Genomic DNA, 68,590 nt, shown 5'->3' with positions numbered 1-68,590 from the left:
TCCTTCTCCTGGTACCTGAACCCTTGACACATTCCAGTTGCATCTGAGGAGTCTGCCTCTTGAGGAAGGCATCCAGTCTGGACAACGATATCTTAAAGGCTTGATTTTGTTTACATTCCTGTTCCATATCAGTATAATGACTCCAAACTGACTCGTGCTTCAGGCAGCTGAAAGCTACAGCCTATATGCAGTGCTCAGAAACTTCCCTTTCTTCGTCTTTCCTGGAAGCTGAAATGGAGCTTTAAAGCTGAGAATAACTGTGCTGATGTCACCTCGTGTTTGGGGAATTAGACATTGCAATATAGAAGCTTAACGTTCTCCCCACAAGTAGATGAAGGGAGGTGGGAGGGAAATCTGTGTAATATTATCCTGGGAGTGGACAAGCTTCCCAGGAGACCTCAAGGCGACACTTTCTCCATATCATGAGTCTTCCCAGTGACGAGTCCCTGAAAAAGGTGATGCTTTTTTTACCAGCATTGTTCCAGTAGGGTTTGGATGATGCAAAGAGGCTTTTGCTCGTTCCTGAGGATTCATACAGTTCTCTGCAGGCATGCCTTGTGGCACGGGATGTCTGGAGGCAATTGCCCAGTGTCTTCATCTGAAACTCGCAGTATCTGCTGTAGAACTTCTCCCACATGAAGCACAAGTACATAAACATCAATGGATAGTCCAGAGCGTACGACGGGGTGCTCTCAAAGCTTCAGTGGGTAATCTGCTAGTAAGAAAGTTTACAAGTAAAACGAGGGGAAAGAGGAATTGCTGTTTTTTTCAGCAATCTAAAAAATTTGCTTTAGAGTGGCGGAAATGTTATTGCTACTTAAACTTGAAGCTCCTTAAAAGGAAAAATGAAAAACTTAGAACATCTCAGCTAGGCTGAACAGGGTCATGTTAATATTCAGAGGTCATAGGTGGGTCTACTTGGTAATGTTGGCTTGTTCAGCTTGGCATCAATGAAAATATCCTGTATCTTGGTGAAGTGTTGCCTCTTGTAAAGTAGGTGAACAAACTTGGCAAAAATGTGATTTGCTTCTTAAGGTGCCATTTTGAATTTAGATCAAAATAACTCTTTGAAATATTAGACTTTGTATGCAACAGTTCAAGATGTCTTTTGCACCGTTTATATTTGCAGTTAGATTCTTTTCACCCTGCTTGAGAGTCAGCACCGGGCCTCTCTTTCCCACTTCACACTTAGTGAGTTCTGTCCAGCTGTCTTTTCAAAGGTTTGCCATAAGCTTGATTGAACTAGAAGGGAAGATACAATTCAGTTATACTTATGTATTTTGACAGGGAGGCACTTGAGCAGTTATATCTGGCTTTTTACAAATACTGGCTGATCATAGAATCATGCTGCCTTCTATTATTTTTTCAAAGCTAGATGTATCACGTTGCACTTGCTAGTATCCCACAAGCTTCCTCAGACAAAACAAATCTCTCAAAAACTGTGTTTTGTTTCGTAGGTTCTCTTAAACGTAGGGGGGATTTCAGTTTTGTCCTTATCTCCTCTCTTTTGAGCTTGTTTGAGATGCCCTTGGAGGAAAAAAAAAAAAAAAAAACACAAAACCACACACAAAAAAACCCCACAATGGTGTTAATTTTCAGCTTGTTACCTTGTCAGAAATTCCCTCGAGCTATGTGTTGGCAGGATTTGTGGGACTTGAGTAATAAACCCAAAATGAGTACGTTTTATCTGCAAAATCTTTCCTGCAGCTGGCAGTGATGTGATTTCCTTGCTCCCCAGCTCTGCCCGATGTAACTGTGTCAGCGAAACCCGAGTACTCTACCCTGTCCTAAGCCATATCTGAGAAACACTAATCCTTTCCCTGCTCTCTTCTCAGTGCGCAGGGATTCGGGTGTTCGGAATCAGAAATAACTCACAGTTGCTCAGAAATTCATCATAGGATGTTAGCATGAGAATCCAAGGAGCAGAACTGAAAATCACTGAGGTTTAGGCATCCGAGTCTCGAGTGTCTTTCAAAAGTTGATCGCGGGCCTCAGCCCAGCTTCCTCCATGTCAGATGAGTCCAACTTCTGACCTCCCTGGCAGCAAAGGTGCCCGACAGACCCCTTCTTGGTAGCTCTATCTAGATGGCCAACCAGTCTCTCACGTGGGACTGACGGTAAATCTTCGTTCTTACAGACCGACGTCGGGCTGGCTGGCGGCACGTAGCAGCTGCTCCGTGTCTGTGCGTTTGCACCCGGTGTGGATGTGCTCGGAGCACACGCTCCCCCCAGAGCAATCCGAGCCATGACCCGTAGGGGTTTGCATATCGCGGCAGGAGGCGAAAGGGTTAACAGGTGATCCTCCTTCTGCTGACTCTTGGTATTCATATCAATCTTGGGGGACACGTGGCAGCGATGGGTTTAGTTTGATATAGCACTGCCCTGCTTCAGGCAGCCTGCAAGACTGCGTGGTTTAAAATGGAGTAGCCTAAAGAAGCAGGAGGCTGCAATAATCCAGCGAGAGGAACTGTACAGTGCTGTGTCATCTTCGCACAATCCTTTTGTTCAGGGAAAATGGGTGTTTTTTCATGTGCAAATCACCATGTGTCATTCTCCCTAGGGTTGTGAGACACCTTTGTGGAATAGCGTTGTGACTTGGTTTTTCTTTCCAGTAGCAGTTGGTCTGTGTAGTTAATGGTTGTTGCTGACCAAGTGTATATCGAAGTTAGTAATTAAGCCAGCAGTTTGTGTTACATGCAGAACTCTTGAGGTGGAGAGCACAGACTGTTTTTTAAGACAATGACTACAATGGGCGCCTTATCAGGAAGTTAAAATTATCTGAAGTACCCGGGAGCTGTGAAGTGCTTTGGTCATGTTGCAACTCCGAACTGTTGATGTAGTCCTCGTTTGTAGTCCTGCTGGCAGCAGTGCCATCCAGGGTGCCAGCGTCACTTGATGAGCTGGCAAGCTGAAGGCTGGGTGTCAGCTACCACTGTTCTTCAAGAGCATATTTGCTTTCCTGAAAGGCCGTTTTTGCTTTGTGATATGCTCTTGAAGGCAGAAAAGACTAGAAACTCCTGACATCAGAAGCTTGAATTTATTGTACATGGCATCTAAGCTGTTTCCAGGCCACAGGAACTGTTTCCAGCCTGCCTGGACAGACTTCGTCACTGGACCCGAAAGCTTCATTCCTACAGATCATGCACTTTCACATGCTCCCTTTTCTGATGAAGCACGTTAATCAGCCTCCTATTAATGGGGGCCAATTAACAAAGAGATGGTAAAAACTCCTGTTTCCTCTGTGTTGAGATAAGTGAAGACAAATTGGAGGGGTGGGCAGTACTGTTCTTTAAAGAGTTAAACTTCATGCCAATAGAGATCTGTGCTCGGCCATGGAGGGGTGGCACTTGCAGATCAACCAACTGCTCTTCGTGTGTGTGCACTGAGATTGTGTACTTTGTCCTTGGAAATGCATCCTTGTTTTTGGTGGGGATTGATCTGTGCCAGCTGACCACACGGACACCGTAGAGACACCGATGCCACGGCCAGCGGGCACCGAGAGCTCGCCTGCAGCCACAGGTCTGGAACAGCTCAGCTCCTGCGGCTGACCCGGAGTCTGGTTGGTGGATAGGTTGGAGGCTTGGGCACCCAGCTGTTCATGATGAGATGCCTTTCAGCCAGCTCTCTGTCAGGAATTTCAGACTTTCCATAGTCGAGACGAGTGTGCGTGTTGTTTGAGGTGATGTGTTTCTTCACGTGAGTGGTGGTGTGCTGCTGAGTTGGTTTTCTACCCTGTCGTTGAAATCGCCGCCCTACATCGATGGTATTTTTGTCACTGTGCACAATCTTGGATTATATTAAAAGGAGTTTGACTGTGGAGGCTACTGACTTTGTCCTTCATTTGGTTATTTTCCTTTCTGTAGACCTCATGGCACATGGCATACTGAAACTGAGAACTAAACCTTGAAATTTGTGTTTTCTCACGTGAGCCCTTCACTGCAGTGAAGAGATTACACAGTTCCTGACCAGTTCAGGAGATCCCACAAAGCTTCTTAAGGGAGTGGAGCGTCTCCCTTGTGAGGAAAGGCTGAGGGAGCTGGGTCTCTTTAGCTTGGAGAAGAGGAGACTGAGGGGGGACCTCATTAATGTTTATACATATGTAAAGGGTGACTGTCATGAGGATGGAGCCAGGCTCTTCTCAGTGGCATCCAATGATAGGACATGGGGAAATGGATCTAAGCTGGAACATAGGAGGTTCTGCTTAAACATGAGGAAGAACTTCTTCCCAGTAAGGGGAACAGAACACTGGGACAGGCTGCCCAGAGAGGTTGTGGAGTCTCCTTCTCTGGAGATGTTCCAAACCCGCCTGGACGCGTTCTTGTGTGATTTGATGTAGGTGGTCCTGCTCCGGCAGGGGGATTGGACTAGATGATCCTTTGGGGTCCCTTCCAATCCCTGACATTCTATCATTCTGCCAAGATCCAAGCGCCAAACTGACTAAAAAAAACATTAGACTGGCAAATTCTGAAATGACCCTTCTTCCCTTTGGTGTTTTGCCCCAGCCCAGCCTGGGTTTAAAACAGAGCTTAGAGGTGTCTTCTGTCCACCAACACTTGTAAGGTGTGGATCAGACCAATGATGCCGTTGCATCCTCTGCATGTAGATGTCATCATCAACTCGGTTATGTCTTGCAGCTGCTGTAGGTCTGCGCTGCTCCGGCGAGAGGCTGTGCCTGCCTTGTGCCAGCACAAACGTGGCTGTGGGCAGCAGGCTGGCAGCTCCATTGGGAGCTGCTTGTTTAAAACTGGCATTTTTGTTCCTCTGGATGGCTTGGTTTTGACCTGGATTGTTTCCCAGCCTGTGCCCCTGCTAGCAGCACAGATGCTTTTCGCTGTGGTTGAAAAGAGTGTTTCCAGTTAGCAGCACTGGTTTAAACAAATATTCCTGTTGCTTAAGCCTCCTCTTTGCTGGTGCCTAAAACTTAAAACATAAGACTTATGGGAACTACAGGAACTTACTGGTACAGTTGGAGGATAACAAGATCCTCTGCACAAAATGCCTTTGGAAACTCCCCATGGGCAGTGACCAACAAAGTGAAAAAAGCTGTTTGAGTTTCCAGTGAAATTCCACTAAATTCTTGGGGTTTGAGTGAAACTCCTGGCCGGCTGGAGGAATAAAAAACCCACAAAACAAACCCAAAACTCAACATGTGCACCTCATACACAACGCAGTGGCGCACATTTCTGAGAGCAAAGCTGTGGTCTAAGGCGACGCAAGATGGTGAAGAGGGATTTGCTGAGCTTGCAGAAACAATTCACGGATTGTTCTCATGCCCGCGCTCGGCACTGCCATGCTGCAAAGAAAGCCTGTGGCCACCAGAGGTTCCCCTTCGCCTGCTCGTCAGATTCTTTCTTCCTCCAGTGCCAATAACTCCATTCCTGCAAGCCAAAAGTCCCAAAATTTAGCTGATGTTATCAAGCTGAGTACTTCATTTTTAAAAGAGGTGGGAGTAGGGAAAAGGGGTATGAATAGGCTTTCTTCACGTGATTTCTGAAAGCATTAAACGCCGTAAATCACAATTTTACAACTCCCTCAGACCTTAATTACAAAGGTGCTCGGTAGCAGGAAAATGTAAGGGAGGGACCTTGAGCTCAGCAGTGCGGGCTGCTGGTGTTGAACCTCACAGCTGCTTGGAACCACGCGACTGGGGGCTTGAAGGGACAATGGTGCGCTCCAGTGCATCAGGTAGTAGGAGCTCGTTGTCATGCCTGGAGGGCTGGATGATGGGAAAGTTGTGGGTGATGTCTCACAATAGTGCTAGTTCATAATGATGCTGGAGAAGCCATAACTCCTGGAAAAGGAAGGCTGTCCTCTGTCTTGCCGTGGTGCTGCCGTATGAGAAGAGTGTGATGCTAATTGTGCCTTTTTTGTCTGGATTTTCTACGCACAGTCTTTTCTGTAAGCGTGACACAGATACCTTCTTCCTTGGGAGATGCTTTGTAACCAGCTGCTGGCACAAGACTGCTTCTGGCAGCAAATTTAAAGTTTTTTCTGCCTTTTAAAGCACCTCGGTGGGTATTTCCAGACCTGCCTTGCTATTCCCGAGCACCGTTTTGGATTGCAGAGCCTCTGCATGAGCAGCTGGGAGGGTTGTGGCTCGACTCCTTGGCCGTGCTCTGGTGTCGTAGGCTGCTTCTGACTCTGTTTGCAGATACAAACAGCCGCTCAGTGGACTGGATCCAGACTTTAGCTGGGTGATAGTTGCTTTCCACTCCTGTTTTGCTAAACCAGGTGCTGACTTCTCTTGTGCAAATGTAGATAAGGCACCAGGACTGTCTACGCTGTCCCTGAACCTGGGGACACACCTCCCCGTTGCTGACACAGCTTCAGTTCATTGCTTGGTGAGTCACCTCGCTTTTTCTGGTTAAGTTGTCCTCCAAAGTTAAGGGCTGTGCCCTCCACCTGCCATTGACTGCCACAGTTTCCAACTGGCCTTGTCGTCCTCCTGATCCCTCGCAGCTGCGGGTGAAGGCAGCAGCTTTGGGAACCCGTAGCTAAGAGTGCAGGTCCAGCGATCAGGGCCTCATCCTCCCAGCCCACGTGACGTGGGATCCTCCGTGCCATAAACGATGGGGAGGGAGTCCACATTTCTGACCCGTGGTGTTGCAGACGGAGCAGGACCAGCGTTGGCTCCACCAGCTGCTGTGGGTTAGGCAGGGCCAGCTGGCTGCAACCAGCGCGCTCCCGCTCACGGTGGCCGCGACAGAGACTCTCTTCCTCAAATGTTCTTCCTCACGTGCTGAAATCTTGCTTCCTTAAAGCCCTCTGGGTTGATGTGCAGACCCGCTTTTGCCCCCTGGCAGGGTGAAGCTCTCTGCTCTGCTGCAGGGGTTGCCTCGGGCAGCCAGTCCCTTTCAAGAACAATTGCACATGGGCTTCTGCATTGCTGACCTTCTGGGGGGCTCTGACCGTGCCGTGCTTTGGTGGACTCATCTTGTTGAGGCTCTGAATTCAAGCCCAACAAAGACCACAAGTGGAATGAGGTTGATTGCTCACTAGGAATCCTGCAGAGCAACAACTTCTCTGGTTTTGTCCAAGGGAGGTTTAGGACTGAAATGTCAAGAGTTGTCCCTGTTTGCTGAGCTGGGTAGAGGTGTACCTCCAGGATCCAGGCTGGTATTTTGTCCCTTGACCTCTTGCATGCTGAATCATACGTGCTGGAGGTGGCCCTTAGCAGCAAGAGGGCACCTGCTGGAGCAGCACAAGGCCGGTGGCTACAGAGGTCTCGCTGAGCCACGGTGTCCTGCAGCCCATCATGGCAGCCTGCTGGCGGCTGAGCTGGCAAGATAGATACATCTGCATCAGTCCCTCCTGTCACCTTGGCACCCACAGAAACTGTGCCACTCGCCAGCTGTGCCCCATGCAAGCGATGCCGCACACCGCAGCCACCGGCGGACGGTGGGACAGGGGAGTCCGGGCTTCCTCGCTGCCTCCCCCGCCACTGAGCTGCAGGGCCTTCCTCGTGGCCACACTCACACAAATTTAATGGGGGGAGGAGGCAGCAAAGTCTCAAGAGATGTTGAGTTCCTCCAGGTTTGGCTGCCTGTTTCACAGAACCCTGGCTGCTTCCCAGGGGCAAGGGCTGCAGCGGGGGTAGATAGTAGAGAGCCCCCCCAGTTACCCACCTTTGAGGCAAAGCCAGAGGAAAACTGGTTTCAGCAGTTCCACAGCTCACAGAAACACTTGTCGATATCCTCTTCCTCTAGGGAGTTGCCCAGTTTTTACCAGTTGTTGTAACCTACGTGCATAGCTTCCTCGTGCTTATTCCGCGCTGCGGGAACGTCGGCCGCAGCTCCTGCGTGGCAGCGGGATCTCGCACGCTTTGGGGGCAGATAGAAGCAGCACATTTCTCGCAGCCACAGCCTCGCTGGCCGCTGTGCCGTGGGTCTGTGCCCGCTGTTGGGCACAGCTGTTGGCTCTGCAGGGAGCTCTTTGGCTTCAAGGACTGCAGGGCCCTGCTCAGCCATAACTCAGCGTTCCTGAGGGTGTGGGTCTGCCTGAGACAGCGTCCTTCCCTAATGAGCAACAGCGTAATCATACACAGATCTTCTCAAATTGCAGAAGTGGAAACCATGGGGGGAATAACTGAGGAGCAGAGGAAACTTGATTAACGTGTTCAACACAGCCTTGGAGGTGGAGGTAGGGGCAAGCGTAGAGATTTCCAAGGAAAAGACAGAACACCTCTCTTTCCAGGACAGCTGCCTGCCTTGTGCTCAACCTTCTGACAATTTTGGAGTAGCCTCTAAATGGGACTGGCATCTTGGAGAGAATTTCTAGCCTGTTATTTGGGAGGGGAGATGTGCAGCTCCGTTGGCTGGTGGGAGCAGATGTTCACTCCCTCTGTTCCCTGGGTCAGAGCAACCTCCAGCAGGTGCCTGCCCCAACTGCCAGGCCACCCTAAAGACCTGTTTGCAAAGAAGAGGGTCTGGGGTTCCCAAAAGAAAAGGGAAGGGCAGGCTCTTGGCCCGTAAACCAGCATAAACAAGCTCCGAGCAGAAGCCTTTGGCCTGGATTGTGTCTCATGACCTCTGCTGTGATCCATCTCACGCAGCCAGAACCTACTTGCAGTGGCTGGATCTGTGTTTCCTTGTACACAGGACAAGGGTACGCTCTTACGACCGTCCATACTAACCAGTTCCTGCCCTGCCTTTACGTTGTTTTTTTTCGAAGCAAAGTATGTTTTTAAGGGCTTAATGTTTAATCCACACCCTACTAACCAGAAGAACTTAAACGACACCAGGAGATGGCTGCACGAGGTCCTCTTCCTTTCCAGGGTCTGCGTGCCTCTGGCCTGGGAGGTTTTTAGAAGTGCAGGGATGTGAAACGCAGCTGCTTGCTGGGGCTGGAGAAGGGCACGTGATGAGCAACCACCTCCAGGGCAGAGGAGCTGTGCTGCGAGCACAGGGAAGAGGAAAAGTAGAAAGTTTTGAATTTCTGAGCAGTGTTTTTGCAGAAACGCACCGCTCTTGGCAAAGCAGGAGCAGACGTGTCCAGCCGTAACCCCTCCGTGCCCCAGGCGCTGCTGAGGCAATGCCTTTCCCCGCCGAGGCCGTGGGACCTGCTCTGTCTCTCCTGCAGTGGGGCTGTGTGACTGGGGATTGTCCAGTGGGTCCCACTTGAACCCGGAGCCAGCCAGTGTCCTCCGAGCGATGGCTCTGCCCTGGCCTCAGACAGCCCCTGGTGTTTCCTCTGAAGGACCTTATCCCAAACAAACCTTCCCCGCTGCTGGTCGCTCACAGGCATTGGGGCAACCACAGATGGGATCTGTCCCGAAAGCATCCGGGGGTCAAAAATCGCTCTGTCCCAATCATGAATGTTTCCCGCTGCCTTTCCCACAGAGGAGCACGCAGCTGGGTTTGGACCCCGCGGTCCCCAGGGCACCTTGGCGAGGTCCAGAGCATCGTGCTGCCGGACCTGTCCAGCCACCCCAGCGGGGATCCTCGCACGCGTCTCCCGGTGAGTGCCATCGGCTCTGCCGGGGCCACTCCAGCACACGGAGGCTTTTCTGCAAACATGGAAGAGTAGAGAGTTGGGCCATGAGGATGAGAAGGGGCCTGGGAAAAAGCAATAGCTTGGGTGAGCGTGGTGCCTGTGCATCAGCAAATATTGCTAATACCTACGGGGCCGTACGGGCACTCTTAAATAATGAGCTATTCCTGAGCTCAGGCTGCCCGTGTGACCCTGACTGTGTCAGCTGATGGGAAAAATCCCTTTGTGGAAGAAACGGCGTGTTCCAGGACCATGCATGTCCCCGGACCATGCGTGTTCCCCACTCTCCTCTGTGCTCAGCCAGCTCGGAGCTGGCCACGCGCGAGGGATGGGGGAAGGACAGAGCGATGTGAGTCCTGGAGGGAGGATGGAGGAGGGACCGAAGCCAGATTCGGCTTGAGATGTTTGGTTCCCTGGAGATTTACCGCCCTGACCTTAGTTAAGGGGCTGGAATCGAATCACAGCCCCGCGTTGCAGGGAGGTGTCCTCCCTCTCCTGGTGCATGCCAGGGGTATCCGGCCACTTTCTCACTCCAGGAACAAGGGGGTGGTCGGAAGGGAGACCCCAGTGCGGGGCCAGGCTGCGGGGACACCACGGGGACTGCGCTCATCCCTGGCTGTCCGCAGGTTCCATCAGGGCACTAAAGGTGACAGTGTTTCCCCCTCTCTCAAAAGACAAAATAGCCACAAATCTGGATTTATTCCCACTGTAAAACCCCTTGGATTTATAAAACCCTCAAAGCAGTGCTGGAAAACACGATGCTTCCTTGTCACCTGTGCTGTCATCTGAACTTTGTGCCGTGGCTGTCCTTGCCTCTGGCTTTCTGAACCATGCCGGTGTATTTCAAAATCTGATCGTATATAAAACACATAAAATCGGCTTTTTTAATCTGTTCCACATTTGCTACTCTTCAACTTCTGTACTGTACTTACGGGACGGGGTAGAAAGAGGAACCCATTGTTTTCACATGTGCCCCACATATTTCCACTGTGTCTCTACCTCTTCCCCTTTTCTGAGCCAATATCCCTGCGTGATCTTTTGTCATCCACAAACACTCCTGACCTTTTCATCCGCACCCACTGAACTTCGCCGTCTCGGCTTTGTCTTCTTCGAAACCCGGCGGGTGGTGCAGTCGTGTCTCTGCCCCCAGCAAAGAGCCCAAATTCAACGTCTCCCTGCGGTACGCCGTGCCCGTGCTGCTGAGCCTGTGACAGATGGCTGGCCTGAAAAGTGCTAAAAAGCAGAGGATTGGGCTTTGGGAACCCTGGGGTCACGGCCCAGATCTGCTGCTTCAGTGGCGTTGAGGTGAGCAGGTCCATGCTGCAGGTCCGTGGTACGCAGGAATTTCTCCCACCAAATGCCATCCGTCTCTGGTACGTCACCCTGGAGGGCAGTGGTGGGCACGGCTGGCCCCTGCCTTCGGCTGAGGCTCAGGCTGTGCCTGTAATACAAATATAAAAGGATTGTAGGAACCTGCAGGTAACCGACCCGCTCCCCGCTCTGCTGAAATGTTGCCCTGGACCCTTTGGAGGTCTCTCGATTCCCTCGTAGTCCCTTCTCTTTGCCAGGATAGCAAACTGGTCTGATTAAGACTGGCTTTGACTAGGCATGATGGAGCTTCCTCCAGAAGAGGGGTTTGGTGCCATGCCCAGCGTGGCCAAGGATGGGCATGGGTGGAGGAAACTCCAGCACCGTCCCCAGCCGGCCCCTGGCAGCCCGGAGAGAGGCTGTAACAGCCCCAGGCTGCCACGGACCGTGGTCCCACCTGTACCTGCCTCGTCTCCACTTTCCCCATGTTTGCTGCTCGTTCCTCTTCGCAGGCGTGCGCAGCGCTGGCCCAGCCGCCCCGCTCACCCACATCCCAGCCTTGGGCTGGGGCTGACGGGGAAAGTCTTGTGCTTTTTCTGCTCTCTCCTGCAAGGTGGCTCTAGAATAGTCTTCAGGGGCTGGGTACGACCCTGGCTGCAATCACCAGCGCTTTCTCTCTGGACATTTAGAGGAGAAGGCAACGCATGAAGCCAGGGACAGAGGAGACCCTGACAGCTCAGCCCAGCCCACCCTGTCTCAGGACGTGAATTTTGCACAGTGGGGTTCTGTGGTCGTTTCCTGCAGCCCAAGAGGAGCAGAAATTCTTCCCTTCCACCGCCGGGGCCTTTCCTGCGTCATTGATGGTCCTTCTCCTTCCCAATGAGATGTTCATTCCCAATGAGGCACCCGTGCTTTTGGAAAACAGACGCCAGCCTCCGTGGCCAGCGTGTCGGGCACAGCCAGGCGGGCACCGCGTGGCCGCCCGCCCTGGCACGGGGCTCCAGGCAGCTCAGATAAGCAGATGTGCGCGTCGTCCCCACGATTAGCCAACCGTCCTCTCGCTCCTGGCACCATGTTTCGCAGCGGGTGTTGTAGGAGCGGAACTGCCTGCAAGAGAGATGTGAAACCCAGGATCAGAAAAATGACTCTTAAAAGAAAAAGGCCTCATGGCTCGCCCAGAGCGTTTTGGTTCGGGTGCTCCTGGGCAGCAGGGACACGGCTGGGAAAGCTGTCGGCAGAGCTGGCTGCCGCATCCTGTGCCTGACAGCTGGGCAGGGAGGTGTGACGGCGGGGATGCCATGCCCCATCGTGAGCTAACGGAGGCTACTGGGGGCTGCAGCGTGGTGCCCATGGGCCCCCGGCCGCGCAGAGTGAGACTGGGGCACTGCCAGCACCCGCGCCCACACACATCTGCGGGAAAACTGGTCACTCCAGCTCACACACAGAACAGTTGTTGGGGACAATCTAGCCCTGTTTTGGCAAATTCCTTCGCTCAGTCAAAAATATCCTTTTCTATAAGTATCAGTCAAGCCTGGCAGAGGTGTGTGTGCAGGAGGAGGGCAGGGGTATGCCATGGAGCCCCGGAGGAGAGGAGCTTTGGGGACTCACGCCTGCCTGCCACCGAGCTGCTACCAGCACCGACACCAGCTCAATCTCATCTCTAGTTGTTGAGGCATCTATAGGCATGAGAAGCCCAGAGGAGAGGACAGCCTGGCATAGCCTGGCACAGCCTGGCACAGCAGCCAGCCGGAGGCAGCACGCAGAGGAGGTGATGCTCCATCAGAGTGCAGGAGCTGAGGCTGGAGGAGCCAAAAGCAGAGCAGCCATGAGGGAACACCTGGGAAGCACGAGAGGGACTGGATTTAATTTGCTAATTGGTAGCGGGGTACTCTGATGAGAGGTGAGCCTGGCAGGGAGGCAGAGGAGGGAAGGCTCCTGCCCTGGCACAGCTCAGAGGAGAAAGACAGCGATTTTCTTGGCCCCCTCGCCGCACAGCAGCGGCAGCTCTGCAGAAAGGCGGCGTGTCCTGCCAGCCAGCCAAGGTTTTATTTCACTTTCCGCCTGCCAGCTCTGCAGGCCAAGGGAGAGCTGGCAGCAGGGAGGAGGAGCGGGTTTGTGGCGTGGGGCAGAGCCACGGCACCGTCCCAGCCCAGTGATGAAGGACAGGTTCGGGGCAGCCCAGCACGCGGATCTGAAGCAGCTCCCATCCAGGCAGCAGAAAGCCTTTGCATCGCCTTTACTGGTAGAAACCAACTCATGTTTTCTCCCCAAACTGAGCATGGTGCCGAGCAACAACCCAAAATCAGGCTTCTCTTCCTCAGTGCCCTGTGGCTGCTCGTTCTCAGCATCCGCCAGCAGCTCCATCCCCAAAAAGCGGTGGCCACGCAGCCGGAGCGCAGCACCGCGGCTTTGCCTTGCCCTGCCACGTCCTGTTCCCGATGTGCTCCTCACGCCAGTGCCTGCGGTCCCCTGGGCAGCTGCCTGCGGGGCAGCCGGGAAACGTCCACGGGCAGGCGGGTCCCAGCTGCAGCCCTGCTGGCTCCTGGCTCTCCTGCATGGGACGGTGTCTGCCGTCGCTGCGGGGAATATGACAAATGCCACCCGCTCCTGCAAGGATCTGGCAGGAAAATCCCGTGGTTTGGAGGCTCCGGTGCTGGACCAACCTGCACTTTGGGTTTACAGTGCTCTGGGTGTCTCCGCGTGGGAGCATGGCCCCGCACGCGGCTCCCAGCCACCGAGCATCCCTGCCACTGGCTTTGCCAGGGACCACTTCTGCCAGGTCCAGCAGCGAGGACAAAGCTCTGTCGCTTGTGCAAAGTGACATAAACATGTGCGATGCTTTACACACCGAGCTGCTGGTTGACAGCCATCACCACCAGCTTCCAGCCTGCATCCCTGAGTCACCAAGCATCATCTCTGCAAAAGCGTCTCTCCAGGACACATCAGCTGCCCCAGTCCCCCATTTGCAGATCGGCTTCCCAAAAACCAGGCATGGGGTCGTGGAGGGGAGGTTTGCCGTGCTGGCACTCAGTATTTGTCTTCAAGAGCTCTGAGATGCGGCACAAATACAAGCTCAGCACTGAGAAAACCGTGTTGGCTCCTTCTAGCAGTGCAAAGCTGGTGATCAAGGACTCAAAATCTGCTACGGCACTGCAGGCGTGCCCAGCACTTTAAAGAGAGCACCGCTGAAAGGTGTGAGGGGCAGCTGGGGCATCCCTCATGGAGCTCACCCAATGCCCAAGAAATTCCTGCCATTTTGATGGGTCCATTTGATGGTAAAATTAGTCAATTGTGCTGCATTGGGCAGAATCGCCCAACCAAGCAGCAGAAGCGACGCCATGTGACTCCCACAAGTAACTATGGTAACCCAGAGCAAATAAATGCTATTTTCAAACTACGGGCAGAACCTCCTCATGGGAAGCCCTGGCTGATCCCAGCTGCCAGCTGAGTGCTGGGGTCTGGGCATGGATTCCCTGGGGAGGGAAGGACGGAGAATACCCGCCAACACACAGCTGGAGAGGACCAGGGTCTCCTCCTGCTTGCCCCCTGACGGGGCATGTCAGGAAATGGATGGTGGAAAAAAACCAAACAAACAGCTTTTCTCTGCATCATCCCCAGGAGCTGAAGAAACTGTAGAAGCAAGGATGATTTCCCAGATGCGTTCACCCACGAGCACGGCATGGAGAAGAGGGAGATCAAAGGTTTTATATAGGGCAGGACAGTCCCGGACAGAGAGATGAGGAGGGAATGGGAATAGAATAGAATAGAATAGAATAGAATAGAATAGAATAGAATAGAATAGAATCAGAGGCCCCTAATTTGCCTCGTCAAGAAGTCTAGCACTGGGTAGTGCCCCAGGTAAGAAGGAGTTAACAGCTCAGGATGGAAATCAGTTTCATTAAGACCCAAGTAGAGCAAGAGAAACATTACTTTGGAGTCACCCAAGGTCCTGACCTTCTGGCCTGCGAATCACAGAGCCCAGGGACAAGAGGAGCAGGGAGAAGTCGGGGAACGGTCCCTGTCAAGCCCCGTGACTCCAGCCATGTGATGTGGGCAAGATGCAGCAGGAGACACCGAATGAGGAAATGCTCCGGCCGGGCTCGCTCCTTTCCTGGAGAGCGTTGGCTGGCGAGGCTGAGGGCCACGGGTCCACTGTCAGCCCTCTGTTTCCCATCCCCGCTCCCAGCACTGGCTCAGCTCCGCTGACCCCGTCAGACCCCCTTCCCCAGGCCTGGCCGAGAACCCACCGGGCTTGTCGTGCACCGAGCTGTGGGGTCCTGGGAGGCACAGAGCATTTTTGACACATTAATGCCCAATCCCCTTGGGAGGACTGGGCAGCTGGAGCATCCCCTGCCAAAGCATCCCTGTCCCACAGCAACGCACCTCCATGCCGGCACCTCTGTGCCTGGACCCATCAGAGAAGCAGGGTGCCCCCAGCTGCCTTTCCAGCCCCCTTCCAGCCCTGCTTTGCCACATGGGCGAAGCCACTGGCATCACTGTGACATTGAGAAAGCAAAGCTTTGAATGGGTACAGATTCCCTGCAAACAGCTGGTCCGGATTGCTGGAACCCAGCCGGGGCGAGGGCAGAGGAGTGCCCTGCTGTCCCGGATGGCAGCGCCCGAGCAGCCTGCAGCTGGCTCCTGCTTGCTAAAAGCAGACAACAAAAGCTGGGGCCCTGTGCTAAATCACTCTCCTGCATGTTTTTTCCAGGCAAAGATGGACACACGGTCCCAGGGTGGTGGGAAAAGCATCTGCCATAAAGCCACTCAGAAAGCGTCCCCCAAAAAGGTGGTGGCAGCCAGAGCCTGCGCCTGCGGGAAAGCCCATCTCAACCCTCCGCTCCCTTCCTCGGGGTGGGAACGGCCAACCTAAAATCGCCCTTGGGTTGCGCTTGGTGCGGTGCCGTGCGATGCCACCGGCCACGCACGCGGAGCAGGGTCAATCCAGCCCCAAAGGAAAAGGCAAAGCTGGAGATGACGAACTCGCAGCCTCCATGGTGAAGGTGTGTGCGCCGTCGGTGGCAGCCTGGCGAGCGTCTGCCTGGTGGGGTGAGGAGGGTGGATGCCAGTTGCTGTGGGAACAGTAATTTGGGTTGTTCCGCCTCTGGGTTTCTGGCTCTTTGCCTTTGATACTGCATTCGCCTCCCCGTTCTGCGTTGAATTTTGTTCCCTTCCTTCGTCATCCTCTCCCTGGAGAAGAAAGCACCCCTGCATCTCCACGAGGCAGAACCAGCGCTGGCATGAGAGCCTTGGGTGACCCCGCTTACGGGTGGCAGTGGGGCCAGTGGCAGCCCAGGGCGGGTGGATGGGGTGCAGCACCCACGGGGGCAGAGCGGACCCAGCTCCAAGGAGCAGGATGAGAGAGATCCCAGCCGAGCGGTGCCCATCGCTCCAGGGCCTGCACAGGCCAGGAGACCCAGCTGTGGCAGCGGAGTGTTGGCAATGGTAGAAATGCCATGTTTTTAAACAGCAATGATGTAGAAAGGATTTAATAGCAATAAATCACTCTCAGGTACCCCTCCAGCTTGCCTGGCACCCAGGCACGATGGGGAGCCAGACAAGGTTACCCACGCTGTCACCAGGATCCAAACGGTCGTTCCCCTCCTCTGGTCCACATGGGCTTCACACATCCTCATGTCCACCCACTCCACCCATCGCAGCCACGCCTGGGGCAACCAGTGTGGCTCAGCGGGCATCCCGGGAGGGTGCTCGGCACATGGTCCCTCCATTGGCCATGGTGGGTCCAGGGCCATGTGGGGTGAGTGGGGGAGGACCAGGCATTCCTGGGTGGATGGAAGGAGATGGATGCTCTCATTTCCAGCAGCCAGACCCTCCCTGCGTGTGTACGCCAAAGAGAGGAGAGTGTTTGCCGTGGGACATGGGGCAGGAACCACACCAGCCCCACCATGACCTCTCCTTGCCTCTGCCTGGCTCCAGCAGTGGGGGGACAAGCGGGGCATAGGGGGGCTAAATCAATACAGGGCACGGGAGAAAACGTAAAATGAAATATTTTGGAAGGAAGTATTGTCAAAAAGCATAAAAAAATGTCCTTTCTATGAATCAGCAATTTCTGGTGAAAGCCCGATCGATTTATTAGACCTTTAGTGCTGGAGAACTGGGACCAGAGACATGGAGTGAGTCCCAAATGAAGAGCGTGGGAGGAGGAGCAGGAGGAGGAAGGAGGGAAGGACAAGAGGGCTTGGCTCGAGGACCTCATGCCCCCCGGGATTTTGGCTGTGACCCCAGAGCAGGGGCAAGGAGGCTCCTGGCACCCCGCAGCTCCAAAGGGCGGCAGGAGGGAAGCTCAGCCCTCGGGGGTCCCGCAGAGCCGGCGCTCAGCCCCTCCGCAGACACGGCGCCCCCGAAGCGCTGCCACCGCTGCAACCCGTGAGCTCGCTGCTACAAGGAGCCTTTTTGTTCGCCGGCGATGGCCGTGGGCCGGGCACATGGGTGGGACGGTGCGGACAGGGTGCCGGATGACTCGTGGGAAGCCGCCGGCCAGCAAAGGGCAGCGGGGCCAGGGCGGCCAGCGGCACGGCGCCGGGCACAGGGAGAGCAGAAGGCGGCGTCACGGCACGTGGGGTAACAGGAGCCGCTGCGTCGGGCAGCCAGGGCTGCCCAGCAGGACCTGGGGGTGGCATGGAGACCTTGGCAGCGGCGGGTGCCCAGAGGCTTGGGGGTAAAAGCATCCTCTGGAGGTCTTAAAATCCACCCGTCTCCCAGCTCGAAATATCGCTGCCAGCATCGCCCCAGTCCACAGCCGTCCTCAGGATTCGCAGCCCTCGTCCAGCACCATGCCAGCACCCAACATGCGGCGGCTTCATGGGTACATCCCATGGGGGCAGGGCATTGGACCCGTCCCTGCTGGCCAGGATGCCTGTGCCACCCTCTGCCCGGGCTCTGCGCCCCGCAGGGACCCCTCACCGCAGCCAGATCCGGTGCGGTGTTCGGAGAGACGCCCACAGTGGGTGAGGGCCGGCAGAGGTGCAGTCGGGCAAAGCCCAAGCGGGCACCGGGCTCGGCTGGTGCTGACTTCAGCACGAGGAGCGGGATGAGGCTCCACAGGTCCCGCTCCCCTCACCGGCCCAAACTTGGTGAACAAACTGCCAATGCCACCCGTGCCAGAGGGATGAGAAATTCACCCACCAACTGACCAATTGCTCCAGATCTCTGGGGCGGAGATTGTCCCCGTCCCAGTGACAGGCTTCCTGATGTCAACTGGGGCTGCTGGAAGTGCTCGTTAGTAATAACAGCCACCACCATAGCAACGATGACAGTATGATGCTGACAAACTACACATCCCAGGGTGCAACACTGCAGGAAAAGCAGCATCGTCCTGGTGGTGGTGGTGGTGGTGATGGTGATGGTGGTCGTGGTGGTGATGATGATGGTGGTGGTGGTGATGACAGCAGAGATGGTAGCAGCAGTGGTGGCAGGGAAGGCAGTGGTGGTGGCAGCAGCGGTGATGGTGATGGTGGTGGTGGTGGAGCACGTGAGACCCACAGACCCCACACTCACCTCTGCCAGGGCTCAGGACGGGGTGCCACTCTGGGGCACAGACCCCCAGCAGTGCCCCACGGCCCTGTCCCCCCGCCAGCTCTGTGCTTTTCACCCCCCCTCTGCTGCGGGCCACATGCTGGATGCTCCATCTCCTCCCCCCAAGCCCATGTGTCCTGGAGCCGGTTCCCAGCAAGCGTCAGTGGGAGCTGTGGGCTCTGCCGCCTGTTGCAGCACCAGGGCTGTTTGTGTTCCACCAGGAGGCAGGGAATTTGCCAAGCAGGATTTCAATCCTGTTCTCACCTTCCCTGTGAGCTTCCACACGACTGAGGTGTCCAGAAAAGTGGCAACAATAGGAAAAAGCACGTGGCCCTCACTAAATTAAGAGATCTGGTATTTTGGGACATCAGAAGATCGGCAGGATTTGTGGCAGCAGCAAAAGTAGGTGCAGGCAACTAGAGAATGGATGGAGAGCAGCCTTGAGGAAAAGGACTTGAGGGTGCTGGGTGATGAGAAGCTCACCATGAGCCGGCACCGTGCGCTGGCAGCCCAGAAAGCCAACCGTGTCCTGAACTGCACCCAAAGCAGCGTGGGCAGCAGGGCGAGGGAGGGGATTCTGCCCCTCTGCTCTGCTCTCGGGAGACCCCCCTGCAGTGCTGCGTTCAGCTCTGGGGTCCCCAACATCAGAAGGACATGGAGCTGCTGGAGCGGGTCCAGAGGAGGCCACAGAGATGATCTGAGGGCTGGAGCACCTCTGCTATGGAGACAGGCTGGGAGAGTTGGGGCTGTTCAGCCTGGAGAAGAGAAGGCTCCGGGGAGACCTTCCAGCACCTTCCAGTGCCTAAAGGGGCTGCAGGAAAGCTGGAGAGGGGCTTTGGACAAGGGTGTGTAGTGACAGGACACGGGGCAATGGCTTTGAACTGAAAGAGGGGAGATTTCGATGGGATCTAAGGGAGAAATTCTTCCCTCTGAGGGTGGTGAGGCACTGGCACAGGTTGCCCAGAGAAGCTGTGGCTGCCCCATCCCTGGCACTGTTCAAGGCCAGGTTGGATGAGGCTTTGGGCAACCTGGTGTAGTGGAAGGTGTCCCTGGCCATGGCAGGGGGGTTGGAACTGGATGATCTTTGAGGTCCCTTCCAACCCAAACCATTCTGTGATTCTATGAACACCCCAAATCCAGAATTAACATGGGGTTTTTTTCTAGAGTACCCTGAGTAACAGAAACAGCATCAGCCGTCCTTTTGGGAAGGGCTGTAGTGGTATCATCTCTCTGGGATGTTTTGGGATGGGCGTAGCTCGGAGCGGGGCTGCCTGCGCCCTGCCCGCAGCAGGGGTGGGTGGCAGCACCCGCGGTGGGGTGATACCGCAGTTCAAGTTCAAACCCAGCCCCCTCGTCCCCCTCCAGCCCTGGGGAAAAAGGCTGGGCCCGAAGTGCCGCCACCTCGCAAGGGAACGGGAGAAACGCCAGGAGAGGAGCTGGGGGCTATGGAGAGCGCCAGCGGGCACTGCCAGGGGTAGAGCCCGGGGGAGGCAGAGTGCAGGGGTATAGCCTCCTGGAGGGCACCTCAAGCCTGCGCAGCCCCATGGGCACAGCTATGTCCCCCGTGGGGAGCCCGCAGGTCAGCACAGCACAGCAACAGGGCACACAGGGCACACTGGGCACACACAGGGCACACGAGGCACACACGGGGTGCACACGGGGCACACACAGGGCACATGGGGCACACGCGGGGCACACACAGGGCACACACGGGGCACACATGGGGCACACGGCACACAGGGTACATGGGGCACATGGGGCACACACGAGGCACATGGGGCACACATACGGCACACATGGGGCACATGGGGCACACACAAGGCACACACGAGGGACACATGGGCACACACAGGGCACACACAGGGCACACACGAGGCACACATGGGGCACACACGGGGCACACAGGGCACACGCAAGGCACACACAGCACACGTGGCACACACGGAGCACACACAGGGCACACACGAGGCACACGGGGCACACGGGGCACACGGGGCACACACAGGGCACACGCGAGGCACACGAGGCACACACGAGGCACACGCGAGGCACACGCGAGGCACACACAGGGCACACACGAGGCACACACGAGGCACACACAGCACACGGGGCACACGCAGGGCACAGGGGGCACAACACGCAGACAGGGCACGGGCACACGGGGCGCGGGCGGCACGGCGAGGCCGCCCCAGGGGTGTGTCACCGGGGGCATGGCGGAGGGGACAGGCGCGGGGCGGCTGGCAGGCGGCACAGCTGCCGCAGCGGGCACCGAGCGCGGAGGCCGCCCGGCCCCGGCCCGGGGCGCACCCGGCGCCGCGTGGGCGGGGCCTCCCGCGGGACACGCCCCTTATGCTAATGAGCGCTGATTCACGCTCAGCGGGGCCGCCGCCGCCGGGCAGGACGGAACCATCCGTGCGGACGGGAGGGGAGGGGAGAGCGAGCGGAGCGGAGCGGAGCGGGGGGGGGCCGTCGCGGCCAAGCGCCCCGCTTGCGACACCGGTCGCGTTCCGCTCGTCCCCGGGGGCGAGACCCGCGGCGGGACAGGGACCCGGGCGCGGGGAGTGGGGGGTGAAGGCGGGCGGGCACCCCCCCAGCCCCGTGCGCGTGGGAACGGCCGGGGGCGGGGCGGGCGGAGGCGGTGAGCGCGGGTCACGTGACGGGCGGGCCGCCGCCATTTTGTCCTGCGGAGGCAGTATTTAGGGCGCAGCGCTCCGGCAGCCGCGCATTCTCGCTGGGACGGAGCTCTGCGCGTCCTGCGGCCCCGGCCCGCCCGCCGCCGGCCCCCTCCCTCCCGCTGCCTGCCGCCGGCCTCCGCCCCGCTTCCCTCCCCGCCCTCGCCTCCGCATTTTGTGCCGAGCGCTGCCCGCGGAGGACCGGCGCCGCGGCGGAGCCTCCGCCTACCCTCCCCCCCGCCCTCTCGCGCTCCCTCTCCCAGCGGCGTCTCGCCCCGGCCCGGCTAGCGCAGCCATGTCGTCCAGCCCCGAGTACGCCTCCTTCTTCGCCGTGATGGGCGCCTCGGCTGCCATGGTCTTCAGCGGTGAGCGCCCGTCCGGCCCCCCCGGGGGGAGGTGTCGGGGTGCGGGGAGGGGGCGCGGGGAGCGCGGTCTGGCTCGCGCCGGGGGGCACTGCTTTCCCCGGCTTCCCCCTCCCGGTGGTGGGCCCGCTGCCCGGCCCGACGGGGCGTCCTCCCGGCCTGGCCGCAGGGGGCGGTGGCGGCGGCCCCCCCCCCCCCCCGCGCTCCATCCGGGCTACCGGAGGGGGTCTGTGTGGGTGACGTCACCGCGGAGCGTGCCGCCGGAGCCCCCGCTCGCACGTGACTGCGGCGGCGCCGCCGGCCGGCCCGGCCCCGCGGGGGCGGCCGCGTCTCCCTCCGCCGGTGAGCCCCGGGTAGCCGCGCTGCCCTGCCGGTTGTGCGAGTCTCCCCGGCCGGCAGCCCGGTGGCACCGCAGGCCCTGCTGCCGGCTCTGCGGGCGCGCACCGTAACGTGTGCCCGTTCCCTCGGGGCCTCCCCGGGGCTGTTCGGCGATCGGCCTGCCGTAGGGCTCTCCCGGGGCTGCCTGCGGCGCTTCGCTGTGAATAGGGCAAAATTGCTTTTTAAAACTGTCCTCGGATAATGCAAAACCGCGTTTAAATGTGATCGAGACCGAAATATGCGGGCGTTTTAGGAGGGGAGTCGGCCTTAAATGTGTTAATGACATTAAAAGGAGCCGATAGGCTCCCGGCCTTCTCTTCAAAATGGGAGATGCACGAAACACTGGAAAAGGGAAGTTCTTCTCTAGTGGCCGCCCATCTGCATCAGCGAGGAGTAAATTGGGTCATTCTGCGGTATTGTTCTCCCTATTGGAGGGTGTCGATGTAGAGCCCAATAAATGCAGGTTTATGCCAGAAAGACAATCATATGATGCCTGGTCTCTCCTGGAGCCTGAGTAAGCCTTCAGCAGGAAGAGACTGCTGTTCCCGACCGAGCGTTTACTGTTTCCTCGTAGCTAACAGTGTGCAGACCTGCAGTTCTGCTTGGAATGTGACGTGGGGAAGGCTTCTGCTAGTTTTTTTTTCCAAATGCAGGTGTTACAGGAGCTAGGAATCAATCTGTTTTTTTTCTCTTCTGAAGACTTACCCACTGTCTCTGTATGCATGAGCATGCTGACCTGTCTTCATCTGCCACCTCGTTTGGCTCTCAGTTGAGGAATCAAAACACTCAAGTATTGAACCAGCTGTAGCTTGAGTTGCATGTAGCTGTTCATGTGCTTGGAGTCTTGTTACATTAAAGTAGCCTCTGAGATGGTGGCTAGTTCTGCGAGGCAAATTGGTGGAAGCTCCCCTTGATTGATTCGTGTAGTAGATTAAATTGTGTAAATAACTAAGACTGGATTAAAACCAGCGTTTGAGAGGAAGCTGTCTAGCCGTGTTGGCACCATTGACTGGTTTCACACTAGCCATGTTGATGGCTTTAATCTTTGCAAAAAAAGTCCCATGTGGTGGGATGCACATGTCCTGTGCTGAGGACAATTAGTGGCCTGCCACCTTGGAGTTAAAACATTGTACTTGCTCTTAAAAGGTAAAGACTTTACTGAAAACAGTATGGCTGGAATGCTATAGGAGCCAATGCTGGGGCTGCTGACCTACTATATGCCTCTTGGCTAATGAAGATACTGGAGGAATAGACCAAGGCCTGGTTACTTGTTGGAGAAGACAGTCAGTAGATTACTGCCTCTTGCAGAATAGAAGTGATTAAGATCCTGAATACTGAGCTTTCTTCCTAAGGAAGGAGTGACTGGATTCCTCTTGCAAAATCGAACTCAGAAGCAGAAGAACATATGGTTGGATGGCCTTTTAGATGCTGGGTTTGTGATATGCAAGCTTGCTTCAGTGGAAGCATCAGTGAGGGATGCAAACTTGAGTCAGCATTTTTACAGGAATTCAAAGTGTTGCTTGGCATGTCTAAACTAGAAGTGGAGCATTTCCTAGAAGGTGCAGGTTTGATAGCGCAGAATCATAAAATGGTTTCAGTTGGAAGGGACCTTCGAGGTCGTCTACTTCCAACCCCCCTGCCATGGCCAGGGACACCTTCCCCTAGGCTAGGTTGCTCAAAGCCTCATCCAACCTGGCCTTGAACACTGCCACAGCTCCTCTGGGCAACCTGTTCCAGTGCCTCAGCACTCTCAGAGGGAAGAATTTCCTCCTTAGATCTAATGGAAATCTCTCTTTCAGTTTAAAGCCATCGCCCCTTGTCCTATCATTACACATGCTTGTCAAAAGCCTGTCTCCAGCTTTCCTGTAGCCCCTTCAGGTGCTGGAAGATCTCCCTGGAGCCTTCTCTTCTCCAGGCTGAACAAGCCCAACTCTCTCAGCCTGGTACTGTGGGATTGCGAGTTACTGTGGGATTGAGTTGAGTAATTCAGAGTGTTTAAGCTGTATTGATGAAAGTTTAGTAGCTATCATGTCACTGGTGGTACATGACTGGTCCTTGATGTGGAGTCTGTCAGATGGTAGTAATACCAGCAGTTCTGAGCCATGAAGTTAGTCTCTTGCTAGGGCCTAGGCACATCTGATGCGTTAGGTCACTGGAAGAACAGCTTATAGATACTGCTGATGCAAAATTATTTTAGTTGTGAACACTACTAAACTGCTTGGTTAGTGAAGCAACTTGGACTTCTAAGGCAATGTGACAGAAGCGTCAATAGAGGTTAAACTAAAACTTGCAGTGTCATGTAGCTTCCTAACAGGGATGTGGTGCTTCACCATGTTCTGATGTTAATTGAACATCAGTTGTTAAAAACTCACCCTGATATAGAAGCAAGGAGCTAAGTCTATCTGGACAAGCAGTGTAAAACTATGTGAAACTGTCCTAGATCAGTGTTAATTAGTGCAGTGATCATATCTGACTCACACTGTATCTAAAGAACAAATTCTTGTGGAGCTTGTAGTTCTGAGATCTGTTTCTAGTAAACATGTTCAAGTTCTGTACTGTCTGGGCTAGTTCGATGTGAAAACAAGTGACTTTATGCCATACTGTTTGATGTTTGAACATTAACTGCTGATGGTAAATAGATGGCAGAACTTGTTCTGGTCAGCTAGTGCTGATGGCAGCTGGAAAGACTGAAGCAGGCTGCTGTGACCTTGGCCATCTTCGAGCCTGCTTACTCATTTGCTGATTGCCACTTGTTCTGATAGCTGAAGTTCCTTTATCTCCTGTGTGTAAAATGTGGCTGGCTCAGTGTTGAGCTGATCAGATGCTGTTGAGTGATCCAATTATTGCGGCTTTTCCGTGGGACTTTGGCATGCCAAAATGGAGAAGTGTGTTATTGGGCAAAGCTGTCTGATTCTGTGCTTGCTGATGCTCTGTGTAGAAAAGCATGATGTCCCAGGTGTGCCCTGCTGTCACCTCCATAATGTGGTAAGGAGTTTTACCTACACCTGCACTCTGTGTGGGCGTTCAGTGCCTTCAACGCTGCTCCACTGTCAAACATCTGGAAGACTGCTAATGAAGAGAACTCTAGCCAGCAGTGTTGAGGTTAGTCCTGTGTCCTGCTTCTCATTGAAATAGTAGTTTTTATTTTAAACTAGGGCTGCAGTTATTGTGGCAGTTTGTTCATTAAGGGACCTCCATGGTGATATTGCTGGCTCAGAACATCTAGCTTGATGCAACTGACAGCCCTGCATAGTCTGATTCTAGAAGGCATTCCGACTATAAACAACTTGTAGCCTTGAAGGCAAGTTACACCTGTACTTCCTGAAATACTGACTCTTCAGGGGTGGGGAGGTGGTAGGCAGGAGAGTTGTTTCCTTCTCAGTAAGGGGCTGTAGACCTCATCCCAAGAGGACCTTGCAGGCTCCTTGGCTGTAGCTTGCAGGTAAAATGAAATGTCAGAAGATTGGAGCTTGAAGTAATCTTCTGTTCCAGAATTAGAGTACTTCAAAGACATGGTGGTATGGGCAGGAAAACTCAGTGGGTCAGATATTTGAGCCACCAGAGTGTCTACAGTAGAGAGACTAGCTTAAGCAGTCATCTTTAACAGCAGGTAAGTTAGTGGACTCCTATGACCCAAGTGTTACAACAGAAGTAACTTAGGCAGTATTTCTACAGCTCTGCTAAATTAAGGGGAGACATCTCAACAAGGGCATTGTTTCTGCTCACTAAATGCTAGTCTTGGGACCATCTAAAAACCAGATCAAGCATCAGTATAAACCATTGGCTCTACAAAACTTGGCTCAAGCAGATATGCTGCTGCTTGTACTGTGGCTGCCAGGTGTACCTGATGGGACTCCTGGGTGACCTCGAAGTCACTATAGGCTACAAAATCTGCAGGTGCTTCCCCTCTAATGGGAACAGAAGTGGAGATAGATGCCAGCTGCCTCAGGACCATTTAGTCAACTTCCTTTTTTTCCCTTCCTAAAACTAGTTTTTTTTCCCTTCCTAAAACTAGCCTCTTCCATCTGTCCAGAGCCTGGTTGATTGCAAGCTGAAAAACTCCAGCCTGGTGAGGCTGTTCAGTGATGCTTGAAACAATGGTTTCACAGAAGTGCATGCTTCCACCAGCTTGCTGTCCTCACCAAAGAGTAAGGCATAACTTGCTGAACTCGCTTCCTTCATACTGAATCTTGTGAGCATGAGGGTTCTAGTCAGGCTGGTATGGCCACAGGAATGTCTGCTGGATGCAGTCAGATGACTTTGGCTTTCCCACGCTGCAGAAATGAGGCAGCTTTGCTGTGGATGCCTGCTGGTGAGTGGTGTAAGCTGCTGTTAGACCAACTAGATGAAAAGGGCTCCTGCAGACTGGTGGAACAAAGTACTCTGCCAGTCAGTACCTGGAGTACAGTGGTCCACCTAGTCTGTGAAATGAGTTATCTTTAAGATTGCAGGGGAGCATGTGTGATGATGCAAGCCTGTACTCCCATGGGGTAAAGCATCAGCCTTAGCATACTGTAAAAGAGAAAGTTGGCTTTGTGTGCTGTGTCAGACAATCTAGAGTACCAATTGCAGCAGTCCCAGCTGCTTGGACAGTTGACTGGTAACTCCTTTTCTTTGGCCTGCTGCTACTGCAGCAGCTTCTCAAGGAGCTGGTAGAATCTTAAGTTCTCAAATTTACTGAACAAGAGTAAATGGCCTGCTAGCCTTGCAGGCTGGTTTTGATGGTGCTGTAAGCTGGCAGTGCTAGGCTTGTTTGAAATCCCCCCATGCTCTCATAACACTGGGGAAGAACAAAAAGCATGCTCTCCCTAATCCTATAATAGGTGACTCACTAAAGATTTTCAAAGTCTACAGCTTCCTATAGGGCAGCTTAGCTCTCTACCTCTCCAGTTCTCGCTGGGGGACTGGCTGTATAGCCAGTCTTCAGGCAGTGTGATCCCAATTTGCATAGGCTCCAGATAGAGTTCCACTAATGTGGCTGTCTCTTCTGTGGAGATGCAACTGGGCATAGCAACAGGGTTTTTTCCAAGGCAGCTATGGAGTATCCATTACTGTAATCTGAGGTAGAGCTGTGTTTGTGTTAAATGTGGTGGTGTGGGAGGAGCCTTAGGGTACCAGTGGGAAGAAGCCTGTTTCTTTGAAAATGCCCAGGTTTCTGGCATGGCAAAGCAAGGACTGTACTTGACCTGGATATCACCTTTAGCAGTTCTCCAACCTGCTCAAGGATTAAGAGGCATTGAGGTGAATTGATGCCTGCTGTCTGGTTCAAGGGAAGCCTGTCTACTGCAGAGGACAGCCCACTTGATAATGGATTAATTATAAAAGGCTCCAGATGTAAGTACTCAACTAGAATGGTCTTTCAGGCTTGCTATGGTAGTAACCCATGGTATCTTAACTGAAAGTTTGATTCGTGTTACTAGCTCACTTCCCCATGCAGGGAAATTCTTCATATTAGCACTCTGGAAATATTCCACACATTGCAGTGTGGAAAAACCTGCTTCTCCTTGGCAGAACGCGGGAGGCTCTGAATGGACCCAATGTTCCTGGAGTGTGTGTGGCTGGTTCTGAACCTCTGTTCTTGTGCTGAGCGTGTCTGTATTGCAAGCTGCTGAAAGTCCATCTATGCAAACGATTCCCTGGCTTGAAGGCCCCGGTAATGTGGTCACTGTCCATAGGTGCATATCTGTCTGCAGAGCTTTGTAGAACCAACGCAAGGCTTTTGTGGCCTCTTTCTATATCGAGGGAGTGTTGTGTGAGGTGACTTACAGCTAATGTAGATGCAAGATTAACGTTCTTGGTGCATGACCTTAGAGTGCTGTAACTATAGCTACAAAAGATTGGTCCTAATGCTTGGACTACACTTGATCCAAACCCCAGGCTGCTCGAGTATTGACAGTGAATATCAGAGGCAAAGCTCTCCTCAAAGTCCTGGCAGTGACAAGACTACAGCTGTCTCCAGTCCTTGCTGAAGCTGTTGCCTATATGGCAGGTTACTTCCTAGCTCATAGTTCATCTTGGAACTGCACACCTCTGCTACCTCTGCAGCTGCTTGTGACTAATAGAAAGTAGGAGCTGTGGCAGGGTGCCAGGCAGCATATCCACAGCCCTGTGGGAGTGCATTTTGCCCCCAGGAGCAGTGCTAAATCGAACTCTGGCTTGTGAGTTCGAAGAGTTACTCTTCAGAAGTGTTTCCAAATCAGGTTAACCTTTGAAATGTGCTTATTGGGGGTAGGTGGTCTTGAATGATGTGTAAAGCAATTTCTCTGTATCATAACACCATTGAACTTAACAAATGGCACAGTTCCTGGTTATAAACCAGAATGGTTTTCTTCTGTGATAAAGCCAGGTAGGCAGATCTCTGCCTCTCTGGCTGCCAGGTAAATGTTTTGATAGCCCCATGTTTGTATGCTTTAAAGGTGATGTTGCAGCTTGGCTGGTCTCTTAGAGGTGATGGAGCTGTGTGATCTGAAGCGAATATGTGGAGGCTTGGTGTGTGACAGTGGCACAGCTCTTGTTCTGTTTTCACTGTCCTCCACATAGATCTCTTGAAACCCTGTTCACTGAGAAGGTTTTTGAAGACATGTCCTTCAAGTGCCACATAGCCCATAACCAGATAGCTCTGCCATCAGGTGGCTGTCATGATGGGAAGCAGTTCTTTGCCACCTGGGCTGCAATATTGGGGTGTTGTCCAAGGTGCAAGAACTTCTCAGGCTAGTGAACTAAGACAAGCTGCCTTGTGAGATACTAGAGGTGCAGCTGCAGGGGACTCCAGTGTAAGCCTGTTGGTCAGGATGCTGATAAAGACTTCACTGGGAGCAGATGTGCCAAGCTCTGAAGCTGCATGTGTAGCACCTGTGACTGTCCACCACTGGGAATGTAGTAGATCTTCAGTGTCATCTAGAACTGTAATGTCAAAACTAGCTGTCAGGGTACATGTAGGCTTTGCTTGTTAATGTGTCTGGACTAAGTTGAAGGTATAAGCTCTTGCTTGTTCCCTAGAATTGGGATTTAACAACTGGGAATCGGCAAGCTTGTGCGGATGTGCCCCTCCCCAAAAGCTTAAGCAGGCTGGCTTTCTGTAAGTGGGATTACAAAATCAGCTTCTGTAATCCATCACTGCATTAATTGCAACGCCTTGGAGGAAGTAATGACTGATGTAATTTTGGATAGTGAACTTGTCTCATGTGCCTCTTTCTGGAGAGGTTTATAAAAGACTCCAGACAAGAGAAGTGGTTTCTGCTAAATGCTACAGCCAATCAAGATAGCCTGGATCTTGATTCCACTTACTTCCAGTCCTTAGAGGATGCTTTGTCCAACAGAAAAGGCTCATAATTCCATTTAGTGATTCCTTTCTAGAGGCTAGACCCTTAAACAGTACCATCACTGATGTTGCTAGCTAAGTCCGTGTGCTAGTTCCCAGGCTCAGCTTACATTTGCAGGTAAATCCTGACTTCTGCTCTTGGCTCAGGCTTCCTGCTGAGCTGGATTCTAGTTCTGGATAGTGCTGAACAGTCCTTCATGTCTGGCTCAGCCACAGTCAAGGTTCAAGAGCTTTGCTAATACAGAACCAATTTGTGGTTGATAATGAGGGTATCCCTTCCAAGTGTTCGTGACTAAAACTGAAGTTCCTTCTGATGGTGAGTCTTGGGTTAGTGCAGCAGTGCCACCTTTGTTAATCTTGTGAAGTTTCTGAGTGCAAAGCCAGGAGAATTACTGCTCAGTGATAGGCTTTATGTAAATACTGAGGGGAAAAGCAGGAAAGCATGTCCTAGACCCTTTGAATACCTCCCAGCAACTCTTCTAGGTGAGATACACCGTGTCACACTTGGATGCTGGTATAAGGCAGCTACAGATCCTTGTGGAACAAGCAGCTCTCCCTTGTAGCAACCTTAGTTTTTAAGCAGGTGGAGCAAACTCAAATAGTTAAGTCTCTGAAGAGTATAAAGATTAGAAATCTCCATGGTTTTAATAATCTCCAGTAGCCTTTTAGAACCAGGCAAGAGCATTTTCTTGCTAAATAGGACTGTTACTTTTGAGTATCACTCTGATGGTGTCTGTCAGACTACCTCTCCTTCCATGCACCTTGCAGTGCTGCTTCAAGGACTTAGTCCTGGATGACAGCTGAGCTGACCTGTGGATCTTCTCCTGGCTGATGGTGAGTGTAGTCCAGAGTTAAGGGGTTCATAGAGTACTCCAGAGCAAGATTGGAAGGAAGGGAGTCTTTGCAAGTACTTCAGGATCAAAGAATGGGATATCTGTGGAAGCTTTTGTGAGACTAATACAAAGTTTTCAAGGCAGAAGTTACTACTTGGGTTAATGCTTTGAGACTCTTGTAGTAGCTCTCAATTAGAGGTGATAAGCCCATCTTCTGCTTTGAAAACCAAGCTTTGGATTCCTGTGTTGGTCTCTATGCTCAAGTGTTTCCACAGGTGATGAGTGAACTGTAGGGGTGAGGTGGTTGTGGTCTGCTATAACCTGCAAACCATACTTTACTTTGTGGTTCCAGTGGTTGGATTAATAAGTCTTTAGACCTGAATCCTTCACGGGTGAGGTATTGACACATGAAGAGGGTGTCCTTTCTCCAAGGAGTGAAGGGCAGCAAAAACATGTGAGTTTGTTGCTACCTCAGTGTGCCTGATGAAGCTGAAATGGCATGTTTAACCCTGGGCAGATGAGTTTTGTGGGAGCAGGCCCATGAAGGTGACTTGTTAAAGACTGGGTGTATCTGAGAGCTCAGCCCAAGCGGCTTAAAGTTCAGTGACTGTAAAACCTGACTTTCAGCTGGGTTCCATCCTTCCTGCTGGGATATAAAGATGTGCTTTGCTGTGTGTCCTCTGCAGTTCAGCTGAGTAGAGCCTTGCAGTATGGGCTCTGAGGGCACAGACTCTGAGATGAGTTAAGTTTTGGACCTTGGCTTTTGTTTCCTAAACAAGGAATGAGTATCTGCTGGGGAGTGTACCCTGCTGTGAAGGCAGTATAGAGAGGAGGTTCTGTTATCAGCACCTTTTTATTGGTGTAGCTTTGGTCTAGGACTCTGGATAGATCACTTCCTCATGCCTTAGGGGAATATTCCTGGCTGACACCAAATAGTCAAGAGATCATTTTGCACAGTTTTTCCTTGATGTCCTGGTTTCAGCTGGGACAGAGTCAGCTCTTCTTAACAGTCAGAAGAGCTCCATGTTTTGGTTTTAGTCTGGGACTTGCTCTGAGAAGAACGCTGACAGCGCACTGATGTTTGTAGTTGGCACTGAGGTCTCAAGGACTTTCCACTTGCCAGTGTGCAGGAGCACAACAGGATAGGGGGGAGCATGGCTGGGACGGGGAGTCCACGACTCTCCTTACGATTTGTACTTAGATTTAGGATTGAGGCCAAACTGCCCAATTAGTATTCCATATCCTGCAGCATCATGTCCAGGATAAAAGTGAGGGTCAGCTGGAAAGAACAGCCTTTGCTCATGTGGAACTCTTACTTTTGGAGTGCTCTCTATTTTGGGGCCTCTCGCTCATCTGGGATTGCAGTATTGGGATTTATCTATTTCAGGATTGTTAGTTTGGGATGAGACAGACCTCAGCCAAGGGGTGGTGAGCAATTACACTGTACATCACTTGTTTGTATATATTTATCATTGTACATATCTGTATATATTCATATGTTAGCAGTAGTATTAAATTGTATCTCAACCCATGGGTCTCTTTCCCTTTTCTCCTTTAATTCTCTTCCCCATCCCTGGGGGGTGGGGGAGGGTGAGTGAGTGGCTGTGTGCAGTTTAGTTGCCGGAGCGACCTAGACCATGACACTTGTGCTAACTGTTCTACTACTGCAGCCTAGTGAAGGAGATGGTGTTTGGGGATGTCTAATGCATTTTTTCTCTTCCAGCCTTGGGAGCTGCATATGGAACAGCAAAGAGTGGCACGGGTATTGCGGCCATGTCTGTCATGAGGCCTGAGCTCATCATGAAGTCCATCATCCCTGTTGTCATGGCGGGTATTATAGCTATCTATGGCCTTGTAGTGGCAGTCCTCATTGCCAACGCCCTCTCAGCTTCTATCACGCTATTCAAGTAAGTTGCTGCATCTGTCAGTTTTGCTCGTTTGTCCTGTCACTGTTTTGATGCTGCTGAATGGGTGGATTTTGCTCCAGACTCCTGGAAGGACTGTCAGTGCTGAATGCTCTGAACCTGGGCTGAGCAGCATGGACTGGGTTTCAGCTGTCCTACCTGATGCCTTAGCCTCAGTGGTCATGCTGCCTGATGAGTTTGCTGTATTAGCTAACAGATCAGACATCCCACTGCTAGGGAGAATGCTGCAGTGGTTTATGACTTGAAAGATACTGTGTACAGGCAGTACTGGGATAGGAGGCTAAGCTTGTTTCATGGTGCCAAATTCTAGACCTGCAACACACAAGTCTTTCCAAGACTGTCTAAATAGTTCTCTTGTTGCCTGGGAGATGCAAGTGAATAATTAATACTGCTTACTGCTTTATGTGCTGGTAAATTAATTGTCAAGCTATGCATCAGGCCTCTATACCAGCTACAGTCTGAAACTTGATCTACTCTTGGCTTTTGAGAGTAGCTGGAACTGGCTTGATTGAGACCTCTCAGAAGAAAACAATGCTTCTGAGGTCTAACAGTAGATATCTGTGTTGCTGTATGAGCTATAACTGATGAGCAGTGTGGTTGGCCTAATAGGCCATGGTCTGAGAAACTGCAGGTACAAATACTCCTTTGCAGTTACCAGGTGAGTGAAGACTGATAGGGACTGCTGCTCAGGTACCTGCCTGTAAAACCAGACCATTCCTGTCCAACTCCTGCAGTGCAAGAGACCTAATAATCACCTGGATGTGCTCTGGTTGTATAATAGGGTTGCTACAGGTGGTTGACAAAAGCAGGTTACTCAGCACTGTGGGACAGGCATTACTGCAGGCACTAGCCCACTTGGCTGGAGTAAGTACAGCTCTGGCACCATGATGAGCCTGTGGCTGGCCGAAGTGGCCACAGACAAGTCAGGTGGCCATGTGAACATGCAGGCCCAGTAACTTAGCTTAGTGTATGAGCCAGACCTGAAATACCAGCTAAAGATCTTGTGTAGCTGCCCAGAGCTAGAAGCCTCAGGAAGCATGTGCTTGTTTAAAGTGTGTGTGAAGCTCTTTTGCAGGAAAGGGATTCCCCTTTAAATGTTAATTCTTATTTCCTTTGGGGAGTGCAAAAAAAAGGCTAGTCTGAAGTCGAAGGGTTGAATGTCTTGTTATTTGCCACTGAAACTGTTTTCATCTCTGTCCTACAGGAGCTTTCTTCAGCTGGGTGCTGGCTTGAGTGTGGGCCTCAGTGGTCTGGCTGCTGGCTTTGCCATTGGCATCGTGGGTGATGCAGGTGTACGGGGCACAGCACAGCAGCCCAGGTTATTCGTGGGCATGATCCTGATTTTGATCTTCGCTGAAGTCTTGGGTCTCTATGGCCTCATTGTTGCCCTTATCCTCTCCACAAAGTAAAAGTTGCAGTATGATGTAAAGAGATGTAACAAATCCACATTTAAAAAAAAGCTCCAGAATGAAAATGGTCTTTCCAATGTGTACAGTTGTCCCAATCTGGTAGTTGATCTCTTGTAAATGCGCAATGTATGTTAGTGACTCGTCTGTCCTGTGTGTACTTCAATATTAAATTGGATGGGCTGCTCCAAGCCTGCTGCATGGCTTGGGGTGGCCTGTGTGCAATTTTCCACCCATTGCTGTTAGTACTTTATGTATAAATATGAACCAGAAATGTAATTTTTTCTCTTCACTGGATGTTTATTTCTAAAAGACTTGACATGTTCATACATCTATGGAGCAAGGATTTTCAATTTCCCATGCTATATATTAATCTTATATATAGGTAGATTACACTGTGGGGTCAATTGTAAGTGCAGAGAATTCCTTGGATGTAACTTTGATTCTAAAGATTGCTGTAGTGTCCTGGTATTGGAGTATGAGAATTTCGTGTTTTATTACAGCAATTGTCCGAAACACTCCTGTGTTTCAGTAGTAACTGCGTATGCTCCGGCATCAGAGTCGTGCACCCACTGTTGGGTTACAAACTTATACCATGTTTCCAAATAAAACTTCCTCACTACATTGCTGTAATGAGTCCTCTGCCTCTGATTTTGTGCTTTTGCTGCTCCCTCAGGAAGAGGAGGGGTTCCTTTAGGGGGAGGCAGGTTCCCGAATGACCGAGTGCCATGCACAAGTGATGCTGTCATCGCTGCTAAGCTGTTCCCTTTTTCTCCTGGGCAAGCAGCAGTGCTGTTTCCAGCTGCTGCCTGTGGGCAGTACTTGTGGTGAGCAGGAATGCAGGGCTGTTGCAGTGCTGTGCTCACCCTGGTCAGCCAGCACATCTTTGCTCTGGCCCATGGTCATGCATGAAATAGGTGGTGCAGCATGGCCTGAGCACAGATCAGGGAGCAAGGGTGCAAGCTTTGGCATGAGACAAGGAACAGCAGCTGCTGAAGGGCCTTTAGGCAGCTTGGCCTTCCAAGGGCTTGGTGGAAGCTTAGCTGTTTGGAAAGCTGTGCTGTTGGCATCAATTGCCTCTAAAGTACCTGAACAGTGGTCTCATCAACAGAATGGATTCATCCAAAACCTCATCGTTTCAACTTGTAAATCAGGAGTATTTGAGTTCAAGTTCTGCTTTTGCAGCTCTAAATGCTGTCACTTCACCTTCTCTTGTCCTGAGGGTTTGTGAATGTTGCAGAGCATCACTGAAGCTCATGGGGGAAGTAGCTGTTGGACCTTTACTAATGTTGATCTTGTTCCAAATTGCCTTTGGGAAGTACATCACCTTAATCTTAGTTGTATCTGTTTGGAGAACAGGACCAGTTTTACCTTGCTAACATTACACAAACCTGGTACTAGTAATGTCTTTGTGATTAAATGAAGCTGAGGAATCTGCAGTAATCTGTCAGAACCTCTTCTGTCAGCCTGGGTGTGAATGGAGGTGTGGTGAACGTGTGTTGCACCCATGTACCTTGTGTATACCTGTGCAACAAGCAACTCAACTCCGGTGTAAGTACCATGAAGAGAGCGTGAGGAATTCACTGAAGCTATGGCAGGAGCTTCTAACCTGGCAGGAACATTCACCAGGCTTGGAGGCACCTCGTGCACCTTCTGGGTAGCTGGTCTCCAAACTGGGAACCATTCAGGAGACTTCAGCTATGAGCCAATTGTTCTGCTAGTATGGATTTTCACAATTTTGTGAAGGTGTAGTTTTAATAATTGCCAATCATCAATAATTAACAAATGGATTTATTCTGCTTGCTGAAAAGCTTATCTGTCTGCATTCATTTACCAGGCTGTCAGCTGCTTGGCTTTGGTGTGGGCTGTGCTGGTGGTTTTGTGTTTTGGAAAAGCAAAATGTTATTCATGGCAATCTGAGCAGTGGTGGTGCTTGAGCTGTATAGAGGTGTAAGCTGATACAAGGAAAATCCTGGATGTCTGCTGAAGCATTGCTTGGGGTAAGGGGAAAATTCCTGATCTGAATTGTGTTGATCGTTCTTTTCTTCAGCAAAAGTAGTAGACTCTAAACTTCTGAATTAGACTTTACCCAGGGGTCATAAAAACTTATGGAAGCTCTAGCATAATTCTCTCTCAGCACTGATTGCAATGAGTGCCTTCCCAGTAGTTCCACCCGGAGTCTGACAGCTTGCAGCTGGGAGGGGGTGAATCACGAAATCAGGCTCTCTGGAAAGCATACCATGTACATCTTGCATTTCTGGTGAGGGGAATTGTATTTTGCATGTGTAGCAGGACCGGAGGGGGTCCTGGCTGGGGCTGCAAATATGTTTAAGATCTGGTTTTACCTTCTCTTAAGGGGAACCTGCTGCCAACCTTGATTTTTTGCCAATTTATAAGAATATGAGATGCTATTTGCTAAGAGAGCTACTAAATGCTGGTGGTAGTGCTCATATCTAAGAGAAGTAAGCCATTTAAAGGCACCGGTCTGTAGGAACTCCTAAGATGCCATTGTAGCTTGGTGACACCTTGCAGAAGGCAGTTGCTAGGCTCAGGATGGTGATGGATACTTGCCAAACGCAGACAAAATCCCATTGGTAGTGTTTTGGTTCATGTCTTAGAACATCGTGCCTTGGAATGCCTTTCTCATTAATACATAAACCCATGCAAGTCAGGAGAAGGGAGCATACCGCAAAAGCTGCCGTTAGCAAGCATGGGGGGGGACTGCTTTGTGCCCAGTACCTGCAGATACGCTGGGAGTAAAACTAAATCTGAGCATGCTGCCTCAGCCAAGCGTTTTCTGACAGCGGTGCTCTAGATCTTCATTGATGACTCCAGGTGGAAACTCGCATTTCAGGTCCTTCACCGATGCTGCTGCATCAGCAAATTTCCCAAGTGATTCAGGGCATTAAGAAAATTACAGACGTTTTGGTCCCTTTCCGTCGTTTACTGACGGCACAGCAGCGCGCTGGATCAGAGCACGGCCCCGTGTGGCAGGGATTGACTTTGTACTGGGTTTGGAAGAGGGGAGCAGGCAGCCTCAGAGTGTGAAACGCCAGGCTTGGAGGGTGCCTGATGAAAAGAGGTGGCGTCTGCTGGCACAGAAATAGTCCTCTAGCGTGGCAGATTGCGTGCTTGTGAGCGCACTGCAGCGTGAGTCAGCCCTGCGGAGAGGAGGGAGCAGGGTGGCTCTGCAGCAGCAGCCCAGGGGACATGGCCATTAGCAGTCAGGTCAGGCTAGGAAGGGTTAAGGGATGCCTGCTGCTGGATGCTGCCTGCATGGACAATGCCTTCGTAGAGCTTGCTGACCTTTCTCTTTTTTTTTCAACTTTCATGCTGACTTTTTTTTTTTCAAAGGCTGCAGATTTTTCTAATTTTTTTTACTGCTCTGTTGGAGAAGCAATTTTAAGTAAAAGGACTTCATCTGTGATTGCTCAGGATGTCTTTCCTTGGGAGACCTGGTTTACAGAGAAGTGTAGTAACCTGGAAAAGCAAATCAGCTTTGGGGAAGTAAAAACCTCATTAAGAGAAACCAATCCCAGAAACTAAGCTGCTGTTTTCGACTATAGGGTGACAGCAGATGTAATGAAAACAGTAAACCTTGTTTTCTTCACATTCTAACCATGAGAATATTTAGATTTCCTGGCTTTTTGCTGTTTCCATCCAGCCTTACTGTACAAACCATCACTGTTCCTCAGGAGAGAATTACCTCTGACACAGAGGACCTGCCACCTCTGCTCTTAGCCTGTCTCCACTCTACAGGTATTAACCATCTTTTTCTCTTGACATAATTAAATTAAACCCCGAGTAAGGCTTTGCAGTGCCAGTTATCCTGGAGTGGGAATTTTCTGTTTCAGGGTCAAACGATTGTGATTTTCCTGAAAAGCTTCTCCATTTTTGTTCCTCTTGCTCACTAATGAGTGCTGTTCCTTTTCTCTGCAAGCCACGCTTCATTTAGCTCCTGAGACAGTCACGGCGTTGCAGCCTGTGTCACTGCATTTCTGTTGAGCTAGTTCCTGTATCATGATGCCAAAGCCTGCAGGAAAAAATCCTCCCGCAGCCTTACAGCGTGTAAGGGCCAGAGCTCTCCTCGGGGCCAAGCTGCAGGGTCCCAAGTGCCTCCCACAAAGTGTCTGCAACCACTGACAGTTCTCCCTGGCCTGCGACAGTATGAGCTGGGTAGCAGGAGGGCCTGGAGAATCGGTGGCTCGTGTTTGTCATCTTCCTTGTGCTGAGGGGACGAGATGCACTCACGACAGGCTGAAGTCCTGGCTTTACCAAGGGGATAGTGGTGGCTGTTCCAGTCCTGGGCCCTTTTTTGGCACTTTGAACTGTCCTGTCCTTGCTGTTACATCTGTTCTTTCCTCCTTGGCCTGTGGGAGAGGGTAAAGGCATGACCTCAAGCGGCAGAGTGCGATAACGACCGCCTACACCAAAGGGCTTTGTCTACTTAAGGTAGGCTGAGGACAAAACTTAGGAAATCACGTATATTCCCGAGATTGGCAGCGTGTTCTCAACTCACAGACGTGAACAGCCTCCCTGGCTCTTGTGCGCATTAGACAATTTCTTAGACCTCTGTGAACGCACGTAAAAAATCAGAAGCCAAGGCTGCATATGCACAAGCACTTCCTTTGGCAGCAGTGCCAGCTGGAGCCCGCCCTCTGGACACCTGGACCTTGTTCCACGGCTGTAGCGTGCACTGCCCTGTTTCTCGGAAGTGCGCCGGTTGAACTTCTCATGCTGCCAGGCAGTGAATCTAATTTGGGAACTGAGCCAGGTTAAAAATAACTCAACCTGAAGAAGAAAAACGTTTGCTAAAGAAAATGCAAGTGAAACTACAGTTTGTGATTCCCTCAGCCTGTTACTGGGGCAGTAGTGTGCAATTACTGGTGATCCAAGACAGGGTTAATTTAATACTGAGAATAGGACTTAAGCAGGACAGATAAATGACACAAAGTTGGGCTGGGTGACATACCTGCTGCATTGATGAGGAAAATCTCCATACCTTTCATCTCGGCACAGGCTGTTCTGTTCTTCCCAGCAGAGCAGAGGGAGGTTCAGGCCGTTTTCCAGCGTTCCCATTCAGTGGTTGGCTTTGGGGCTTGCAGCCTAGATCCTGCTTGGATCTCTTTGTTGCCGAAGGGTTGGTGAAGGTGTGTCGATGGGGTGGATCCCATGGCAGGATCTTTTATAGTGGCTGTTACTAAGCAGTCAATATTTGCATCTACCTAGATGTCTTCTGCTGCCAAGAAGAGCCACTGTCACAAGTCTGTTAGGATGTAGGTGCATATGGAAGCTGCCCTGTTCTGGCCACAGGCAGTTTGGGTGCTGTAGATGCCCTTTGACATCTGAATTCAGTTTAGCAGCTTGGAAGGGTACTGCCTTCCTCGCAGTCTTTTGCAACGATAAGCAAACCTGAGATCCGCTTTTAGGATTCATTTTCTAATCTTCCAGTTTTGAAATCTCTTAGACTTCAGCTGTACTGAAGCTATCATTCCCACCAGTATGCTGCTGGGTGCCCCAGACATGGATAATTTCAGCAACAATGAGGAAAACCTGCCTGAAGTTGTTCTTAGGCACAAATTCCCAAAACAGTGCAGCACGTAGTCTTCCTGGCCTCAACTAGCATCATTTCCAGCTCTCCATTTCAGGGGCCTTCACTGGCATCCTGCTGACAGTAAGAGGCAGCTTGTGGTGTGGACAAGTACTGCCGTCACGGAATGATAAGTACAGCATAAAACCTCATTAAAATTCAATTCCTGGCCAGACAGGGATGTTACATTCATACACAATTACATTCACCATCATTTATCTTTCCTGGGTGCGATTCATCCGCAGAGCTCACATCAGCACCCTGCTGGACACAGTCCTTGATGAGACACTTGACTCCCCCTGTGATACCGTGGGACACCAAACGGCATAAACTCGCAAGTGATGGTGCCAGCTGGAGACTGCTGCAGCACCCAGCAGGCTCTGTGGAGCAAAGAAGGTGGAGGGGAGGTGGAACCATCTGCCACCAGATGTTTAGGAGTAAATGCTTGGACTGTTGGGGACGCTGGCTTTGATTTTAACAAAGCATTTGACGTTTTGGAGATTGGCTGCTGTTGCCCTTCTGGCCACAAAGACTGCAGACGCAAGGACCCCTGGTGGCATGGTCTGCCGGAGAGGAAAGGCAGGGCCTGGCTGGAGAGCTCAGAACGAGCTTTCTGTCTTCTCTCCCAGGCTGCTGCTGACTTGTCAAGTGACCTTAGGAGCCTGCCTACAGCAATGCTGTCAGCTTAGAAAGAAACATTTAGAAGTAATGACTTACCTGTCCAGGTTGCAGTCAACTCTTTTTCCCTGTAGCTGAGACAGAAACGAGCAGCGAAGGGGGGTTTCTAGAAACCTCACTTTGCCTGAGCCAGCAAACAGTTCCAATTTAATTTTGCTAGTGTAATTATTACTGTGCCCAGCCAGATTTCCAAGCAGGTACATGCTTTGCAGCCCTCATCTACCAGCTCTCGGGGGCAAGGACCAGCTGCTCCTTTGTGACAGGTCCGTCCAGCACACCCGAGGCTGCCTGAGGTTGCCATTTATCACGAGCCAGACGCAGCAGGGCCTGCAGAAGGTGCCTCCTTGCACCGTGGGTGTAGCCCACTGGCCCCCTGTGGCACAGTGTGCGTGCTGTGCCACGTGTGCGTGGTGTGCCACAGCAAACAGAGCAGTTCCTCCAGGCGGAATCACTCCCTGGAGAGGAGCAAGTGGCTGTAGCCATTCAAGCCAAGGTTACTTATTTACAAAGTGACAGACTTACAAGCCATTAGGAACCACTAATTCGTCTCCTCTGACCTCTTGGGCATTTCAGCTTTGCCTGATAAAAAGTAATACTCGGTGAGGAACGTTTCTTCCCCTTGGCACGTGGCATGGCTGTAGGGCACGGCGACAGTGCCCTACGAGAGCTGCGCCATGGCACGCCGCGGGACTGTCGGCTGGAACGTGCCGGGTGGTGGTGAACCGGGGAAGAAGGTCAAGGTGACTCGAGCATCCTCTGGTCCGTCCTGAGGCTGAATAGCAGTTCTGGAGCGACGATGCTCCAGAGGTTTGGGGTCAGCGGACGCAGTGCAAAAAGATTCTGCCCCAGACGTTTTCCATCGGAGCATAGAGGCAGCAGGAAGGGGGTGCGGGCTGGCACGGAGGTGGCCTTGAGGTGGCTGCCACAAGCAGATGTTGGCACTCGTGCGCTCAGCAGCTCTTCCCGGCCCTCTCCGGCCGCGCGGAGCTCTCCGGGCCTGCAGTTTCCCGGCTGAGACAGGTGCCCCTCACCGGCGTGACCTGTCCCAGAGCGCTCCGTGTCCGACAGGGAACGCGGTTCGTCCCTAGTTATTGTGCGGAACCACCGACCTCCTCAAGATGGCGGTGCCCTTCCCATGATGGCGGCTCGGAGGGGGGAGTCACGTGCGGCGGGGCGGGAATCCCGGCTCACGTGACCGGGGCGCCGCGGGCTCAGCCCGGTGTCCGCTCCCGTCTGCGCCCCGCCCCCGGCCCCGCCCCCGGGGGTCCCGGTCGCTGCCCCGCGGAGCCGGGGGTGGAGGGGGCTGCACCGGGCCCGGCGCTGACCGGGGCCTTTTCCTCACAGCGTCCGCCCGGAGCCGCGGGGTCCCACCCGCCGCCCGCCCCCGGGGCGGCGCTCCGGCTCCTCCGCCCCTCACCGGCTCCGCGTCCCCACCGCAGCCGCGGCCTTGCCCCACTCTGCCACCCCCGGTCCCAGCCCCGCGTCCCCGACCCCGCTCACCGGGGGTGCCCCTCGTTCCCGCCGCCCCACGATGCCGTCCAACAAATCCGTCTCGGACGCGCCCATCGTCCAGTTCACCAACTGCCGCATCCTGAGGAACCACCGGCTCCAGAGGTGAGGGCTGCCGGGGTGCCGGCGTGTACCGGCGGGTGCCGGGGGTGCCGGGTTGTACCGGCGGGTGCCGGGATGTACCGGCGGGTGCCGGGGGTGCCGGGATGTACCGGCGGGTGCCGGGGGTGCCGGGTTGTACCGGCGGGTGCCGGGATGTACCGGCGGGTGCCGGGGCACACGGCCGGCTGCAGAGCTGACCCGGAGTGCCCTGGGGGCTGTCCCAGCTCTCCCAGTGCCTCCGGTGTCAGCTCCTGCCCTACCGGCCCGTGCCCCTCCCGTCTGATTCCGACGGGGACACGGCGTGCGTGATGTACAGCCCCTCTCCGAGCCCCCCATCTCTCACTTTGCCTCCTCCGCCAGCCCCTGGGCCCCTCAGCCATCGCCACCACATCCATGAAAATCCCATTCCTGAGAGTTGTGTAAAGCCAGAGAGGGGGCTGCCAGTCGCGTCGCTGCGGGGAGAGCAGCTTTGCCCGAGTGGACATCAGGGAGCCCATGGCAGAGGGTGCCGGTGGGGTCTGCGCTGCCCGAGGCCACCCCGTCGCCGGGGCCACGGCTGCCGGCTCCCATGTGCGTGTTGCAGCACTGCAGATGGCACAGGAGCTTGGCGTGTGTGATTGTCCCTCCAGGGAGGACCTGTGGGTGCGAGAGGGGAAGATCCTGAACCCGGAGAAACTCTTCTTTGAAGAGAAGGGCTCTGCCGACGTCCAGCTGGACTGTAAGGACAGCATCATCGCCCCGGGCTTCATCGACGTCCAGATCAACGGTACGGTGAGGCCGTGTGTGCTCGCGGAGGGGCGGGGGGTCCCAGGTTTGTCCTGCTGCCCATGACCGAGTGCAATTCAGCTGCCTGAGGGAGATGTGGGTCACCAGACTAAGGATAAAGAACAATTTTGCCCATGGTCGCTGCTGTCATGTAATTGATCCCCTCTGCCTGGGTGGGGTTTCAGTCCAGCTGTCCCCTTAACCTCATTTTTATCAACATTTATCCAGCCCTGCGCTGGCAGGATGCCCACCCTACCCTTTCCAGGATATTCAGGGAGGACAGTGTAGGACTCCTCAAGGGAACAAACCTTACCTGCAGTAGCTCTTTGCTGAGGGTCAAGAGGGGCTTGTTCCAGGGTAGCTTATGTTGGGAGTCAGACCCTCTCTTGGGGTGTCGCCTGTAACCCCAGCCAGCAACTAAGCCCCACGCAGCTGCTCGCTCACACCTCTCCTCCCCCAGTCGGATTTTGCCCTGCATAGAAATAAAAAATTGGTCCTTGCAAAACGCTGGGATGCTGTGGGGGAAAAGCACTTCAGGAGGACGGCATTGGTTGGATTTGTACATGTGGAGCCTCACAAACGTACGCCAGGAAAGTGCTGGTGGAGCCCTTTGCTCCTGGGCAGTGCCGTACAAATGGAGCGGCTCACTCTGGTCATGCACGGTGTTTCTTCAGTGTTTTCCAGTGGGAAGACATCCAACGGGGAAGCTGCGGTTTCACCTCTGTTTTGTTCATGCTGCAGGAGGCTTTGGGGTGGACTTCTCCCTGGCTACGGATGACTTCAAATCAGGGATTGACCTGGTCAGTCAGAAAATCCTCTCCCATGGAGTGACCTCCTTCTGTCCCACTCTGGTGACCTCGCCTCCATCTCTGTACCACCAGGTGAGGGATTTTCCCCCCCTCTCATCTGCAGGGTGATAAAGGGCTGAGGCTGGTACCAAGAGGTGAGGGGACCAAGGCTGGGTCTGCAGACACTGGGATAGCTGTGGTGGGAAAGCCGCAGGCGTGAGGAGCTGGACTCTACCCCTGGATTTCTTGCCCTTAACCTTTAGACAGCTGAGACAGCGATGTCCCCCAGGCCAGCTTTGCACAATGGGGCTTGCAGCTGGCTTTTTCTTCGCAAGCCGTGTTTGGCTGATGGTCCCAAGTGGCCCAGCTACAAAGCTCTCTGCGGACCCAAGGTTTGGGTTTGTTTTGGCAGACTGGGGTGCTGTGTCTGGGGTGCCGTGTCTGACAAACCCCTTTCTCTAGGTTCTTCCTCAGATCAGTATAAGAAACGGTGGAGCCCACGGAGCAGGTATCCTGGGTAAGTGGTTTTGTCCCTAGCCATCCTCTCTGGTGCTACTCTAGGAGGGCAATTATCTTTTTCCTTGTTAAGGGGAAAGAAGCTACTGTAGGGGCAGCACAAATAGACGCTGGAGCTCTCTCGATGGCAGGGCTGCACAGGTGGGCACAGACCCGCTTTCTCCCTCAGCCTGTCCCTGGCCTTTGCCGTGGTCTCTGCCATCATACACTCACTGCTCCCGTCCTTTTGGGCCCCACGGGTGATGGCAATGGAGTGGCATGGCTTGGCATCTTTTACCATGCTGAGCTCAGTTACTTGAACCACGTGTTTCGCTGCAGGAGAATGGCGAGAGCTTGCCTGGAGCAGGATAGATGCAGCAGGTTTCTTGGTCCTTGGTGGGGAGAGGAAGGGTCATGGTTTTGTGTTCCTGTTTGGGCAGGGGCCCATCTGGAAGGACCGTTCATCAGCAAGGAGAAGAAAGGGGCACACCCAGAGCATTGCCTCCGCACCTTCGAGGCAGGTGCCTTCCAGGACCTGCTTGCCACCTACGGGTCCCTGGACTGTGTCCGGATAGTCACCCTGGCCCCAGAGATGAAGAGGAGCAGTGAGGTGATCCGGGAGCTCACCAAGCGGGGCATCTGCGTCTCGCTCGGTAAGGGCTGGGGCAGAGGAGGCTCCGTCTCCCTGTGCCACAGGGGCCACCAGGCAGCCCCTCTCGCGGGGCTGTGGCATCTCTAGGGGTGTCTCAGGGCAACTGGACGGGGTGGGATTTTCTTTTGCCTGGCCTATACGGAGGTGGCAGACCTGTCACGAACGGGGACCTCGCTCGATGCTGCAAATCTGTCGCCTTTTGTACAGTCAGGACCAAACTTCGATTGGTTGAAGTGTGAACGCCACCCGTTTAACACCGGGTAGCATTTGGTGCCGTTCAAACACGGGAAGGAGTAGCAGTCTTACTTGAATAAAGATGTGATTGAGGGTTGACAATGTGGAAAGGTTCAAACTCTGAAGTTCAACTGCTTTATGCCATATTTGAGAGGTGAAGTCATTTTCCAAGGGTTACTGTTGAGTTTTGATAACTCCATTTTTCAACCATCTCTCCCTCCACTGTCTTGCAGGCTACTGACTTAAAACTGACTGCATTTTTCCTGTCCTCTGTTTCACAAACTCTTTATTTGCCTCGGATCATTAAAGAAATTCTTTTTTAAAAAAATTAAAAAGAATGGGGAGGGGAGTTATTCAGAGTGAAATTGAACCTTACGTGAGAAGGGCATTCATAGAGCAGAGCATCTCTTATCTCACAGCCACATAAAGCGAAGAGCCACAGAAAGGCAAGCTCTTAGATCATTGGAGCTGCTGTCCGTGTTGGGGAAGACAGAATTTTCCTTCTGAGTAGTTTTATCTCTATATCCTTTATTGGCAAAGTCCTCACCATCTCTACTCCCTTGACTCCTCTCTATAAAGCCTTTAAATATCTGAGGACAGCAGAAAGGCATGTCCTTGGACCTCTAGCCCAGCCTGAAGGCAACTCTCTGGGAGCAAGGCAGCATTTGTGATGGTTGTGATGTGAACTGTGAACATGTTCTCATGGCCAGAGCCCCCCCCACCCTGGTCATGGCCAGACACCTCTGCCCCGAGGCTGGCATCTCAGACCTCAGCCCAGGGTGGAGCATCAGAGTAGAGTCCTAGTGACAGAGCATCTTCACTCCTGTAGGGATATGAACGGAGAGATGGGCAGGAAAAATCATGCACTGGTCTTTGTTCCCAGGTCACTCGGTGGCCAATCTCGCCCAGGCTGAGGAGGCTGTGCAGCACGGCGCTACCTTCATCACTCACCTCTTCAACGCCATGTTGCCGGTGAGTAGCCGCGGGCACTCGCCCTGCACTGGTATTGCTTTCGGTGCTTTCTCTCCCGCTTCCCACAGATGCCTATTCTTCCCAGCTTGTTTGATAACTGGCCTTGGAATGAGGTTTCAGAACTGAACCCCTGGCTTCACATTTCTACTGCCTGATTTCAAAGAGGGTGAAGGCTGTAGCAGAATCTTGAAATTTGAGGAAATGCACCGATTTGTCTAGTAAAGGATGGAGCGCTCAGCTGCCAGGCACTGTTTGATAGAAATGGCAGCTGCATCCCCCAATGGGCAGGGTCTCAGCCCACAAGTCCTGGTGATGCTCCACAGCTTGTTCTCTCTCCCCTTGGGCAGTTCCACCATCGCGACCCTGGCATCGTGGGGCTGCTGACGAGTGACAAGATTCCTGCCGGGCGGAGGGTCTTCTACGGCATGATCTCTGATGGCATCCACACCAACCCTGCCGCCCTGCGAATCGCCCACCGAGCCCACCCCAAAGGTGAGCCGTGCCGGGCCCACGCAGTGTCCCCAGCCATCCCGAGCGCTGTGCCATCTTGCACAAAACATTTGCGCAAGTGCTGTGGCACGCTGCCCTCGCCACCTGAAAGAGGTCACAGCCATGTGGGCTGATCCACCAGCCCTCTTTGTTGGCCAGTGCTTGGAGCTGCAGCAAGGTCAGCTGCACAGCTAACGCAGCCTCTTTTCTGGCATTCCTCAGGCATGGTGCTGGTGACGGATGCGATCGCTGGCATGGGGCTGGCACCGGGTCGGCACACGCTGGGTCAGCAAGTGGTGGAGATCGATGGGCTGAACACCTACATTGCAGGTAAGTGCCTCTTGCTAAAGAGCTGGGGACAGAGATGCTGCTCGTGCGTGTTCTTGGATTGCACAGCACACCTTGCAGTGCCTGTCGGTGCAAGGCAGCGCGTGTGCCACCGGTTTTTGGTGCCCAATGGCTCTGCAGTGACTTAGCCCTGGGAGAACGAGGCGTCTTGTGAAGAGGGGAAGTGCCCTGTCTCGGTGGAGCGAGGAGGAATCTGTCAATTTGTAGCTGTCTGAAACACCTTTGAATGCCTCATTGCCCAGTGTCATGGATGCTAGAGGTTCCAGCAGGGTCTGAAAGGACAGAGAATATCCCACAGATATTTATTGTCCTTTGCCTTTACTGTAACACCACCACTTCTTACTAAGTTCCTTAAGCTGCAAGAAGTTGGAGACTAGGAAGGTATTTCAGAGAAGGATCATTCCATTCTCAGTTCCCTTCCTCTGTCTCTGGCAGCAGGTGCCTGTGTTGTGACCTAGAGTTTCACCCAGTCCAGCTGGTCTTACGGTGGAGCTGCGGGGTGACATCCTGGTACTGGCTCTCTCTTGCCTCATTCTGTCACTTGGCAGCCATGGCTGGGGGCTCTTCAATTGCTCCTTGTGCAGCCCAGATTTTCTACCCCTTCTGGTCGCGTTATGCTTTCCCACCACCTCACTTCTTGCTATGAGTTGTGGGACCTGCTCAGTGCAGTGCTGTTCCTCTCCCAGGCACAAAGACCCTGAGTGGTAGTGTGGCAACCATGGACACGTGTGTGCGACACTTCCAAGAAGCCACAGGTAAGCGAGCCTTGTCCACAAGCTGTTGCTCCCTACGTTGACTCAGGAAGAGGTCTTGCTCTTGGCAGCTGTGTCTGCTCCACCAGGGGATGTTCCCTCGCACCTGAGATATGATGAGAAGGGCTGGCATCAGTGGCACTGGCCTCAGATGAGCACCTTCTTGAGGGGAGGTTTCATTTTAACCCATAGCACCAATGAGAGGTGAACTCTTCTGCTCTTTTCTCATAAAGGTGAATGATTTTCCCCTCCCCATACCCTAGGTGTTCCTGCTGTCTCCCTTAGGGATGTTCCCCTCCCCAGCTCCATACCCCTGTGGCAAGGGTGTTCCAGCTCGAGTCCCTGCCAGGCTGACAGTTGCTTTAGCCAGAGGGATTTGGGCTGCTCTGGCAACGGGGCTGTTTGCTGCCCTAATGTGTCCTCCCTTCTCTCTCCAAGGGTGCTCAGTAGAGACTGCGTTGGAGGCAGCATCTCTGCATCCTGCCCAGCTCCTGGGGATTGAACGCAAAAAGGGGACACTAAACTACGACTCCGATGCAGGTACTGGTATGGGGACAGCAGGTACTGGTATGGGGACAATGGTGTGAGGGCTCCCAGGTGCTGGAGCAAAGCAGGGGCTGATGCGAACGCACCTTCATCCCCTGCTTCAGTGGCAGCTGCAAGGGGTCTTGCTTTGCCTGGGATTTGCTGTGGGCTTTTACTCCAGTGATTTTCCCTTGGATGCTGGCGGTGTTTTGCGAGCCCTTTGGAGAGATCCCCACATCTCAGCCAAGCATGGACCAGAGCTGCCATAGCCAGGATGGCACCACACTGCCGTCCTGCTGCTGTTTCTGGGGTGGGAAGAAGCTCTTCCTTTCTGGGGTGGGAAGAAGCTTTTCCTCCCCGAGCCCAGCCCCTCTCAGCCAGCTTCAGCTGCTCTGTTTCTCTGACAGCTGCTTCCTTTCTCTCCTGTTTGGTGCAGATTTCCTGATGCTGAACGACGATCTGTATGTGCAAGCCACGTACATTGCGGGCGAGGAAGTCTGGAGCCAGGATGCGTTAGGCATGTGACGCTGGGCTGTCCTGGTGCCCTCCGAGGCTTCCTGGCACTGTGGTTAGCAGCTCTGGTAACCACCCCACTTCTCCTTTTTATTTTTTCAATTTCTTCTGGCAACTCCCTTAAAGGAGCCTCATACCAAAGAGCTGCGTTTTCCAGCGCAACTGCTGCTTCCAGTTACAGCCATGCCTGCAACAAATTTGTTGGTGCTCAGCTGGGGGAGTGGGGAAATCAGGCAGATCTGTGTTGGAGGGGATTGCCAGTCCCCGGAGTGACCCCACGGACTGCACAGCTGTCCTGCATGGAGTCCCCAGACAGAGGTGCTCCTGTTGCCGTCTTACAGCAGTGTGGAGCTGTCCCAGCCTTTGCACTGTTTATACAGCACACACCAACCTTCCCCGTGCCTGAGGCAGGCTCCAGCCATTTCCATTCCTCTGCCTGCTGTTTGCCTTGCTCCCAGGCAACCGTGGCTGGTTAGACATCAGCTTCCACCAGCTCAGCTTGCAGCTCTTCACGTTAAAAGGTTCCTGTTGTGTCAGCAGAAGTCGAGGTTCACGTTCTGATCCTCCAGCGGTCCCTCTGTTGTGTGTCCTCTGGAGCAAGGCTGTCACAGCTCGCCAGCTCGGTGCCATTGTGGGGCTGTGACTCCATGGGGGCTGAATCCTCAGGGCAGACATCAAACCCAGGAAAAATGAGGCATTGCTGGTCCTTTGTGCCTTTTCCCTGCACAGGCATCGAGTCCACAGCACGTGATTTCAGCTGGAGACATAGACAGCATCCTGCCACAGAAAGCAAGGTTCCTCTTAACCTTTTATTCTGGCTAGATGGGGTCTGCGGGCTCTGTGCCCAGCCATACCTAGTAGAGCCTTTGGATGGCCTGACATATTTGTGCATTCCTTGGACCACAGATGCTGCAGGCAGGAAGCTTTTGCTTTAGGGCATGCATCCAGGCTGGTAGTGACAGGCTCACAAGCCCTCAGTTCAGCTCAGGGAAGGAGGAGGAGGAGTACTGCAGCGGGATTCTGGCCTTTCAAGACAGTTGCTGATAGCTCATTATTTCCGTGCTCATTATTATCTTCTCCAATACTTGACTGTCAGCTCTTTTCCTGACAGTTGGACACTTCTAAGCGAAGACTGATGCTGATTTCGAACGTGCTGCGGTCAGGAAAGCCTTGCAATAAGTCTTAGACAACCTCTGACAAGCCTCAAACCAAACAGATGTGTTTTTGCAGTGAGGGGAGGGCTTAGAGAAGGGCTGAGTCTTAGCAAGGCCAGAGGTTGTAAGGCCGGACAAAAGTCTGCAGATTTTTCCAGTACCTTTTTATAACCTTTAACAGCAACATTTGGAAGTGCTTTCCTAGCACTTTAGAGCCCTGCTGGAATAACTGGCAGCCTTGGAGAATTTCTAACATCAACTGCCAATGTCAGCAGAAACTGTAACTTCCAGGATTTGAAGCGTTTGAAAGAGACATCAAACACCGTGCTGTGAAACGTGACGTGCTACGGCATTATAGATCTGTTGAAAAAAAAAAAATCCATGGGGGGAAAAAAAAAAAAAAGCATATGAAACAAAGCGTCTAACTTTTTTTATTATTATTTACCAAATTAAATAATCAAAAGGAAATCTCACACCTAAATGGACTTAGACAATACCCGTATCTGCGCATTACCCGTTGTGCCCGCGGAGCACACGCTGTGCCCTGGTGGTGCGGCGGGCCGGGATGCTGCTGGCACCGCGTCCCTCCGGCTCCGCGGCCGGATGGCGACCGTTCGCCGCGGGGCTCGGTCCCACGGCGGCAGCCGGGGCCCGGCAGCGGGAACGCGGCGCCCCGCGGGGCTCGGGGGAGCGGGACGGGGCTCGGGGTGGGACCGACACCCCGCGGCGGGGGAGGGCTGCGTGCCTCGGCACCGCGGGCCTCGCCGGTCCCTCCCCGCCGGTTCCTCCCCGCGGACGGGCCGGGCGGGCGGGGCGGGTGGCGGAACGGACGCGCGGGGCCCGGGAGCGGCCGGACGGGCGGCGGGCGGACCGCGGCGCACGGCGGCCGCGTCTTTCCTGCCTCGGCCCCGCGGTCCCGGCGCTTCTCTCGGGCCCGGCCCCGGGGCGGCCGCAGCACCGGGTCCCCGCCGGGGGTGCGGGAGCGCGCACGCCGCTCCGTGAGCCGAGGGGGCGGCGGCGGCCCGGTGCCCTCCCGGGGGCGGCGTGGGAACCGCCCGGTGTGGCGCGGTAAGAGCCGTGCTCGGCCCCGCTCCTCCGTTCCGAGCCGCCCTCCGAGCCGCCCATCGTTCTCCGGGGCCCGTTCTCCGGGGCCGCCCCCCAGCCCGCCCCGCCGCCGCAGCTCCCGGGCGGGCTGTGCGCCTCTGGCCGTCCCCGCTCGGTTCCTGGGGGTTTTCCTTAAAGCGCTCCCCTGGCGCTTGTGCCCGCCTTTCCCCATCCCTGGGCACCTCGCTATCCCGCTGAGGCAAGCGCTTTCCTTGCCCTAGTGCGTTGTAGCGACTGCCCTGTTCACAGGAGGCTTCCAAACCTGCTTTCCAGCGGCTTGGCAGGAGGCACGCAGGGTAAAACCGCGGAAAAGGCAGTCTTGAGGGCTTGTGTGGGGCATAAAGGGGAATTCTGTGTGTTGCTGGAGGGAAATTCCTTGCTGTGGAGACATATTATGCTACAGAATAAGCTTCAGGAGGAAATGAGAAATCTTCCATTTGGGGTGCTTGAAAAGGGAGCAGGAAAAAAAGTGAACAATCTGTGGGAAGTCTTGGTTTGCCAGGAGCGGGTGGCTTACTGCTAGTAAGAGGTTTTTGGGAATGAAGAGGGCTCATTTGGTGCCCTCCAAATAGGGAGTGTTGCAAGGCCTGTGCTGCGTTGATTTATGGTGTAAATTGAGCTGTTACACAACACACGTAAAGCAAGAAAAGGGGTTTGTGACCCCCTCGTCTGATCTCCCACGTGAGAGGGGAGCGGACTTCAGTTTTGGAATCAGTTTTGCAGGTGAGAGATGTCTGTCTGCTTTCAATCAAATGCCATTCATGGATTAGTCAGAGGTGGTATGAACACAAAACGCGCTCAGAGGAGACCCAGCATCCCACGATATGGTTTGTAAGGCCCATCATAACCTGGTTTGATCTCTTGTGGTTTTTTTCTTGAGTGCAGCAGAGGAGACACAGCACACTCTCAAGGTCCTGCGTGCCCATGAGACTCCTTTTGTGAAGAAGCGACAAGGGATGAACCACATATTTGGGGATTATCATCTCAAGATGGCTGAGGATCAGAAGAGCACGGAGAAAGCAGGTGAGCTTGAACTGTCCCTTCAGGGATGATGTTATTTGGTTCTTTTCTGTAGGTTTCTTACATTGCAGCTTTTGGGAGTTGCAGCAGTAGTGGCATCCCAATAGTAGGAAACTGGCATATTGATAGAAACATTTTTCTTTATATTTTCTAGACGTGAAACCTGGTGGTGTGGAAGTACAGCAAAGCAATGGGCAGGCTTCAGGTGGTGTGGTATGTGGGAAACAGACACAAACATCTGACCAGATCTCTGAGGCAGAGCCAGAGTTGTTCATGTCATCTGACAATAGCTTCCGATTTGATTTTATGCTTTCTGAGATCGACCCAGAAGCAACTGGCACACCTTTGGAAGCGGTCCCTGGTGTCAGCAGTGCTGAGCAGATACAAACCAGTGCAAGAGCCACCGAGCAGGACAACTGGAACGGAGCCTTGAGTTTTTCTGGACAAGAACCCAAGTTCGCTGTCAACTTTGCCATCGCAGATGAAGACTGTCCTCTGGTTCCATTAGTTCCAGCAAGCCAACATACAAAGCGAACAGCAGGTCATGAAGTGCGGGGTGATTCCCTGCCTGCTGAATCAGCAGGTATGCCACGGAATTCAGCCTCGCAGAAGCCTGAGTTGACACAAACTGCAGGTAGTGCACCCAAAGAGGATAGAAGCCTTGTCACGTTAAAGATTCCTCAACCAGAGACTGCTCCTGGAGAGGAGACAGTGACAGAGAAATCAACAGCAGATGGAGCTGCCCGGAAGAAGAAAAAGAAGAAGAAACAAAAAACATCTGTCAGTAAAAAGGAGATGGAAGAACCTGAGATCAACAGGAGGGCAAAGGCAGAAGCTAGCAGATGTCAAAATAAAGATAGTTCCCACCAGGATGAGACCCCTCAGGTATTTAAATATTGGTGGGATCCCATAACTTACAAACCCTAGAGCAAAAGAGAAGCTTTTGGCACAGTTTAACAGTGAGTATACTGGCTCAAAGGTGAAAGCTGAAAGACAAGGGTTGCTGCTTATTTCTTACAGCAGCTGTTTTCTTTCTCTGCTAGACAGTTGAGGAACCTGCCTAGTGGGGAGGGAGTTAATGGTCCTTCATTGTCTGCTTCAAACTCGTGCTGAAACATTTCATGTTTAAACTTGCGATGGCTAATCCTGGGAAGCTGGGTGCCGCACTTTCTTCAAAAAATGTATTAAAAAACCCACAGAGGTAACTGTCCTCGGTCAGTGCAAGCTGGTATCTGCACATGCTGAACCCCCACTTACACGTTCTCGGGTAGGATGAAGTGCTCACATAATGCAGATAGCAAAGCTGAGGTGCAGAGCTGCTCGCTGGTGTAGCCCAGGCTGTGGTGCAAAGCCTGGTGGAGCTTGCAAGAAGGTTCCCACTGTAAGGCACAGCCCAGAAATGTACAAAAGTTGGAAGTTATATGTAGACACACCGTTAAGGCACATGCTAAAATCTTCTAATCTTCTGCTAAGGTCTAGGTCTTCGTTTTGTTTTTCTTTTCAGCACTGGCGTAGTTATTATTAACAAATAAGCCAGCAGAGCAGTACTGAAGTACAAAATTAGAAAATTCTTGCTTTCTTTAATATCTTGCACTGAGTGTTTACCTGTGAACACCTTCAAGTGTTCAGCCCTCTTGGAGCATTCCATCCAAAGTACTGCTTTGCCAACAGCGCCATCAGTAAGCACCGCTGAGTACCAGCAAGGTAGAAACGTATGAAGGTGGGTAAAGCCCTTCCAGTCCATTGGAAGGAGGCTGTTGTAGGGAAAGAAGGAGACGAGGGCTTTTGTGTTTACATGTCTGTAACAGCTTCGGCCCCAGGGCGCAGCCCTGTTTCCCTCTCCCTTCCACTGCTCAGTTAGCCAGATGGCTTTGCTTGATGAGACTTGGCTTCTTCCATCTCCATGGGCTTCAGCTCCCTTCTCCTCATGCGTTTCTGGTTGAGCAAGCATGCAGGAGCTGAGGCACCAGGACTCAGCTTCCGATTTTGTCCACTGTTTGCTTTTTGATTTCCGGCAGGTTTTTTGTTGTTAATGCTTATTCCTCCCATCTGTAAGTTGATTTGACCACTTCTTTCAGAGGAAAGGCCCTGGACGGCGTTCTAGAAAATGGCTTCATCTGAATGGCAGCCAAATATTAAAGGCATCAAATAGAGGCAGCGAGTTGCAGCTAAACACGTGTTCGGTGCTTTAAGTTTATCCAATGAAAAGCACTACAGGGAAAACGTCATGAAGTCTATAAAGTGATGAACTAGAAAATGAAATTTGGAATAGTCCTGACTTTGTGCAGGTACCTTTTTCCCTGTGTAGCAGCTGCTGCTCTTAAGTTTGGATGCCTTATTTTCTCATGTTCCTTTTTGCGTAGCAGTCAGATGACCAGCTGTGGAAAGAAGTGGAGTGGTGCGTGGAACAGCTGGAACTTGGCCTGAAGACACAGAAATCCACTCCGAAGCAGGGTAAGCATTGGAGTAAAGGAGAGATCTGCCCTGTGGGAAGGGTTGGCAGGCGTGCAGGGGCAGAGCCCGCGGGGACTCACACCGCCGTGTTTCTTTCTGCGGTGTTTCAGCCGAGGAGGCTCTCCGTGCCATCAAGACGCTGCGCAGTGACAAGGCTCCGCTGGTGAAGAAGCGTCAGCTCATGAGAGTCATGTTTGGAGACTTCAGGAAGAAGATGGAGGAGGAGTGGTGCAAAGAGCTGAAGCTTATGGAAACAGGTAGGAGAACTTCGCATGCTGGGGGAAGAGGAGAAGAAAGGGCTTCACTCCTGCCCTCCGTATTGCTTTGTAGAGTGTGAGCTCGCTATATGAGATGACTAAGCATCTCTGATTGCTTTTTTTCTTCCCTCTTCAAGCTGTGAAATCTGCCAGGATTACGGAAGTGAAGGGTGACGTCCACAAGAACTGCCGGTTCATCCGGAAGCACTGCAGGAAAAGCCAAGGTTCAGCAGGGTCCCCTTCAGAGTCACTGGGGACACTTGACACAGACTTGTTCAAATCCACAACTTCCCAAGAAGAGTTTTGCTTTAATTTCTTTTAGGAAAGTATTTTAGACTAAAACTATGACTAAAAACTGTGCCAAATCTACTGTAAACTTAAGAACGGTGGAAAAACGCTGTGCAGTACAAAACATTATGCAAGAATCTCCGTGTATTTCCTAAAGAAAGGATCTTCTTTCAGAGTGCCTTATCTAGAGGTTTAGAACAGATCTGCCTACTGCACACACGACCTCGAGACTCAGTCTCCGCGCTGCTCCGCTCTCCTTGCACTGTACAAAGGTACCTGTGCAAAAGACAGGCAGAGTCTGGAAGGATCTGGTTTTCCTCTTGTAGAATTGACCTTAACCTGAGAATCTGTCTGTTATACTGGGAGATTTTCCCATGCTCCTGTTGCTTTTAGCTAGAGCAGACCTTTTATAGCAGATGAGGCAGCGATGCATACAGAAGGGAATGGTTTGTAAGGAAGGTCCGGCTTCTGGTAAGATCCAGCTGTGTAAGCATAATGGACAGTTGAATGGTCCCACTCCATATGAGTCTGTGTGGATGCAGCTTCTGGTATCCAGAAAGCACTGGGGCGGTGTGTGTCATCGCTGCCATCTAGAGAGTATGAGCTCAAGATCCTGGGGCAAAATAGGTGAGAATCAGTCTTGCTCATTCATCTCCTAAATCGGCAGGTAGAGACTTAGAAGAGAGCAGCGAATGCTGGTTTAACCCAGCCTAGGGGTGCAAGGACAGTTGTTTCCAGACAGTGGAAGGTTTTTGTTGCTAAAGCCAGGTTCTGGCCTCGTAGGAAGGATGCACCATCAGCTCTTAAAGAGGTTTGCTTTTTAAGTAGCCCAGTCACGACCACCAGTGACTCAGGATAAATCGGCTGCATGCCAAACCGTGGGTGGTGGCATGCAGCGAGAGCCCACAGATTCTCTTGCATTTGATTTGTATCGAATTTTTTCTCTCTGGACAGTCGAATGTTTGTCTCTGGTGTTTTGATACTGCTTCAGCCACGGAACCCATCTCCTGTCTTCACACAGAAAGTATTCCCCGCTCAGCCCAAACAAGCTGAAGGAGCAGAAGTCCTTTAAAAGGAGACATGGTATCAGATGTCCCCAGGGTGCAGTGCTCTCCTTCCTTTTTATAGTTCAGCCCGTCATCCCGTGTGGAGAAATGGGAGCGTAGGCAGATTCCAGGGTGTACTGAGAGCAGCTGAGAGATGGTGGAAAACATTTGCTGGGAAGGACTTCAGAAAAACCCTGATGTTGGCTACAAAAAAAATTTATTTTATTACGAAACTCCGATGCAGTCAGTTGCATCTGTGAGGATACTTTTTTCGGTTTAAATATTTTAAAGAATGCCTGTCTAGGCATGAGAAGAAAGTGAACCTGAGTAACATATCTAATGAGGAGAAATGTGCAGGGAAGATTTAAGTCTTCTGGAAATCAGTTGGTTAGAACTGGAAATCAATAGGTTAGCAGATGATTACTTTACTTGCTGGGGAGCACTGCTGTTACTTTGACTGTATGGAACAATACAGTATTTCTTGAATTTCCAGGATTTTATATTAAACATACAAAAGCTGTGTCGTTGTCAATCTTTTAGTCTTTTCCTACCATTTACTAAGATTAAGGAGCATCTTGTACATGACCTTGGATCTACAGCTGCTTTCCTTCCTAGCTGGTTATGTATCATGTGTCTGGGAAATAATTGTGGGGTTTTTTTTCCTTGTCTTGTTTCAGGTGAAGCTGGAGTTGCTAAAACGTTACAAAATCCTGTGCTGGGAAAGGCTGCAGGAGTATTGTGGGAAGTGTTCTTGCTTAATTGCCTCATGCTTCCACTGTTTGGTAGGGATTCACAGTTAGCATAAAGATACCAGTGAGATGGACATTTGGTGTAACCTAATCCAGCCGGTTCATCTCCAAAGAGGGCAGAGAAGAACGATTTCTCATGGGCGAGTGGCTCCTGTGGTTTTTCAGAAGCCTTCACGTAGTGCTGACTTGCAGAGCCAGCCCGCATTCCTTTCGCAGTGCTTCGTTAGCGGAGGGCTCGGAAGGCAAAAATGTTCATCAAAATGTTCATCAGTTTGATGCTTCTTACCCTGAGCGTCATGCTTGACCTGTGGACTTGAGTGCAAGGCCACAAGTTGGCCGGGTCGGTTCCACGAGTCGGCTGATCTTGGACAAGGCATTTTGCCTTTTGTGTCAGCTCCCTGTTGTCATAGCCAACATGATGCCTCCTGCATCTTTGACAGACGTGCCCAAGTTATTTCATCAATGACTGTGTCTTGAAGAGGCAAGTGTAGTATTTCGCATCTGAAATTACGGGGTGTGTAATGTTTGGAGCATCTCTGCTGCATTATAATTTGTTTGAAAACAAACAAGGAATGTTAGTAGAAGTTAGGAAATGCTATCGCTGCTCCGCCAGTCCGTTTCTCTTTATAGAAGCCACAATGCAGTCTTAATGACATTTTTTTTTTAAATGATGTTTTCTTCTTTTAGCATTTCTTTAGGATTTCAGTGCTGTTTAGGGTTTCAGTGACATCTCTTATTACAGCGGTGTCGGGTTTGGGTCAGGGCTTTGCTCTACTAGTTACTGTAATACATGTGACTGGAGGCATGGTCCGTGCCCGAAGGCATTAATGATGTACACCAGTTGGGGAGAAAGATGTTGCCATCTGCTTGGAGTTCTCTGTTCCAGTGTTCTTCTGTTAAGGAAAAGTAGCTCAGTTTTGGTAGAAAACTGAGCTCAGTTCTGACCTGCTTGTCTCTTTTTGCATCCTCTCCTTTGCCTCGGGCCGTGCGTTTAGGGTCAGTGCAGAAAGGGTGGCTGGATTTGCAGTACCGTATCTGCCCAGCAGCGTGGGGTTTTAGGCAGTGCACTATTTACAGGATCTTTCAGCATGGTTGTGACCTCAGGAATGAGTTAAAGACGAGGCCAAAAGGGAGCGCGAAGTACAACGGTGCCTCTAGAGAAAAAATTAGAGAAAAAATTGCTTAATAGCATTGGTCTTGAAAAAGTAAAAGCTGAGGATCAACTTCTCACGAGAGTAACGGGTGAAGGAACGCTATAATTTTCCTCAGACTGCTCACTGCAGCAAAGCAAAGGTCAGGTCTCACTTTTGGGAACAAAGTGAAGGATTTTAAGAGTTGTTTTCTGGGGCAGGGTGAGTCCAGGAATGTATCCGCATAGAGGCAGCAGAAATCTGGGAGTGATCTCTGCTCCTTTTAGGCTTGGCACCTTCGTCTGTAAGAAGATCCCCCTAGCAAAGGTTAGGAAACGCGATCCCGTCCCAGACAGACCCTGCCTCTGGAGGGGAGACGGCAGCCGATGGCCAGCCTTCCCCCCACACACCGGCCCTGTCCTGGCGGCTTCTCGCCCCGCTTTCATTTTGGCTGTTAACCTGGATGCTGGGCACTAACTGGTAAGTTCTTCCAATCCCTTGCCTTGGGCTCGGTCAGTGGAAATGCATTTGTTGGTCCTTGGGCTGCCCGTCTTCTGCTTTGAGTAATCGGGGGGCAGAGTCACCAAGGAACAGCCTACAGAGGCTCTCCAAGGGATCCCCACAAAGTTCAGCTGAAATTGTCTCCTGAGTCCCAGCAGCTGCTTCTAAGAGGGCTCCCAAGACCGGCAGAGAGAGGAGGAAGCCGACAAATCGGTCTTACTGACTCTGTAACTCAGACAACTAATTCTCCTTTCTGCCAATTGAATTTTTCTGAAGAGTGCTGAGGGTAAGACTGCGGACTCAGCATCTAATGACCCCTAAAGGATACAATATTCTTGTTATCTTCCTTTGGGGAGGAAAACCTCGGTCCTAACTTATCTTTTCTTTGAATTAGAAAGAGGAAAACCTCACCGCTTCAAGCAAGACAACAATTTGAACGCTGTAACAGAAGGAGAGTTATTTGAAGAGCCGTGAGCATTGAACCCGCAGTTCCATAACGAAAAAAGAGGAGATATACTGCTGGTGTAAGATCATACGGAGCTGTGACGCATGATCTTTCTGCTGAAGTTATTTTCTGAGGACGAAGTCGGTTTATTTTCTTTGCTTAAAATTGTTGGCTGCTCACTGTTTGTGCTGCTCTCATATTTAGAACTGCGGGAAGGTTTGTAAGCCACGCTGCTTTAGGAGATTGAACTTTGACATCAGCTACCACAGTGCTTTGATTGCTGGCAACGGTCCTGCCCGTGCATGCTGACGGCTGGGAAGCGCTGACCACCTACTGTATTTGGCCCATCTGTCTTCTTCACCTTGAGTACATCAAGAGGCACTACGAGCTCCTTGGTGTCTCACCACCAAGATGGAAGAAGTCTGGGTTGTGTATCTCTGCCTGATCTTGCTTATCATTGTGCTTCTTCTGATGAAGCATAACCCGCATGTGGAAGAGGCCAAGAAGGATAGGGAAAGCAAAAGCCCCCCACCATCCACTTCCTTTTTCCCCAGTAATGTCGGCAAACAACTGGAGCACACCCAGGAAGAGCTGGAGCACTATCTGGACAGGCTAACCCACGTCTTGTTTGACTCAGAAGCCAGGAAAAGGGATGGCCACCATGATCAGAAGACCCACCATCACCATCACAAAAGCGCTGATGTTACAACTGAAACGAAGGAGCATTCAGGAAAGGAGGCAGCACGCTCCCAGTACCTCTCAAGCCACTCGAGGGTTCAGGTATGAGGCTTATAAAGACTTTCAGTCTCAACCAGACTTAGAGCTCCTGGCTGAGGTAGTGAATCCTGTTGAAATGCATAGTCCATGAACTTGGATTTGGAAGAGGTGGGGGGGGAAGTCCCACTATTTTGAATTATAATACGTTCTTATTTTTTCACTGTATATTTCAACATTAAGCAGTCATAGAATCATAGAATGGTTTGGGTTGGAAGGGACCTCAAAGATCATCTAGTTCCAACCCCCCTGCCATGGCCAGGGACACCTTCCACTACACCAGGTTGCCCAAAGCCCCATCCAACCTGGCCTGGAACACTTGCAGGGATGGGGCAGCCACAACTTCTCTGGACAACCTGTTCCAGTGCCTCACCACCCTCAGAGGGAAGAATTTCTTCCTTAGATCTAATCGAAATCTCCCCTCTTTCAGTTTAAATCCATTGCCCCTTGTCTTATCACTATATACCCTTGTAAAAAGTCCCTCTCCAGCTTTCCTGTAGGTCCCCTTCAGGTACTGGAAGGCTGCAATAAGATCACTCTGGAGCTTTCTCTTCTCCAGGCTGAACAGCCCCAACTCTCTCAGCCTGTCTCCAGAGCAGAGGTGCTCCAGCCCTTGGATCATCTTTGTGGCCTCCTCTGGACCCACTCCAGCAGCTCCATGTCTTTTTGATGCAACCCAGGACACGGTTGGGTTTCTGGGCTGCCAGTGCACATTGCTGGCTCATGTTGAGCTTCTCATCACCCAGTACCCCCAAGTCCTTCTCCTCAGGGCTGCTCTCAATCCATTCTCCACCCAGCCTGTACTTGTGCTTGGGATTGCCCCAACCCATGCGCAGGACCTTGCACTTGGCCTTGTTGAACTCCATGAGGTTCTCACAGGCCCACCTCTCCAGCCTGTCCAGGTCCCTCTGGATGCCATCCCTTCCCTCCAGCGTGTCCACAACACCACACAGCTTGGTGTCATCTGCAAACGTGCTGAGGGTGCACTCGATCCCACTGTCCTGTCGTTCAGGGATTGTGTTATGAGTTGTATGTGCATTGTATGTGTAAGGTGTCAATGTTGGCATTAGCGTTTATGCATGTGTGTATCTGCGTGTAAATTATTGCTTCCTATACCAATAGATAGCATTTCTTACTTCAAGAAGTTGTGCAGCTCTTCAGTGGTTATAAATATTCCCCTTTCCCCACATACAGCAGCATTTTGCCGGTTTGCCCAGCTAAGGATCTGGCCCAGTAGGGTACAGGAGCTCTGCGGACACCTATCTAGTGGCGCATGCACGGTATCGATGGTGGGAAACGCGTAACGCAATATTTCTGCTGTGCACCATGATCATGCATAGTCTACTCTGTGAACATGAACGTTGCTATTGGCAGCCTGCGAAATTCTCTTTGCCTTGGCCAAGGCCCTTTTTGGGGGGATGGAACAAGGTGCATGCCTTGATATTTTTATCGTTATCCTCACTGCAATACATCAGATGTTGCCCTTGAGATGGCAGAGTTCCATGGCAGCTATGCGAGGCTGCGTTACTCTATGCTAGCAGCTGTTTATAGTCTTCATTCTTGAGACACGTGTCTTGCCCTGCCGACTCCCTGCTCCGTCACTCAGCACGTTCCAGGTCCAGGTGGGAGCTCCAACACGAAGCCTTCACCTTAGAGGGGGCAGCCAGACCTTGATGGCAATAATTGCACCTTGCTGAAGAATCAAGAGGCAGATTCCTTAGCGATGAAGGCGCTGCTGTAAACAGCCTTCCCAGTGAGCCAGGGCATTGTAGCTTCCCAAGTCTGCAGGAGCTGCCTGAGCTGTCCGGGGGGATTGGTACATCCCCCTGAATGCAGAGGGGCAAATACACAAAATGTGAGAACATTGTCCAGAGTACATGGGCAGAAAGAGTCATTCCAGTGGTTAGTTACTTACTGGCATGTTTTATTTACTGAAGAAGGTGTGATTTTATTAGATCTACGACAGACCAAAAACCAGCCATGATTTTTTGTTATGGAAGTGGATCACGTTGCAAAATAAGTGTTACCTTATTTTTCTACTACGGTTAAAGATGACTATGTTTGCAGAATGCAAGCTGAGGAGAAAAGGTGCTGTGATCACTCTTTTTGTACAGCTCAATGTAATGCTAGTTAGCTTCAGTGAACGTTCACTTGCTTAGAAAAAGGGAGTACACTTTTTTCACAGACTTGATGCAGCAGATGATCCTTCTTTGGACAGTTGAAAAGTTTAATATAAGCTCCTTTGATATATGGAATAAACAGTAATCACACAGAGGCAAAGTAGTAGAAATAACCTTTGTTGTTACTCATTTTGTGTTTTGGGAGCCGTGAAAAAGAAGTCACCACCTAAAGAAGCACTTGTCAGCAAGCTGTCCAGCCACTGAAGCGAAATGGGAAACTTCAACTTTTCTTGGAATAGTTTTAGTGCCAAAACTGCTGGGGGTTTATTGCTCAGGCAAAGGCTAAGTGTCGGGATAGCGTCAGGAGTTACCCCGGCGCGTGGCAGGATGGAGATGCAGCCAGCTCAGAACGTGATTTAGGTGCCGTCTGCGAGCATGAGAACGTGTGGGTACGTACGGAGGGTTTCGGGTCTCTCTCAGGTCAAGGAAGGACATTGATGCTTTTCTTCAGAGAGAGAGTAGTGTTCTCTTCCTTCTTCTGAGAATTTTGTCTCTTTCAGAGTGAATGTAGGTTGTTGGCAGGTGCCAAGTTAAGATCTCTGGAAAATGAAATCCTCAGCATTGTCTAGCAGAGGCAGGATGGCTTGCAGCGACAGCTTCTTCAGCAAGCATGCCAGTTGTCTTAACCAGCCACGTCCAGGATCTCTGCTTGCTTTTCCTGCCCAGTTCTGAAAAAGCCTGCAGCTCTGCTGGCACTACTGTGCAGAGAGGAGTGATCTAAAACCTGTTATGGATGGGAAAATTAAAAACACCACCTAGCTGGAGCCCTAGGCAAGGACATTCAGGAACAATATCTGTGGAATTTCAGAGTAATGTGACTAGTATTGGCAAGAGGCAATACTAGTTGCAGGTTTCTCAGGGGACATTGGACTTACTAAATGGACTTTGGCCGTAGTTCGTCTGCTGTCGATACAGGCACCTTCCATTATCCCATTTTTCACTGGAGGAAGCTGTTTTGTCTTGCAGAGAGATGTTCAGAAGGAGCTAGGTGGGTTTTGTTTTGTCATTCATTGCACTCATCTAAGCCCTTGCCTAGTAAGGTAGAATCCATATTTTCTTAGGAATTTCTATTTGTTGCTACACATTAAATTATTAAATTATCTAAAAATGATTTCTAGATTTCCCCTAATTTCCCACCAACTCTCTGTTCTCATGGAAACTGAGCAGCCCAATCGTCACAGCCAAAACAGGAGCAAACGAATGGATTCAGAAGCGCAGGAGGGTAAGATGGATAAAGGCAGAAGGTGTGGCAGCAGTAAGCAGATTGTTTGGGGAAAAATGTACTTGGAGGGTTTCCTGCTTCATTAGCCTTAATCGGAGCAGGGTTATTTTCAGGTTGTTTTCAGAAGCAACGAAAAATGAATGGTGGCAGATGGCAGAGAGGCGTGGGCCTCCTACATGCTGGAAAAATAGATTGCCAGCCAGTCTGCGGTACGTGCCATGGGTGGCAGAGCACACGTGCCTGCTAGGACAAGGCAGAAGTTGGAAGTCTTTAACACAGCCGTGGATTTAGAAAACCCCAAGAGCCAGTGTCCAGCCGCCCAGCGAGGGAACAGCCAGTGCAGTGCCCCAGCTGATGGTGAGCTGGGAGCTGGGTGCTGGCTGAGCACTGGTGCGTGCCCCGTGATGGCGAGAATTTGAGTTCAGGAGGAGCATGTTGGAGATGTCTGTCTGTCGTCAGTGGCTGTGCAAGATGCCCACTGGGTAAATTCACGGCGACTTGCCTGCCTGATGGACGTGTGCTTGTGCGTGCCGTGTGTGACACAGGTCAGGAGGTTCAGCGAAACCAGTGCTTCTGCTAGAAGTGCTTCCCATAGTCAGTGATCTCCAGTGCTGTCCTTAGCCTGAATGTCTTCGGTTCGTACCCATGGAAATTCTTCTGATGACGTGCCAGTGCTGATGCAGCCGTGATTCACACGGGCATGGCGCGACCAGGCAGAGCTGCAAGGAAAAATAGTGATTATTCATCCACGCAAAGCTGACTTCTGTGGGCCTCCTCCTGGGCCTCCTCGCGGCTCCAGATCTGACGAGAGTGGCAAGCTTTCTGCAGTGCTTTCCTGCTGGATTTGGGTGGGTTTAACTACACTGCGAGAAGCTCTGCTCCTTCAGTCCATCAGCTGATTCAATCTGCCACTTTGGCCCATCACAGACCCTGAAAACTACCTAGATGGGCAACTCAGTGGTATGATTAGATGGCTTTGTGGCTCTCATGCTGCGGTGATAGACGTGTTAAATGACATTACCTCAGATAACACCGTTAGGTCGTGTTTCTGTAATCCTCTCAAGACCTGCCATCATGCTGCTTTTTAGGTCTGTGTTGCAGCTGTCATTCTTCAAGCGTAGAAGTGTGTAGGCAGAGAGGTTATCTGTCATTACACCTGGGGACCTTATGTGCCTGAAAGCTGCTTTGCTTTTTCTTTTTTTTTTTTTTTCCCCCCTCAGCTGTATCATTTGTTCTCAGAAACCATCATCTGTCTGCCACGTTTGTGTTTCAGGGTACCCCTGATATTGTCCCTTGTAGGAGTGGGTGAGGTTGGAAGGGACATCTGGAGATCAGCTAGTCCAACCCTTCTGCTCAAAGCACGGTCAGCTAGAGTAGATTGCCCAGGACTACTTCCAGTCAGATTTTTAATATCTCTATCTAGATACTTGGATGTCCTCTAACACAGTAAGATTTGAGCATTCGTGCAGAAAAAACAAAACACTGTTTCTTTTGAAGTCTCTGTTTCTATGCAGATCCTCCATCTCTGTATTGCATCTAGATTTTCTCAATCTTTTAACTCTCTAGCACACGCTGTAACCCCAGCGAAGTCATTTAGGCAGATACCAGGATGCGTATCTGAAAATTGAAGTTTCATGTTTGTGCTTCAGCCCTGACTTTCAAACAGGTGTGTTCCAAGCAGCACGAGAACCATGGTGAGCATGGAGACAGTTCTGCCCTGCTTTTCCTTGCTGGTAAGGAAGCCTAGGGTGTTCCAGCAAGATGACCAGAGGCTCAATAGATTTCAAGCAGTAACAAGCATTTGTTTGCAGGTACAGAATTGCCTTCTCCTTGAATCACTGTCCTTACCGCAGCAGCTGGGGACAGTTAAGTAACAGCCGTGCTTGTAGTCTAGCAGATCAGGCTTTTAACTTGCAAGATTTCACTTCCAGTTGCTGAACAATTAATTAATTGTGGCACAGCCTTCATGTGATCTCCAAACTCTGCAAGAATCTAGCGTGCCCCAGCAGTTTGTCGTGTCAGCCAGCGCTCCGCGATGTGGATGTGTGTGTGAGTCCACACTGGCACAGAGGGTTGGCACAGGCTGAAGAGGAGCAGGAGGAGCAGAACATGCATTTAATAATTTGTGCTTTATTAGACAGCATGTAGGAGTTTTTTGTGGACTTGCTGTCCAGGAGTTGATAGAAGAATACTCAGAGAATAAGTGAGTCAGTATTGTCATCCTGTACACATTCCCATTTTTAGGCTTGTTGAATTGATTTCCCGTTTCGGTAGTGGATGTAAGATTGAGGTTAAAGGAAAGGGTATGAGGTGACAATTTAGCAGGAACATTAGAATGGCCAAGGATGGGTATTTACAGTTCTCTGTGAAACTTTGCTCTCGAAAGACTGTCCAGGCGTAAAGTTTCCAAGAGCTCTGCCCCTGGATTTTATTTATTTGAGGACATAGTGCAAATAAATTTCAGCCTTTGGGTTATTCATAAGCTGGCTGTATTGCATATGTTATCCCTTTGGTGTCACCATCGTGCATTGTGATGAGGCATTTTTAATTGTGTAGCACTTGCTCTTAGAGCTGGATGAGTCAAGATGAAGAAGGAGAAAGAGGACGTGTCAACTCAAGAAGATATTTGGTTCTTTGGGGAAAAGAGTAGAAAGAGTTGATGTTGTTTTGGGGAAAAATAATGAAGAAGAGTTCATTGGAAGAGTCTTGCCAGCTTCTAGTCTTTCCTTTCCCAGCTGTTTGAATGAGGCAGTGTTGGTGAGAGCGGGCACCACCTCTCCTGCAGCTGAGCTGGTGCTGAGCTTTAGTCTAAAGTTTTGCCACCTGTTTATTGCAGCCGTTGTCACTGCTTGATTACTCTTTCACAGCAGTGATTAGGAAGGTCATAGCTGAAGCATCCATGTTGTATCTGCCATGTCGCATCTGGGGATCGTTTTGGTCCTTCTGTCTTTGACTCTGGTTGTTAAACACCGCTTTGTTTGTAGTGGGCTTTACTGGCCTCCAAAGGGCACAGTCAAGATGAGAGGTGGCAACAGCAGAAGAAAAAGGCCATAAACAAGCAAGCAACCTCTTAATATAAGCAAAATCAGCACAGTTGGCAGCTAGACATGCCTGCCAGTGCCGCCTTGCTGGTTCTCACGTCAGTGTACCAGTTTGTCCTCCAAGCTCTGCTCTACAGTGGCGGTGTGCCAGCCGCTGGTATATGGAAATCTGTTTAACTGAGAGGAATTTTTGATCGCTATGTTCTCTGTACTCTGCTCAAAGCGTTACCGGATCTGGCGCTGTATCACTGCCAACCTCTTAAGGTGAGCAGTAGTAACCTCAGGGGTATTCACACTGTCCAACTGCAGACATTTAACTTAATTTAACTCCACTTGCCCTGGAAGAGAGGTGTGATTTAGAGCATTGAAGGTAGGAGCAAAAATAAAATGCCTAAAATAACCTAATTTAATGGTGTGATTAACCACGCACCACCTCCCTTCCATTAGCTTGCCCTTAGCCTGCACCACTCCCACGAGCCACGAGATTGCCACTGAAAAAGAGAAGAGTTGGGAGTGCAGACTTGCAGCTCAGGGATGACAAAGTCTTCAACAGTGCCAAACATGTGAGTGCTTTTAAGAGACTGAGCCTAAATCTTTAACTTGTCTAACTTGAGACATACGTGGAAGGACAATTCCTTTGCCCGAACTTAGGTAACTAAAAGTTAGATGTCTAAACCCTGAGCTAGTTAACTGTGGCTCTGTCCGTAGTCAAGAGAGAGAAATGGGCATCCTCAGAGGCTGTCTCATTTTGTGCATCACCATCTCCATTTAGATGGATTGCCCAAGCTGGGCAATGAGTCCTGTCTCCTTTATGGCACAGCATAGTGTGGTTTAGAGAGATCTGAGCTGGTGGTGGTGCTCCACTCATGCTAGTTAGCTCAGCGTTTTCCTTAGCAATTATTTTACGTTGCTAGATTTTAGATTGCTCCATAATTTGCAGGTCACCATTTTAGAATTCCTTTTGCTTATTTTCTAGGCTCCACAGACTCTTGTGAAAGGGGCAAAAATGCTCAATATATCTGCGTAATTGGTATGACCCAGCTAATAAAGAAGTAGGGTCTTAGAGACAGACTCGTGTTCTGGAAAGAATTCATCCCAGTCAAACACATTCACAAAGAGATTAACAAATGTATACGTTAGCTTTAAAATAAGATGCCTATTACTTGGTCAGGGTAGTTCTTGTGGTTATTCTGTGTCTTAAAGGCAGTAGAGTAGTTGATATTCAATGTCTTATGTGGAGTTTTTGCTGTAGACAATTGTACAAAGAGGAACAAACCTCCTGAAGGAAAGAGTTGCAAGAGCTAATGTCCTTGTCGCTGATTCCAGAAGGAAATACTGGAGTTTTGTTGTTCCTTCTTTGTATGTGAACACATGGTTACATCGTTGTCACAAGGTGATGAACTGTTGCAGCTTGATGAATTCCTCTTTATCAGTGAGCTTTCTACAATGGTAATCCAGAGTATGTTAGCTGAAAGCACCCTGATGTGAACTTCATCAAGCTGTATTAACACATTTTCTTCAGACTTTTCAGGCAGAGCCTTACTTCTGAAGGAATCTTTCTCAAAGCCAGTCACGCCCAAAACCATAGTTGAGCAGGTGCCCAAATATTTCAGGAAATTGTACGTAAACAGTCAGTAGTCTCCAAGTGGACGCCTTAAATAATCAGCTTCTTGGTAGTGATTGAACATTCTTGCATCTGATTTTCCAGTGGCTTCTGTGACATCTTTTTTTATCCGGTCCAGTTGTCAGTAAACACGTGGTCTTTATCTCAGTCTGGTACCTGCCAGTCTTGGCACAAGCTGTGGAGTGAGCTGTTGCTGTCCATGCCATGCCCCTTTTGTAGGCACACGTAGCATTTTGCTCTCTGACGCTGTTGATCTTTGTGCTTTTAAGCAAACACCAAATTCAATTTAGTTTCAGAAAGCATGAATCTAAATTTCAGATGTGTCTTGGGGAAAGCCAGATGAAGAGAATACGGTAAAGTCTGTAAAACCTGAAGGACAGAGAAGGTGGGATGGGAATGATCATGCACTATCTCTCTTTCCCTGCAAAAATGTGGGTTAACCAACAAAATTGCCAATCATCAGATTTAGAGCAGAGCAGCACTCAGGGAGCACGTGGTTTAACTGGGAATTTCTGCCAAAGAATGGCCTGGAAACAAAGTGAATTAATTGCTCTCTAAAGGATTAAATGCATTCGTGGAAGTTGGGACCATGACAGGCTCTTAAACACTGTTGTCCCTGAGTCCCTGAAACCAAAAGGACAGCTAATTGTCCTGCATGTCCCTAGTCTGAAAAAAAACCCCACATAAAACACAGCAAAATTTGTTACCTCGTGTATGTCATATCTTGGATTTGGACTGAAAAAGACTTTCCAGTGTCTGCTTAGAAACTGGGATAGTTGAAAAGCAGACTACTTCATAGGCTGAGTGGAGGCAGGACATGGCAGGTGTGCTGAATATTTAGCCTCTGGAATCCTGCCCGAAAGGGAAGAGTTCCCCGAGCCCTAGCAAGCATATAGGGTGAACTCGCAGTTAAACCACGAGAGCCGTTTGTTTCATCTTGCCTCACTTCTGACAAACCTGGTTTCAAGACCTTCTGGCCACCAGAAGGGAACCCAGCGTGTTTGCTAGCTGTCCAAATCCCAGTAATGAGCAGTGCTCCCAGCACTCAGAGCGACACGTTTGCCACTGATCGTGTGTCTGTCTTTGGGTCTGAGACAGCTGAAGGGCTTTGCGAGAAATGCTGGGGCATTGCAGAGGTGCTCTGGAGAGCACACGGGTCTGGGCAAGCTGTGGGGCCAAGCTGGCCCAAGCTGTGGGGCCAAGCTGGTCAAACCCCGTGAGGAACCTTTATAAGCCTACAGGTGATGTCCTAGCCGTGATACTTACTTCCTTCTTCCAGTGGGCAAAGGTGCTGCTCTCTGGAGACTGATGAGGTGGGACTGACCTTTCAGGGTTTGGGAGTTGCTGGTAAGGTAATAATATTTAATATTTAGCTCTTTTTAGATTCCTGGTCTTTGGTGAGCAGAAGGATAGTATTGTGGTCAGGGCTTAGCAGTTCTGGGTTCGATTCCTCACTTGTCCACTTCAGCTTGAGTAAGTCTTACTGTGGGCTTTGTTTTGCAGAGCACCTGGAGGCAGCCCTCAAGGTCAGGTTCGCAGAGAGAACACATGTTCTCTTCTCGGATAAACACTGAAGGGCCGTTCGGCCACTAGCGAGCACGTGCACACAGGTTGCTCCTGGGCCATCTCCAAAGGCTTCGAATGCATGAGAGGTAGGTTGGGGAGCACATTGTGCTCCTGGCAGACACGACCTTAGCCTGCCTTCTGAAAATGAAGCCAATTTTCCCACGCATAAGAAAGCCTTAAGGAAGGGGTAGTATGGTGCTGCAAGAGGAGAAGAATCGAGGCTCATCTATGCCTTTTAGCTCTTCAAGGATCAGATGAGGAAGGTGGATGACCAGGGCTTAATGAAAGCTTGCGTGCAAAGATGAGAGTTGCCAATTAATGCACTGAGGTGGTGGAGGGAGTCTAAGGTGACTAGGACAGAAAGAAAATGGCACAAGTTCTTCCTAAGAAAAT

At 51.6% G+C, this 68,590-nt stretch overlaps 4 protein-coding genes across 8 annotated transcripts in view; all 4 read left to right on the top strand.

The window, feature by feature from the left end:
• TBC1D24 (TBC1 domain family member 24) overlaps positions 1–1,297 on the top strand; it is a 15,842-nt gene extending 14,545 nt beyond the window's left edge. For both annotated transcript variants that reach the window (XM_009988062.2, XM_009988061.2), the window contains one exon: positions 1–1,297. This exon is cut by the window's left edge and continues 730 nt beyond it. The gene's annotated coding sequence lies outside the window, so the exon portion shown is untranslated.
• Positions 1,298–21,247: 19,950 nt separating this feature from the next.
• Positions 21,248–33,858, top strand: ATP6V0C (ATPase H+ transporting V0 subunit c). The gene is made up of 3 exons (XM_086622102.1): positions 21,248–21,370; positions 31,623–31,806; positions 33,029–33,858. Exons 1-3 carry the CDS (start codon positions 21,301–21,303, stop codon positions 33,231–33,233), a joined length of 459 nt encoding a protein of 152 aa, XP_086478228.1. The 5' UTR covers positions 21,248–21,300; the 3' UTR covers positions 33,234–33,858.
• Positions 33,859–40,983: 7,125 nt separating this feature from the next.
• AMDHD2 (amidohydrolase domain containing 2) lies at positions 40,984–49,168 on the top strand. 4 transcript variants are annotated; one of them, XM_086622147.1, is made up of 11 exons: positions 40,984–41,112; positions 41,739–41,875; positions 42,616–42,755; positions 43,125–43,179; positions 43,598–43,810; positions 44,927–45,015; positions 45,363–45,507; positions 45,727–45,834; positions 46,539–46,607; positions 47,043–47,144; positions 47,566–49,168. In XM_086622147.1, exons 1-11 carry the CDS (start codon positions 41,030–41,032, stop codon positions 47,652–47,654), a joined length of 1,230 nt encoding a protein of 409 aa, XP_086478273.1. In that variant the 5' UTR covers positions 40,984–41,029; the 3' UTR covers positions 47,655–49,168. The 4 variants fall into 4 exon arrangements, with proteins under 4 accessions (XP_086478273.1, XP_086478274.1, XP_086478276.1 ...); XM_086622148.1 differs by having other exon boundaries at positions 47,043–47,150; XM_086622150.1 differs by lacking the exon at positions 43,598–43,810.
• On the top strand, positions 47,659–54,802 carry C17H8orf33 (chromosome 17 C8orf33 homolog). The gene is made up of 6 exons (XM_086622151.1): positions 47,659–47,710; positions 50,786–50,923; positions 51,231–51,805; positions 53,284–53,374; positions 53,485–53,631; positions 53,769–54,802. Exons 2-6 carry the CDS (start codon positions 50,857–50,859, stop codon positions 53,951–53,953), a joined length of 1,065 nt encoding a protein of 354 aa, XP_086478277.1. The 5' UTR covers positions 47,659–47,710; positions 50,786–50,856; the 3' UTR covers positions 53,954–54,802.
• The last annotated feature ends 13,788 nt before the right edge of the window (positions 54,803–68,590 follow it).

Source organism: Tauraco erythrolophus, chromosome 17 (assembly GCF_009769465.1).
Source record: "Tauraco erythrolophus isolate bTauEry1 chromosome 17, bTauEry1.pri, whole genome shotgun sequence".
Taxonomy (NCBI): domain Eukaryota; kingdom Metazoa; phylum Chordata; class Aves; order Musophagiformes; family Musophagidae; genus Tauraco; species Tauraco erythrolophus.
The sequence above is the reverse complement of the archived record's forward strand: the minus strand, read 5'-3'. Positions and strand labels throughout refer to the sequence as shown.

Excerpts from the sequence above, each read along its gene's own strand:
- AMDHD2 (XM_086622148.1), top strand. The coding sequence starts at position 41,030 with ATGCCGTCCAACAAATCCGTCTCGGACGCGCCCATCGTCCAGTTCACC. Across the intron at positions 45,508-45,726 it reads CCACCGAGCCCACCCCAAAG|GCATGGTGCTGGTGACGGAT; the intron begins GTGAGCCGTGCC and ends GGCATTCCTCAG. Across the intron at positions 46,608-47,042 it reads ACACTTCCAAGAAGCCACAG|GGTGCTCAGTAGAGACTGCG; the intron begins GTAAGCGAGCCT and ends TCTCTCTCCAAG.
- C17H8orf33 (XM_086622151.1), top strand. The coding sequence starts at position 50,857 with ATGAACCACATATTTGGGGATTATCATCTCAAGATGGCTGAGGATCAG. Across the intron at positions 51,806-53,283 it reads ACCAGGATGAGACCCCTCAG|CAGTCAGATGACCAGCTGTG; the intron begins GTATTTAAATAT and ends CTTTTTGCGTAG. Across the intron at positions 53,632-53,768 it reads GCTGAAGCTTATGGAAACAG|CTGTGAAATCTGCCAGGATT; the intron begins GTAGGAGAACTT and ends TCCCTCTTCAAG.
- ATP6V0C (XM_086622102.1), top strand. The coding sequence starts at position 21,301 with ATGTCGTCCAGCCCCGAGTACGCCTCCTTCTTCGCCGTGATGGGCGCC. Across the intron at positions 21,371-31,622 it reads GGCTGCCATGGTCTTCAGCG|CCTTGGGAGCTGCATATGGA; the intron begins GTGAGCGCCCGT and ends TTTCTCTTCCAG. Across the intron at positions 31,807-33,028 it reads GCTTCTATCACGCTATTCAA|GAGCTTTCTTCAGCTGGGTG; the intron begins GTAAGTTGCTGC and ends TCTGTCCTACAG.